This window comes from Spinacia oleracea, chromosome 3 (genome assembly GCF_020520425.1).
Source record: "Spinacia oleracea cultivar Varoflay chromosome 3, BTI_SOV_V1, whole genome shotgun sequence".
NCBI lineage: Eukaryota > Viridiplantae > Streptophyta > Magnoliopsida > Caryophyllales > Amaranthaceae > Spinacia > Spinacia oleracea.
The window spans coordinates 82,056,175-82,128,263 of NC_079489.1; the positions used below are offsets into that span (position 1 = coordinate 82,056,175).

Genomic DNA, 72,089 nt, shown 5'->3' on the forward strand with positions numbered 1-72,089 from the left:
TAACATACATACCTGAAGTAGAAGCAACGTTCCCGTTCTTCTCATCTTCCTTCTTCTTCAAGCAATCTCTCTTCCAATTCCCCTTCTTCTTGCAGTAGAAGCATTCAGAGTCGGCAGGAGAACGAGTTGCCCTTTTCTGTTTACCAGAACCGGCGCCATTGGACTTGGATGAGGGCGAAGCCTTGCCCTTACCCTTCTTGCCCTTGTTCTTGCCTGATTTCTTGAAGTTCTTGCCCTTACGCACCATAAGCATATCATGCTTATTCTCTTGCTTGAGCGTCTTTTCAGCGGTTTTCAGCATACCGTGAAGCTCAGTAAGAGATTTCTCCATGCTGTTCATGTTGTAATTCAACTTGAACTGATCATAGCCATTATGAAGCGAATGGAGAATGATGTCAATAGCCATTTCATTTGAGACATCAGAATCTAGAGCTCTCATGTTCTCAAAGAGTCCAATCATTTTAAGAACATGTGGGCTCACTGGTTCTCCTTTCTTGATCTTAGTCTCAAGGATCAACCTCTGAGTCTCGAATCTTTCGATTCTGGCTTGGTCCTGAAACATTTTCTTCAACTCCGAGATGATTTGGTAAGCATCCGAGTTAATGAACGTTTTCTGAAGTTCAGGACTCATGGATGCAAGCATCACACATTTGACATCCCTGTTGGCCTGAATCCAACGATTAAGGGCAGCTTGAGTTACCTCCGGCCCAGCCTCTTCCGGTAACTCTTCCTCAAGGACATATTCTTTTTCCTCATGCATAAGAACTATTTGTAAGTTCCTTTGCTAGTCGAGGAAATTGTTGCCATTCAACTTCTCTTTGTCGAGAATTGAACGCAAGTTGAAAGTGTTATTGTTTGCGGCCATTTTTTATTACTACAATAGAAAAGAATTTGCAATAAATAACCATTCATACAATTCAATAACTTTGAAATAAAAGCAAAAACATGCAATCATTAAAGCTATTAAAACATTTTATTCATGCAAAAGTAAAAACATGGTCCAAAATGAATGAAACGATTCCAAGACCCCAAAAGTCCTAAATCCTTAAGCAGCTTTAGCATGTATTAAGTAGTTTAAGATTTTAGGTAAGCAAAACCTATTGCTAGTAATCTCCAAATTACTCTTGGTTAATAAATTAATGCCATAATGTATCCCATTGCCACAACTTAATGCCATTGTTGTTTGAGTTGTAACCACAATCAACGTGCTCCTTTAGGACGCCTTACCACCTAAGTCAACTAAAATAGCACCTCGCTTTAGCGTAAACCTACTATCTTAGATCCCTAGATTTTTGTAAGTGTTGATTTGGAAGGCAATTTTTAAAACTCAATATTACTTGGACCTAGTTGTTTCTATGTTGGTTCGATTATTTAGTGAACTTAAAACTAATCGATTCATAGGAAACAACCTGTTCATGCAAAGCATACATACATTCATACATTCACGCATAATATATATATTAAATTGCATAAATAATTGGTGATCTAGTATGGCCCAAAACTTTTGTCTTGAAGCATCCAATCTTCATCACCTCCTTGTTAGCTTGGCATCGTCTTGAATCTTCGTTCAAATGCTAACTTAAAGTTCTAAACTTAGAAATACTTGAAAATAATAAAATTACATCAAAATTTCCATGGTACGCATACCATATTTAAAACTTTACATTCAAAGATAGAACGGTGCGCAGACCGTATTTAACTATCCTAAATTGGCCATACTAGTCACTTGGAGTACCTGCATTGCATAAAATATATATTCTACGCATTCATCCATTCGTGTGCTAAAACGAATGGCCCATGTTAATATGCAAGTATTTACGTGAATTAATTAAAATTCACGTTCACATAAACGCGTCCTAAAAGATTTATTAATTTCCAAATTATTAATCTTTAGACTTTATTCTAATTAAAATTGAATTTAATTAAAATAATGCGACCTACGAAATAATTAAAATAATTATTTCATTTTAATTTCATTTAGTGGCTCCCACTCAAACCAATAATTATTCCGGATAATTAATTATGAAATATTAAATTAAAACTCGCGGCCCGGCCCAAGCAAATAAAATATTAAATTAAATATCCCGTTAGCCCAAATTAATGCAAATATACGAAGCCCAACGAATTAAACGATTTAAAAAAAGTTCAATTGCCTAATCGGGCTAGGCTTGCGCCCAGACCCGCCTTGGGTGAAGCCCAAGAGCACACGAGCATTGCCCGCGCACCCCAGCCCCATCGTGCGAGCGGCCCAAGAGCATACGAGCAATGCCCGCGCGCCCCAGCCCCATCGCACCGCATGCGCACCGCGTACCCGCAGCCATGCTGCCCCTGCGTTGCGTGAGTTGTGCATCGAGTGTGCTGGACGTCGCAAGGCTTGCCCTTGCTTTGTCGCAGCCCCGCAAGCGTACTCGCCTGCCCCTTCCTTGCCTAGCGCGCACGAGGCACGCAGCCTTGCTGCTGTTGCCCGTGTCGCATGGCTCGGCGAGCACAATGGCCTCGTATGGCTCGACGAGCCATACTTCCACCATGCTCATGTTCGTGTTTTTGGTTCGTAATACGGACCAACTTAATTAAAATTAAATTTAATTCACGAACTTGCATTAATTTTATTTTTCAAAAAAAGTTACGATTTAATTTTCGAAAAACAACGATTTTTAACGATTTAATCAACTTTAACGACAATCCAATTTCGTAAAATTAATAAATCAAGGGCTAACAATATTCAAACTTTCAAGAACGATCGAATCAACTTTAAATTTTGAACTTTTAATTAATAAAATCCGAAACTTTATATCGTTCATAAACAATTAAATTTCAGATTATTAATAATTTGGTTTAAGTGCGATTAAAATTAACGAAACCATTCAAAATTTTAATCCAATAATTTTTAAAATTATCCACTGACCCATGAAATTATACCCCCTTCCCCAATTAACCGAATTATTAAACCAAAATTAATTAAAATTCAATTAGGGTTGTAAATTTTACGAATTGGGGAAAGGCAAAATTAGGGTTTATACTTAACGGAAAAATCTTAAATTTTTACCATAGATCAATAATGTACCCAGAAACATTGTGTCAAAATTTCAAGCGATTCCGAGTAGTTTAGGTTGACCTTTTAATTGAATTACTATCCGACACTTTTAATTTTTAATGAAAAATTAACAAAAACGCCAAAAAACGATAATTCGAGGCCTGTTTTCGCAATTCTATTCTCGTGAGTTGATCTTAGAAAATCGTTTTCCATCATATTAGGGTTTTAAAAATCGAAAAGGCGAATATTTTTGATTTCGGAACTGCCAATTTCGCAATTAATCCCATAATTCGAAAAAATTCCGAAAAATCAACAAAAAATCCAATAATTTCGACAATGCTAAAACAATAATAATCATGCTAATTCATGCTTTGAATACATAAGGCTCATGATACCACTGTAGGGGAATACAGTTAAACATAATAACATGTGCGGAACAATCCCCAAAGCCAGGAAACATGTATAAAGCACAGATTAAGCAAACTTACATTCGAAGCGTGTTTTCCACGTTAATCCGTCAACGAACACGAACAAAGAACTCCACTTGTCGTTCCTCTACTTGGTTCACCGACACGTCAGATCCGTCTTGATAATCGTAGCTTAGACAATTGATCAAGATACTTTGCTTTTGGGAAGAACTCACTTTGGAGGCACAGAGAGAATTAGGGTTCTCTGTGTCTCTAGGGTTTGAGTGTATGAATTGTGTTGTGTGTTGGAAACTAGGTTTTAAGGTTATATCATTAACCTTACTAACCGACCAAGCAAGAAGGAAGGCCGGCTAGCAAGCCGTGCGAGCCAAGCAACGGACACACGCCCGCGCCCAGCGACACACTGCAGGCCGAGCCCACAGCGCGCGCGCCGAGCAGCTGGGCCGTGGGCCTTGCTCGCTCGTCGTTGCTGCTGCGCTATGCGTGCTGTTGCGTGCTCGCGCCCAATGGGCTTGCCTTGCTTGCTCGCGAGCTTGCTGGCTCGTTGGGCCTTGCACGCTTACGTGCTTGGCTCGACGGGCCTGTAACTCCGATGCCCTTCGTATTCACGATTTAATATATTTCCGATATATTATTTATCGTTTCGTATACGACGAATAACCGTCGTACGATACGATTTATTCGTGTCGCCCAGCTTACGAATATTCACGATACGATATACGATTCCGACAAAGGTCGTATCGTATAATATGTTTCCAACTAATTCCCGAAAAGCTATTAAATGAATTTCTGATTCATTTAATCCGGTGATCTGTTACGTGTCATTGGTGTGACCTTGTAGGTTCAGTCAAGAGTAAGTTCTGAGTTCAATATCCATTAGAACTCACTGATCGGAAGCATTGCTCCAGGCCTCCAGATAGCTGTTCCGATCACTTGATCTCACTGAATTAATTGTTCGCAATTAATCTGAACCTTGGTATTAGACTTAATGCACCTTGGGTGAAGGACATATTTCCTTCATACTGAACCGCATTTATTAGACTTACCATTAAATGCATACTTGGACCAAGGGCATTATTTCCTTCAGTCTCCCACTTGTCTTTAGGGACAAGTGTGCATTTCCTAATTTCTTTGTCACTCGATGCTTGCTCTTGAACATAAGGTAAGATTTGTCATCCTTATTATGTCCAGAGGTGTTTTTCAGTTTCAGAGTTCAACTGATCAAATAAACAGATAATCATAGCCTATGATTCATCTGAGCACGGCCATGCATTTTACAGTTTCTAGCTCTCCGAGTGGCCTTGTACAACTTTCAGCATCTCATCCCGATTTATGGGAGGACAATCCCAATCATGCGATCTTGAGATTAGACTTCGTTTGATAGGTGATTACCTGAGCATTGCCGTTATGGTCTCCTTTTACGGTGCGACGGTTGACAACGTCAAAGTAAGCAGTTCCCAAAAAAGTAATCTCAAATCACTCAGGTATTGAGGATTAGTGTCTAATAATTTTAATGAAATTTACTTATGACATATTTTCATCTCTTACAGTAAAGTTTCATAGGTATGTCCGATACTAGTCTTCCCAAAGTAAGTATCTATGAAAATGATTACGACATTGCCATGTCCACATAGTTCAAGAAACAGAACTACTAGTCATCTTGCATTCTAGTCGTCTAACGTTTTCTATGCGTCCATCTTTATAGAAAACTCCGACCAGGGACCATTTTCAACTTTTGACATTCAAGTTCACTTGATAGACATTTCTGAAGGAAATAATGCCCTTGGTCCAAGTATGCATTCTATGTTAAGTCTAATAAATGCGGTTCAGTATTAATTAACAAGTTAATAATTCAGTGAGATCAAGTGAGCTGAATGCCTAGCTAGAGGCCGCTTCAGTTCAAGTGGAATTAATGATATTAATCCACAGCTTACTCTTGACTGAACCCGTAGGGTCACACAAATAGTACGTAAACGGATCAAGTATCTAATGGCATTAGATACTCTATCTATGAATATTCGGAACCGACGGATCTTGGTTTCAGTGGGAGCTAAGATCGTCACAGGCAAGAAATGAATACTCCGGAAACGATGATATTGCCGGAAACGGAAATATGGATCGTATCGGAAATATAAATATTATCCAAGTCGTAGATGTTGCCGGAAACGGAAACATGGTACGTATCGGAAAATATTATCGGAAATGGAAATATTGCCAGAATCGGAAATATTGCCGGAAACGGAAATATTGTCAGAATCGGAAATATTACCGGAATCGGAAAATAATTCCGGAAACGGAAATATTAAATATTTGTTCGAAACGGAAATTAATTCCGGAATCGGAAATATTAAATATTGTTCGTATCGGAAATGAATTCCGGAATCGGAAAATTTAATCGGAAGCGCATCGTACGAATAAGCATCGGACGAGGCCTGCCGGACGAGGCCCAGCACGAAGCCAGGCCATCGCCCAGCAAGCCAAGCGCGCCGCACAAACAGCAAGGCCAGGCCCAGCAGGCTGCGCGCAGCGCGCAGCGCGCACAGCGCGCGCAGCGCGCAGCGCGCGCGGGCGCTGAGTGGGCTGCTGCTCGCGCGCACGCATGAGGCCCATCGTGGCTGTCGTGCGTGTGTGTGCAAGTGTTTGTGTTCGTGCACGTTTCCTAAAACATGCAGAGTTCGGTTAATGATTAAATTCCTAATTCTATTTGATAAATTAATTAAATTAGAGTTCTTGTAGGATTCTAGGTTTGATTAATTTGTATCTGAATAGGATTACGATTCCCTTTCCATACCGCTATAAATATGAGGCTAGGGCTCACAATTTATAACACAAGTTTCAAAGTATTCAAAGTGAGTTTTTGAGAGAAAATTCAGTCACACATTTGCCTATAAAGTGCCGAAAATAATAGTACCTTAAGGGCGATTCTAGTTGGTCAATCTTAAGGCGGATCCGGACGTACTGTGGACTATCTACGGAGGGACGACACTTGGAGTCCTAAAGACTTGTTCTTGTTCGGTTCGGGCGCAGCTAGGGAAGGCACGCAACAAAGAGTATGCATCTAATCTATGCTAAATGATTATGTGTAAATAATATGTATTCCTGGGTTTATGGTTTTTCCGCATGATTTATGAATTATCATATGTATCATAACATTACAGTGGTATCACGAGCCCCTTATTATTTTCATAATCTAAATTGCATGAACATGGTTAAATATTACAAATTTGCAAGAATTAAAAGGGGTGATTAATTTTCGTAATTGTTAATTAATTGCAAATTGCGTTTATTTAATTATACGTACGCAGTGTTTCGGCAGTTTCTTCGTTACTCATCCGAATTGAGTGATTTTTGTGTCAATTCCGCATGTAAAAGGCATTCTAAAATTTTGACAAAAATATTATTTTTCTGCCGAACCCAGAATTCTCAAATTCGAAGCCTAACTATGACTTTTCGAAGGTTTTAGTTTTTCGAATGCAAAATTTCGTAAATTTAAGATGTTAAATTAAATATTTGCGATTCTTGTTGATAAATCTTGAATTTTTGATTGACCTACTGCATATGTTTAACAAGTTTGAATGCCTAGTCTTGTTAATTATGCAATCTAATTTGTAATTATGATTAATTTGTTGAAAATTAGAATAATTTAGAATTAATTTGATTTTCATAATTAATTGTAATTTAATTAGAAACCTATGATTAAAAACCACCATAAAAATTGTAAATTTACGATAAATTTTAAATTTTTATGACCTAGACTTGAATCCATAACAATCGGAAATCAATTGGATAATAAATTTTCGATTTTTCGCCCTAAAATTATGAAATTAATAATATTTATTAATTTGTCATTAATTTTAAATATAAATTTTAAATTTTATGCGATTCGTTCATATAACTTGCACGCACGAAGCAATGGACGCTTCGTGTTACCCTTAAAGGGTGTTGTATAATGCGGGCATGCGACGACGAGCAAGGGAGCTCGTCGCCCGTGCGGCACGAATGCAATGAGCAAGGGCGTAGTGCACGAGCACAAGGCAGCAGCCCTGCCTTGTGTCGTGTGCCACGAGCAATGAACGAATGGGCATGGGCGAAGGGCGAGCCAAGGCAGTCGCGTGTGGGCAGCAAGCGAGCTGCGCCACAACGCGCGCTGCCTCGCACAAGAGCGCGCAGCCTCGCGCGCAGCGAGCGCAAGCTCGCGTGCCACGAGCGCTGCGCCCAGCATTACTCGCGCGCACAGCGCGCGATGTCGCCCGCCCAGCGAGCGATGTCGCGCCCCAGCGAGCGATGGCTCGCGCGCACAGCGAGCGATATCGCGTGCCCAGCGAGCGATGTCGCGCGCCCAGCGAGCGATGGCTCGCGCGCCCAGCGAGCGATGTCGCGCGCGCGCACTGCGAGCGATAGCTCGCGTGCGATGAGCGTTGGCGCGCGCAGCGAGCATCAATGCGTGCGGAGGCTTGCGATAGGGAAGCAGCAGCTATGCGACGAGCGCATGGGCTGCGCGCACATGACCAGCAATGGCTGTGTGCGTGCGGCCCATGGGCGTGCACCGCATAGGGTGTTTGCGTTACGATTAGATCGTTTTGAATGTTTAATTTGAAAATTTCAATTCACGTAATTTTAATTAATTTTAAAATTAATAATTTAAATTATTTTCTTGGATTTTAATTTTGAATATTATAATTATAATAAATGTTATTTATTCTAATTGTTTTACTAAAATTAAAATCATGAATTAATTTAAATGCGACTGAAATTAAATTAAACTTTTTGGATTCAATTATAAATTTATATGAGCTTTAAATTTTAATTAAATTTGTATGTTTTCGGTTAGACTAGAAATACATTTTTATGTTTAAAATTGGTAAAGCATATGAATTTATTGGTTTAAGTGGGAGCGCTTTTTAGTCATAAACTCTTGATTAGGTCTACAAATCCTTAAGGTTAAAACAACTTGATTAGAATTAATAAGGACTGAATAATTGGTAGATTATTGGTGCCCTTGATTAATTGCTGCAAATGTTTACGTGATGCATAATGTGTTTTACTAACCAGCTATATGGGCCATTCATGATAATGAATGGGTGAATGGTATATATTGTATATGTACTGTTTTGCAGGTTATGAAGTGACTAGTATGGCCCAAATAGGATAGAAAATATGGTCTGCGTACCATTAATTTGAATGTAATTGGTCTAAAGTACCAAAGTTATTTTTCAATTCAAATATGGTCTGCGAACCATCAAATAGTTGTAATTAGTTATAGCTTATCCTATTTGAAGAAAATGGTGCCTCCCACGGAGATTTTCAAGACGGACTTTGAAGTCAAAGCTTCAAGATGAAGTCGGGCCATACTAGATCACAAATATCTTATGCATGTTTTAAGTTATTTATTGCTTTAAATATGTCTTAAAATGCATGAGATCAAAAGCTTGATTATGTTGCATGATTAAGGATTTTAGTTCACTTAAAATCTAACCAACATAGTAAGAGCCTTAAGTTCCAAACTTAAAAATTGAGTTAAAAGGTGCCATGCCAAAATATACACTTGCTTGGATATCCTTTACATCAATCTAGTAATAGTTTTCGCTCAGCGAGGTGTTACTTATTGGTCCTAAAGGGGCAAGGTACACAAATAATTGTGAGTACATGTTAGTTTTGGTGAAACTCAACGATATAAGTAAGGAGTCCTTTTATGTCGTGGCAAATTCGATAGGTTTACCTAATAAGTTCTTAGACGTACCTATCAACCAAGAATAGTTTCTAGACTATTAGCAAAAGGCTTTTGCTTACCTAAGATGTTCTAGGATTAAGTCGACAAACTGTGCTTAGTTCTTCAATGATTTTAGGATCTTGGAATCATTTTATTCACACCTGCCGGAACACATAATTTGAATAAAATGCTTAATAAACATTGAATTATGCATGTATGCTAGAATTTAAGTTTATTAAGAGAAACTGTGAATGGTTATTTATTTGTTTATTCTTTTCAATTGTAGTTTTTAATATGGCAAACAACAATTCATTCAACATTCGATCAATTCTCGAAAAGGAGAAGTTGAACGGGAAAAACTTCCTTGACTGGCAAAGGAACTTGCAAATAGTTCTTATGCAGGAAGAAAAGGAGTATGTCCTAGATGAGGCGATGCCCGAAGCTGCAGGCGACGGGGTCACTCAGGCAGCCCTCAATCGTTGGATTGATGCCAACAAGGATGTGAAATGTCTAATGCTCGCCACCATGAGTGCGGATCTGCAGAAAACGTTCATCAACTCAGATGCTTTCACAATCATCAGTGAGTTGAAGAACATGTTCCAAGATCTGGCTCGAGTCGAAAGATTCGAGACTCATAGGCAAATTCTTGAGACCAAGCTTAAGAAAGGCGAGCCCGTAAGTCCACATGTTCTCAAAATGATTGGACTCATTGAGAATATGAGTCGGCTGGATCAGCAATTTTCTCAGGAAATGGCTATAGACACCATCCTCCATTCTCTTCATAGCGGGTATGATCAGTTCAAACTGAACTACAGTATGAATAGTCTGGACAAAACGCTCACTGAGCTTCACGGTATGCTGAAGACCGCTGAAAAGACGCTCAAAAGTGATAAGCAGGATGTGCTTATGGTGCGTGGGGGCAAGTTCAAGAAATCTGGAAAGAAGAGGAATGCTAAGAAAGGTGGCAACAAGGCCAGCCCAACTAAGCAAACTGGCGCCAAATCTGCAAAGAGGAAGGTCAGTCAACCCACTTCTGAATCCGAATGCTTCTACTGCAAGAAGAAGGGGCATTGGAAGAGAGATTGCTTGAAGCTAAAGGAAGATCAGAAGAACGGAACAGTCGTTCCATCTTCAGGTATTTTCGTTATAGACTGTATACTTGCTAATTCAACTTCTTGGGTATTAGATACAGGTTGTGGCTCACACTTATGTTCCAATCCACAGGGACTAAGAAGAAGTAGAAAGTTAAGCAAGGGTGAAGTCGACCTACGAGTGGGAAATGGAGCACGGATTGCTGCATTAGCTGTAGGAACTTACTATTTGTCGTTGCCCTCCGGGCTAGTTTTGGAACTGGAAGAATGTTTCCATGTTCCAAGTCTTACTAAAAACATCATTTCAGTTTCTTGCTTAGATGCTAAGGGATTTTCCTTTATAATAAAAGACAATAGTTGTTCGTTTTATTTTAAAGAGATGTTTTATGGATCTGCTAGATTAGTCAATGGACTTTATTTATTAGATCACGACAAACAAGTATATAACATAAATACCAAAAAGGCCAAAAAGGATGATTCAGATCTCACCTATCTGTGGCATTGTCGATTAGGCCATATAAACTTGAAACGCTTAGAAAGACTTCAAAGGGAAGGAATTCTAGAACCATTTGACTTAGAGGATTATGGTAAATGCGAATCATGTTTACTTGGCAAAATGACAAAGCAACCTTTCTCTAAAGTTGGAGAAAGAGCAAATGAACTATTGGGTTTAATCCATACAGATGTATGTGGACCAATGAGTACAAATGCTAGAGGTGGTTTCAGCTACTTTATCACTTTCACTGATGACTTCAGTAGGTATGGTTATGTCTACCTAATGAAGCATAAGTCTGAATCCTTTGACAAATTCAAGGAATTTCAGAGTGAAGTAGAGAATCAATTAGGCAAGAAGATCAAGGCACTGCGGTCTGATAGAGGCGGTGAATATCTGAGCTATGAATTTGATGACCATCTGAAAGAATGTGGAATTCTATCAGAATTGACTCCTCCTGGAACACCACAATGGAACGGTGTGTCAGAACGGAGGAACAGAACCTTGCTAGACATGGTCAGGTCAATGATGGGTCAGGCCGAACTTCCATTAGAATTTTGGGGACATGCACTAAATACAGCTGCACTCACTATAAATAGAGCTCCGTCTAAAGCTGTCGAAAAGACTCCATACGAATTATGGTTTGGAAAGCCTCCAAATGTGTCTTTTCTTAAGATTTGGGGATGTGAAGTATACGTCAAACGATTAATTTCAGACAAACTTCATCCAAAATCTGACAAATGTATCCTTGTGGGCTATCCAAAGGAAACAAAGGGGTATTACTTCTACAATACATCTGAGAACAAAGTGTTTGTTGCTCGAGATGGTGTCTTTTTGGAGAAGGATCACATTTCCAAAATGACAAGTGGGAGAAAAGTAGACCTCGAAGAAATTCGAGTCGAACAACAAACTCTAGAGAATGCTCAAGATGACATTCAGGATGAAACTCAGAGATCTTTAGAAGAATCTGGTGAGAATCATGGTCAATCTAGAAATGTTACCCCGCGTAGATCGCAAAGATATAGATCTCAACCGGAAAGGTACTTAGGTATTTTGACGAACGAGAGCTATGACGTTCTATTACTTGAAAGTGATGAACCTGCGACTTACAAGCAAGCTATGACGAGCCCTAGCTCCAAGCAATGGCAAGAAGCCATGCAATCTGAATTAGACTCCATGTCTGAAAACCAAGTATGGGATTTGGTCGATTTGCCAGATGGCTACCAAGCCATTGGAAGCAAATGGGTTTTCAAACTGAAAAAGGACAAGGATGGGAAACTTGAAGTTTTCAAAGCTAGATTGGTTGCAAAAGGTTACAGGCAAGTCCACGGTATGGATTACGATGAAACCTTTTCACCAGTTGCAATGCTAAAGTCTATTCGAATAATGTTAGCAATCGCTGCATATTACGATTACGAAATATGGCAGATGGATGTCAAAACTGCTTTCTTAAACGGCGTTTTAACAGAAACTGTGTTTATGACACAGCCTGAAGGTTTTGAGGATCCAAAGAATGCTAAAAAGGTATGCAAGCTAAAGAAGTCAATCTACGGATTGAAGCAGGCATCCAGGAGCTGGAATATACGTTTTGATGAAGCAGTCAGTGACTTTGGTTTCATCAAGAACGCGGACGAATCTTGTGTATACAAGAAGGTCAGTGGGAGCAAAATTGCTTTCCTAGTATTATATGTCGACGACATATTGCTTATCGGAAATGACATTCCTATGTTGAACTCTGTCAAGATTTGGCTTGGGAAATGTTTTTCGATGAAGGATCTAGGAGAAGCACAGTACATATTGGGCATCAAGATTTACAGAGATAGATCTAAAAAGATGATTGGACTTAGTCAAAGCACTTATATCAATAAGGTGCTTGATAGGTTCAAGATGGCGGACTCCAAGCGAGGCTACCTACCCATGTCTCATGGAATGACTCTAAGCAAGACTCAGTGCCCAAAAACACTTGATGAGCGTAGACGAATGAATGGGATTCCATATGCATCATTGATTGGTTCAATAATGTATGCTATGATATGTACACGCCCGGATGTTGCGTACGCACTCAGTGCTACGAGCAGATACCAGTCAGACCCAGGAGAGGCGCATTGGACTGCTGCCAAGAATATTCTGAAGTACCTGAAAAGGCACAAAGATGACTTCCTGGTCTATGGTGGAGATGATGAATTAATTGTTAAAGGCTATACGGACGCAAGTTTCCAAACCGACAAAGATGATTTCAGATCACAGTCTGGGTTTGTCTTCTGCCTCAACGGTGGAGCAGTAAGCTGGAAAAGTGCTAAGCAAAGCACCATTGCGGATTCTACAACTGAAGCGGAGTACATTGCTGCACATGAAGCAGCAAAGGAAGCTATATGGCTAAGGAAGTTCATAGGAGAACTTGGTGTAGTCCCCTCCATTAAAGGACCAATAGCCCTGTATTGTGATAATAACGGAGCTATTGCACAGGCAAAAGAGCCTAGACACCACCAGAGAGTCAAGCATGTACTTCGTAGATTTCACCTTCTACGAGAGTTCGTTGAAAGAAAAGAAGTCGAGATAAGCAAAATTGGAACTGATGACAACATATCAGATCCATTAACTAAACCTCTGCCGCAAGCGAAGCACAACTCGCACACTGCAGCTATGGGAATCAAGCATATTGGAGAATGGCTTTGATGTCTCTGTTTAATGTTTTAAAGTTTTAGAGTTTAAATCTTTGTAAAACATTATTGGTTAATCATTCACAATAAATGAAAAGAATTCATTTTTCCATTTAATTTGTGGTTTATTAAATGATGAGTCCCTTCAATTTGACGATATATTCAAGATAGACTGTCAGGACCAGTCCTGTGACTAAGAAATGTCTATCAAGTGAACTTGAATGTCAAAGGTTGAAAATGGTCCCTAATCGGAGTTTTCTATAAAATTGGACGCATAGAAAACGTTAGACGATTAGAATGCAAGATGACTAGTAGTTCTGTTTCTTGAACTATGTGGACATGGCAATGTCATAATCATTTGCATAGATACTTACTTTGGGAAGACTAGTATCGGACAGACCTATGAAACTTTACTGTAAGAGATGAAAGTCTGTCATAAGTAAATTTCATTAAATTATTAGACACTAAATCCTCAATACCTGAGTGATTTGAGATTACTTGTTTGAGAACTGGTTGCTTTGACGTTGACCAACCGTCGCACCGTAAAAGGAGGCTATAAAGGCAACGCTCAGGTAATCACCTATCAAACGAAGTCTAATCTCAAGATCGCAAGATTGGGATTGTCCTCCCATAAATCGGGATGAGATGCTTAAAAGTTGTACAAGGCCACTCGGAGAGCTAGAAACTGTGAAATGCATGGCCGTGCTCGGATGAATCATAGGCTATGATTATCTGTTTATTTGATCAGTTGAACTCTGAAACCGAGGAACACCTCTGGACGAAATAAGGATGACAACTCTTGCCTTATGTTCAAGAGCAAGCATCGAGAGACAAAGGAATTAGGAAATGCACACTTGTCCCTAAGGACAAGTGGGAGACTGAAGGAAATAATGCCCTTGGTCCAAGTATGCATTCTATGTTAAGTCTAATAAATGCGGTTCAGTATTAATTAACAAGTTAATAATTCAGTGAGATCAAGTGAGCTGAATGCCTAGCTAGAGGCCGCTTCAGTTCAAGTGGAATTAATGATATTAATCCACAGCTTACTCTTGACTGAACCCGTAGGGTCACACAAATAGTACGTAAACGGATCAAGTATCTAATGGCATTAGATACTCTATCTATGAATATTCGGAACCGACGGATCTTGGTTTCAGTGGGAGCTAAGATCGTCACAGGCAAGAAATGAATACTCCGGAAACGATGATATTGCCGGAAACGGAAATATGGATCGTATCGGAAATATAAATATTATCCAAGTCGTAGATGTTGCCGGAAACGGAAACATGGTACGTATCGGAAAATATTATCGGAAATGGAAATATTGCCAGAATCGGAAATATTGCCGGAAACGGAAATATTGTCAGAATCGGAAATATTACCGGAATCGGAAAATAATTCCGGAAACGGAAATATTAAATATTTGTTCGAAACGGAAATTAATTCCGGAATCGGAAATATTAAATATTGTTCGTATCGGAAATGAATTCCGGAATCGGAAAATTTAATCGGAAGCGCATCGTACGAATAAGCATCGGACGAGGCCTGCCGGACGAGGCCCAGCACGAAGCCAGGCCATCGCCCAGCAAGCCAAGCGCGCCGCACAAACAGCAAGGCCAGGCCCAGCAGGCTGCGCGCAGCGCGCAGCGCGCACAGCGCGCACAGCACGCGCAGCGCACAGCGCGCACAGCGCGCGCAGCGCGCAGCGCGCGCGGGCGCTGAGTGGGCTGCTGCTCGCGCGCACGCATGAGGCCCATCGTGGCTGTCGTGCGTGTGTGTGCAAGTGTTTGTGTTCGTGCACGTTTCCTAAAACATGCAGAGTTCGGTTAATGATTAAATTCCTAATTCTATTTGATAAATTAATTAAATTAGAGTTCTTGTAGGATTCTAGGTTTGATTAATTTGTATCTGAATAGGATTACGATTCCCTTTCCATACCGCTATAAATATGAGGCTAGGGCTCACAATTTATAACACAAGTTTCAAAGTATTCAAAGTGAGTTTTTGAGAGAAAATTCAGTCACACATTTGCCTATAAAGTGCCGAAAATAATAGTACCTTAAGGGCGATTCTAGTTGGTCAATCTTAAGGCGGATCCGGACGTACTGTGGACTATCTACGGAGGGACGACACTTGGAGTCCTAAAGACTTGTTCTTGTTCGGTTCGGGCGCAGCTAGGGAAGGCACGCAACAAAGAGTATGCATCTAATCTATGCTAAATGATTATGTGTAAATAATATGTATTCCTGGGTTTATGGTTTTTCCGCATGATTTATGAATTATCATATGTATCATAACATTACAATTTCTTAGTCACAGAACTGGTCCTGACAGTCTATCTTAAATATATCGTCAAATTGAAAGGACTCATCATTTAATACTAAACCAAGATTAAATGGAGTATAAAAAATACATTTCATATATGATAAATGTTCAATCCCAATGTTTCACAACCATGGGCCTCAAACCCATCTTTAAAACAGTTCATGGAATTCAAAGCTATGCTTGATTTCCATTGCTACAATGTGAGTGTTGTTTCTCACTTGTTGCATAGGTTTAGTTATCATGTTTTGCCAATCTTAATATCCTTTTCATCGAATGTCTTCGAGATATGATGATAAGATCTTTTGAGTTTGTTTATTATGTGATCTAGTCTTTCTTACTTCAATATTGGTTCTACGCATTTTGCAATGAAGAACCATCAAGTCATCAGACATGTGATCCACCCAAGTTCAGTGAATAACTCTTTAATGCAAACAACTCCGTTTTATTGCTTCTTAGGCAATTAGTACTTTTACTTCAACTGTTTAGGTTATTAGTGATGCTTTTTTTGGATTTACTTATCCAAGCAGTTCATAGATATGTGGAAGATTTTCCATATGTATCTCAGAACATAGAAATTAATGTTTTATTTCCCATGTAACAACTCATGGTGTTCAATCCATGTTGCCATTTCAAAACATGATGCTCTTTAGCTCGTCTTTGACAATGGTTAACTCCAAAGGGATCTTGCTTGATCCTTTGCCAGTGTTCATGCGTGTAGCATTAATATTTAGCATATCTTTATTTCCTTGAATCAAGAACTATTCCTATGCACCTTTTCAAGTACCATAAGTTTTTCTTGATCTCAATCTAGTTGATCTTCACTTAGATCAATTAGAGATTGGTACATTTTCGTCATGCCTAAAGTCATACGATACGTTTTTGGCGATCCTTATATTATATCATACATGATAAATTCTTTTGCAGAATAATTCCCAATTGAATTCTATTCATGTAACTTTAGCTCATCTAGTTTTAGTAGATACTAAATCCAGCTAAATTCTTTGACATATAATATAGGTGAAGAATCTCATTAGATTCTTTGATGTTTAACGTAGTAAATGCTTATACATGGTTCAAACATTCTTTACTTAGATTTATTCACATGGGTCGAATATCTCCAATGGAGTCTTTCGTGCTTGATTTAGTAAATGGCATTACTTAATCTAAAACAATATTATTATAAGATCTTTGTAAATAGATCTTAATACCCAGTATGTACTAAGTTTTGCCTTGGTCCATCATTGATGAATATTTTCAAATCTAAGTCATTAGCATTTGAATATTATTTCACAATAGAGAGATATGTGTGTGATACACATAAGACCAATTAAGTTTTACGTACTCCCACTAAACTTCTTATATATCTATAAGAATCATGTATATTTTATGAAACTAAAATAGTTATTAGTTTCACTAAAATACATTTCCAATTCCCAATTGCTTGCTTAAATCTGTACTTAGATTTCATAAGCTAGCTTTCCTTTTCAAGCATTTATTTGGATCCACAAATCCTATGATAGGCCATGTACATAGTTTCTTCCAACATTTGATTGAGGAAGATGTTTTGTCATCCAATTTCCATATGTACCAATATGCAATCATTTCTTGATTTATAGACTTGAGCATCTAAAACGTTGATTCTGTTTTATGGCCTTTAACCATTGATTCTGTTTTATGGCCTTTAACCATCTAAAACATTTGAGTCTGTATATGGCCTCTAACCATTTTAGGGAATCTGGATTTCGTCATAGCTTTCTTACAGGTCACAAACTCATTAATCTAAATGATAATAGATTGACTGCAAGTTGTAGGTTTCTTCACTATCTAATAGAAGAATCTCATAGTTTCATTGACCTGAACTCTATGTTTCTTCACTATCTAATAGAAGAATCTCATAGTTTCAGTGACTTGAACTCTATGCCTACTTGGGTATAGAACATCAAACAATAGAATATCAACAGGCACTTTGAGAGTCCTTTGAATATTCTGTTCTCCTTGAAGCACTCGTAAAGTCTTCTAAGAGATGACTATTCTTTAAAGCCACTTCTAAAGTCCTTAAAGAATAAGTGTTCGGATTTTCTGAAGAACTTCTAAAATCCTCCGGAACGTCCGTTTATGTTTGTTGTTCGCCTCGAAGACTTTCGAGGTCTATTTTCTCCCACTTGTCATTTTGGAAACGAATCTCCAAAAGGACATTATTTCGAGCAAACAAACATTATGTTCTCAAAAATTTGTGGTAGAAACAATACCATTGTGTCTGTTTTGAATAAATCACAATGAAACATATATCTAGACATGGGCCTTAGTTTGTCGAATAACAAACACTGAGCTCCCACTGAGTTTAGAAACTCTTTAGATATATATATTTATGAAAAGATATTATGAAATTACTTTTCAATAGCTTTGACGAATTTGGTTTAGTTTGGTGGTAGTTGAGCATTTTGTTTTAGAAATTATAGGAAAAATCTTTATGATTCATCATTGATCGAATCAAGTACCAATTGACTTCGATCATTCCAACTTAGATATGCCATATCTTATGGAGCTAGATCGTGAAATTACAACACACAATCATTTATGATCATTCTTGACTTAAGTAATCATCAACGTGATCTAACTTAACCTAGATCATTATGATTTCTTGCCAAGTGGATTTTATACTTCTGAATATTTGAACTAGCCAAACAGATTCAAACTTATATCACATTGAGTAAATAAACCAATATTCACTCAAATCCAGGTGATATAATAAGGTCATAAAATATTTCTTTAGCTTTGAATTCTATTGTCTAGGCGTTCTAACAATAGTTCATATCTTTTGTTACTTTCAAAAAGTAAGACTAGCTTGTCTTGAATTGATCTAGAAATCAATCAACTTTCAAAAGTCCATCAAAATAGAGCTTTAGAACGTTAACTTGTTGACATGGTCTAAGCAACAATGCCAAAGATTAGTGGAACTCAAATCAAGAGATTGATTTGAACCTAGTAAAGTTCTTATTGTTAAAGAGTTGTTTGTTTTAATCAAGCATATTGACTCAACCCGTAAATGACCATTTCATCCAAATAAACAAACAAACATTGTTTTTGTTTTTCTTGAATGTGAGTCTTTCTGTGTTTGAAACAGAAATTTAGGTATGCTGATTATGGAACAAAATAGCCATTAAGTTCCAGCCTTGAAAGGACTTAAAACAAACTAGATGACCTTACAACTAATGTAGCATTGCCATGCTTCATTTCCCACTTGTAGGTCATTAGTGTAGCCTAGCTTCCATTGTTTGAGTTATTACCGAAGTAAGAACCTCAAGCGGTATATGATACCAAGGAAGTTTGATTGCTATGACACTTCTCTTTAAACATAAACTTATAGGTAGAAACGGAATCGTAAATTCCTTTCATTTGTTCCTTGTTTTCCTATTTCTTGTACCCTTTCTTATAGTCTTAAGAATTGACTTCTCTTGTGTTGACTTTTATACTTTGTTTAAACATGTCCAATGTTACTCCAACAAAGTTCTTACCATTTTATTTATGTTGAATATTAAGTTTCAACTAGATGATCTTACCAGAAGCTTCTAAAGTTCTCTAAGCATCGATCTATTCGAATGTCTAGAGACTAGACTCATTCGAGAATTTAAATGGTCAAAGATATTAGGTTGTTAACTATTGGTAAAGCTGAGCGTTTTTAAACTCAATGCTTTATGATCTCAAAACTACATTGTATTTTGAATTCACAAGCACCAATCGGTTTGCCATTCGACTTTGATACTCGAAAACAGCCATAAAAGTCGCTAAAAGAAACATACATTTAAATTGCTCACTTTCTCTCATTTCCGTGAATCGTTCTTGGATTCACTACCAATCGAGGAAATTTACTGTTACCTTTTTAAAAGGATTTACTGCAGTGCAAGATATTTAATTATAAACAATAATTAAAACATACATTGAAGCATGCAAAGTCTAAACATTTATCATGAGTAATAACTTGAAAATTAAAGCAATCATGCAATTTAAACAAGTCATTAGCATTTTATTCGAATTTATTGTTCCGGCAGGTTTGAATAAAATGATTCCAAGATCCTTAAATCATTGAAGAATTAAGCACATTATGTATTTAGACTCAATTCTAAAATATTTTAGGTAAGCAAAGCCTTTGCTAATAGTCTAGAAACTACTCTTGGTTGATAGGTACGTCTAAGAACTTATTAGGTAAACCTATCTCTTTTGCCACGACATAAAAGGACTCCTTACTTATATCGTTGAGTTTCACCAAAACCAACATGTACTCACAATGATTTGTGTACCTTAATTACCCCTTTAGGATCAATAAGTAACACCTCGCTATGGCGGAAAACTATTACTAAGATTGATGTAAAGGTTTATCCAAGTAAGTGTTATTTTGGCATGGCACCTTTTAACTCAATTTAAAAGTTTGGAACTTAAGGCTCTTACTATGTTGGTTAGATTTTAAGTGAACTAAAATCCTTAATCATGCAACATAATCAAGTCATAATCTCATGCATAATTAAGACATATTTAAAGCAATAAATAACTTAAAACATGCATAAGACATAAATGTGATCTAGTATGGCCCGACTTCATCTTGAAGCTTGAACTTCAAAGTCCGTCTTGAAAATGGATTGGAAACTCCGTCTTGAATTCTCCATGGGAGGCGCCATTTTCTTCAAATAGGATCAACTATAATTTAAACTAATTACAACTATTTGATGGTACGCAGACCATATTTAAATTGAAAAAACTTTGGTGCATTAGACCAATATTACATTCAAATTAATGGTACGCAGACCATATTTTCTATCCTATTTGGTCCATACTAGTCACTTTTCAATAACATTCAAAACAGTACATATACAATATATACCATTCACCCATTCATTATCATGAATGGCCCACATAGCTGGTTAGTAGAACATATTATGCATCACATAAACATTTGCAGCAATTAATCAAGGCTTCCAATAATCTACCAATTATTCAATCCTTATTAATTCTAATCAAGTTGTTTTAACCTTAAAGGAATGTAGACCTAATCAAGAGTTTATGACTAAAACGCTCCCACTTAAACCAATAAATTTACATGCTTTACTAATTTTAAACATAAAATTGTATTTCCTAGTCTAACCAGAAACATACAAATTTAATTAAAATTTAAAGCTCATATAAATTTATAATTGAATCCTTTTGATTTTATTTTTAGTTGAATTAAATGAATGAATTTAAATTAATTCAAGGTTTTAATTTTAGTAAAATAATTAGTATAAATTAGAATTTATAATAATTAGATTATTCAAAATTAAATTCCGAGAAAACAATTTAAATTTCGAATTTTAAAGTTAATTAAAATCGTTTCCGAACTGAAAATTCAAAATTAAATTCAAAACGTATCAATCATAACACGACGAGGCACTTGGGCTTGCGCCCAAGCCCCATCAAGTCATGAGGCAGCAACGCCCCATCGACTGATCGCTAGGCATGCACGAGCAGGCCACACGCATCGCAGCCATGCCAGGCCACGCTGCGCGCAGCCCGCATTGCTCAAAGCTGCTGGTCTGCTCGCTGGGTGGGGCAGCGCGCGCTGTGGCGCAACTCGCTTGCTGCCCACACACGAATGCTCGCCTGGCACCCGCATTGCCCATCGCCCATCGAGTCTCACACGCCCAGCTCCCTTGCTTCGCGCGCGCGCCTCTTGCTTGTTGCTCGTTGCATTCGTACCGCATGGGCGATGAGCTCCTTTGCTCGTCGCCGCATGCCCGCGCTATACAACACCCCTTAAGGGTAATACGTAGCGTCCTTTGCTTTGTGCGTGCAACAATCATGAGCGAATTTCATAAAAATTAAAACTTTTTAATTCAAATTTATTGACAAATTAATAAAACATATTAATTACATAAATTTAGGGCGAAAATCGAAAATTTATTAATTAATTAGTTTCCGATTATCATGGATTCAAATCTAGGTCATAAGAATTTAAAACTTATCATAAATTAACAATTTTTATGGTGGTTTTTAATCATGGATACCTAATTAAATCGTCAATTAATTATGAAAATCAAATCAATCCTAAATTATTCGAATTTCAACAAATTAATTACAATTACAAATTAGGTTGTATAATTAACAAGCTTAGGCATTCAAATTTGTTAAACATATACAGTAGGTCAATCAAGAATTCAAGATTTAACAACAAGAATCGCAAATATTTAAATTTAACATCTTAAAATTACAAACTTTGCATTCGAAAAACTAAAACCTCCGAAAAGTCATAGTTAGGCTTCGAATTTGGGAATTCTGAATTCGGCCGAAAAAAAAATTCTTTTTGTCAAATTTTAGAATGCCTTTTACATGCGGAATTGACACAAAAATCACTCGATTTCGTTGAGTAACGAAGAAACTGCCGAAAAACTGCGTACATATAATTGAATAAACACAAATTTGCAATTAATTACAATTACGAAAATTAATCACCCCTTTAATTTCTTGCAAATTTATAAAATTTAACCATGTTAAGCAATTATTATGGAATTAATTAGAGGCTCGTGATACCACTGTGAGGTTATGATACATATAACTGAATATAAATCATGTGGAAAAACCATTAAAGCCAGGATTCCAAATTAATTGCCACATAACAATTGCATAATTTAGGATGCATACTCTTTGTAGCGTGCCCTCCCTTGCTGCGCCCGAACCGAACAAGAACAAGTCTTTAGGACTCCAATTGTCGTCCCTCCGTAGAAAGTCCACAGCACGTCCGGATCCGCCTTGAATTGACTAACTAGAATCGCCCCAAAGGTACTATGATTTTCGGCTATTATGAGGCAAATAGATGACTGAATTTTATGCCTAAAACTCTTATGAATACTTAGAAAACTCGTTATAAATTGTGATCATTAATCACCTATTTATAGGGTATGGAAAAGGTATTGGAATCCTACTAGGAAACGAATTAATTAATTTGAATTTAATTAAAACTCTATTAATTAATTTATCTAGTAGACATAGGAATTTAATCTTAAACGAATCCTACACGGTTTAGGTTTCATACGTAAGCACAAACACACACGAGCATGACCCGCATGCGCGCAGGCCATGCCCGCGCAAAAGCCCACGAAGCTGCCGCAGCCTAGGCGAGTAAGCTATTTGTGTGACCCTACGGGTTCAGTCAAGAGTAAGCTGTGGATTTATATCATTAATCCACTTGAACTGAAGCGGCCTCTAGCTAGGCGCGCATACAGTTCACTTGATCTCACTGAATTATTAACTTGTATAATTAATACTGAACCGCATTTATTAGACTTACCATTAAATGCATAATTGGACCAAGGGCATTATTTCCTTCAGTTTTAAGTTAAAAACTAAAGTTAATAATTTGCCACAAAATTATAACCGAATAAAATAATACCTTAGGCTAAATTCTAGTTAATTGAATCTAAGGCGGATTCGAACGTACTGTGGACTATCTATGGAGGGACTACACTTGGAGTCCTAAACTTGTTCTTGTTCGGTTCGGGAGCAGCTAGGGAGGGCTCGCTACAAATGTATGCATCCTAAATTATGCTAATTGTTATGTGGCAATTAATTTGGATTCCTAGCTTTATGGTTTTTCCGCATGAAATATATGTTTTATATTTGTCATAACCTAACAGGCTCCAGCCCAGGCGTCACGACGTTATCAGCACTCCCTTTCTTCTTGAAGAAAGAACGCTTCGCCTTGGGAGCGGCCGAAGAGGGAGCTGGACGTTTTTCTAAAGCAGATGTAGTAGGTGCCTATATACAAGAGGGCACAAATCAACATAACAAAAATCTGAATAGCACGTAACTAAGCAAATCGGACGTACTTTGGGGAAGTCACTAGAAGCATCCTCGTCAGACTTCTTTGAAGACTCTCTCTTTTTAGCCTCCACAGCTTTAAGAACTTCGTCATTATAAACCTGGGACAACCACACAGATAACTTCACTACTCCCTTGTCTTCCGGGAACAAACGATCCACAGCAGACTCTGCACAAACCAAGGAGGTCAGCGAAGAAATAGAAACTCATAAAATTTTAAACAAGCAATGAAAAACAAGAAAAATAGCCAAGAACGTACCTGTAAGTAATCAAAACGGGTGGAAATTTCAGTCGAACCAGTTGATCCCCAAGAACAGCAGATGAAGAATAGCAGTCAAGAACACCCTCAGCTCCTGAGAGAAAATCCTCTAGGAAAAACTCTTTCTCTCTCTAGAAACTTTCAATCGTCAGAAGGGAAATGAAAGAAGAAAATAAATCCCCCTCGGCGTTTTTAAAGGAAAACTGAAGCACAGCAGGTGACAACATGTGGCACACACCTATGTCAAGGAGAATACTCTAAAAATAGAGCACCCCCCTTGAGGGGCAAATGATGTGGCCTTATATGTGGCAGGCTCTACCTGTACCTAACAAGGGGCAACACATGACTTATACTTGCTGGACAGAACCATGTAACTAAACAAATCATCTCTACACAACATAAAAGCCTACAAGCCCTATAGAGGCCCAAGTACTACAAAGGCACTTTAAGCCCTTTCTTCTGAAACACCAGATAAGGACACATGTCCTCATCTCTGAGATCAGCCAATCATCTGGCTAGGGTTTTTGGAACACTTCCCAAAAACCCTTGCCCTATATATAGTTCAAATCCCAAGGTAAAAGGGCAATCAATTCAGGGTTACCTACCTTAAACAATTTTTCTATGCCTTCTCTCCACAAATTACTTCTATCTCTAGCCAATACTTACTTAGGCATCGGAGGGTATATTCCTACGGGAATATTCTTATTTTGCAGATTGCAGGAAGATCGTGTCAGCGCATACTTGATACCTACGAGGAAAGGGTGACACATCCTCACCAACAAAGTTCCCACAACACTAAGTATCTAACATTCCAACCCCATAACATATATATTACACATAATTACTAAATAAATAACATTTGACTAATATATTCTATCAGTAAGAAGCATAGGTGTCACATAAAAGTGGACAAGAAAATAAGATATAGTTAACTCGATCCGTAATCCGGCCAGTCCAATTTAAAAAACCTATGATTTTTTCACATTTGATTATTTCGAATTTTCATATGGAGTTTAAAATTTTCGGATAATAACATACAACTAGTGTGTGGCCCGGGCTTTGCTCCGGGTTTTACTTTTTGTAAAAATGTGCCCATTGTTAAAAGACTATATTTTACATTTATATTGGAAAATATAACAAATATTGTAGCTAGTTGAGATGGTAGGAAATGAAACTTTAATTCATGAGGTTTGATGTTCGATCCTTGCTACATGTTTTTTTTGGTTGTCAATAACATGTCATGATTCTTATCAGTGGTGACGTGTCGTATAAAAAAGGGGTATACGTGACACATATACATTTTTCTAAACGCCTTTTAATATAACTAGTGGTAGGCCCCGCGCGCGTTGCGCGCGGTGTAGCTGGAAATTTTAGATTTGGCGCCAATGGTGTTCTAGTGCTTATGAGGCCATGGAATAATACGAGTAGTATTTACGGAGTATGATTTTGTTGTGCTTTAATTCTACAATAATTATGAGTAATGTAAGAATATTACTATTTCATTACTTAACTAAAATTGATTGCACCCTGACAGCACTTTTTAGTCTTGTAGACTTTATATCAATCCAATGTATGCAACTGCAAGCAAGATATTAACACCAAAAAAAAGAGTGGAATTCAATATAATTAATAAGAGACAGTAGAACATTTAATGGTATACAAAGAATCAACATTCTCAAGTACTAATCTTCAGTGCACTAAATGTAACCTCCTTTTCCTTCCCTGACCAAATCCTTACAAACTTGGAAAATGGACAAGGCTAATAGGCTATAAGTCCCAACAGCACCATCGACAGAAAATGGGCATAAAGTATATGATAATTAAAAAATAATACATTTAACACTAAAATCAACACAAGTTATTTAAAATTACCATTACTCCAAACTGAAACTGAAATCTCAGAAGACTCTCTCCTCCATCCCTCTCCTTCTCAGAGAGTGCACCAACGATTCATTAAACACATTAAGCCACCTTAATTAGCTGCCTCTTGTACACGCACTTGTATGTGGTGGATTGGTTCCTGTATAATCCGTCTATCACTGTCTTACAAACTCTGCTTGTCTGAACCCTCCTCCGCTTGTATACGCACTTGTACAAAAGGTTTATCATCTTGCTTGTTATAGAGTTTCAGGAGAAAAGCCATACAAATCTGGAGAGCCAAAAAAGTAGAGCAAAAAAGTTCAAACAACACCAAAACAGAGATCATAATTTAGTGTTATTACCTATTAACAAAAACAAGATTGAAAAGGGAAATATTTTCAATCACTCGTACGTGCTTTTCGAAAGACAAAACAACATCCAACATTAAAAGGAAATGAGTCGCAAATATTGAAATAGATGCAAACCAACAAAACATAAACTACCCTGCCGATATTATAGGTGTATAAAAGCATATTGAAGCCATGGTATGCCAAGCTAGAGCTTTAGTAATCAATTAAGCTCAAGCTCCTAGTAGTATCATGGTAGCTGAACTCATGCTTGAGAAAGCCACTCCTTTATGATTAAATTTCCTTTTTTTTCTTTCCACACACACAATCTTACAAGTCATGGAATCTCTCAAGTGAGGCTAACCCAAACACAACACAAGCAGTTAAAACAACATATTGGTTCATTATCAGAAAAGGGAACTAACAGAAACATACATAAATACAAAAAAGTTCAACGACTCAAATAACCAATCGATACAAACATTTGCATTTAGGTTCTTTCCAACAATCTGACAAAACCATACTACACATCAAATAAATAAGGTACTCTGGCAGATTTATCCATCAACAATCACAAATTACATTCAAATATTGTAGGCCAATAGTGACATCTAGTAAAAAGTTCGCCTAACTCGAATAAACTTAGTGACTTTTGATTAGGTTGAAAGCTCAGATTTACCTCACAAAATACATGTAGTTATATGAAGCAGAATTGTCAAGTACCGCGAACTTTCCTTTCTCTGTCTAAAACTTCCACGTCAATTGGTGTGTAATCTAATAATTCCTACAGTCATGATCTAATTATCATCAACTCCAGAAAAAATGATCAAGCAAATTGAATAACAACAATCTCAATCACTTTTGCAATTACTATATGAAAAAACTCAAATTGCAAAATTGCGAAGAAAAATTAAATGTGAAGATTGAGAAAATTAGGTACCTATTAGATGAATCTGCTGCCCTAGTTCCATCGCATACAATCGACCTATCAATCAAAATTCACCAAAATTAACACCAAAATGAAATTTCATTGAATTAAGCAAAAAAATTAAGGATTTAAAGTAATGAAAGATTAATTAAGGTCATCATGGTCATCCTGCTGATGTCCTATAACACGGTCAAGCATCGCCCACTCGTTGATCCCGGCCTGATGATGATGATGATCTGACGGCTCACACACTGTTACCTCTAAAGCAGTGGGAACACCACCACCACTCGTTGTCCTATTAATTTCTATCATGAGAGTCTTTTTGAATTTTCAAAGAAGTACTCCATATATCTAACTTAGTTTCCACATTTATGCAATACTTCAATGAATTCATTAAACTTCAAACAAACTAACACTTACGAGCCAAATTTGTATTGTAGCTTAATCAACAAATAAAAACAATTTGAAGTTTGAATAAGTTAGAGACAATCTCATAATTTGCTGGAGACCCAAGATTCGACATAATCAATAACAAACAACACACATCTCAAATCAAAATCCTCAAATTAAAGTTCAAATAATCGCAAATTAAAACTCGAATTCACAAACTTACTAACACAATTAAACCCCAGATTCAGCAAAACAATATAAAAGTGGTCATTCAAAACAATATAAAGGAGTCCCCGTCAAAACAATATAAACCCTAGATTCATCAAAACTCGATTGAGCATATGTTCAATTGGGAAACGAATAGAACATGGAAATGACGGTAATTAGAAAGAAAATATCTCAGAAACAATACCTAGGCCCATTAACGGTGGCGAGGTAAACCGGAGCTCCATCCCAGCTTTCAAAAACCGAACAATTCGACCCGCCGATAAACGCAAGCCAGCCAAAATGCATCGAGATGTCGCCTTCTTAAAGATCGGGCTGCCATAGATGGCCGTGGAGAGAGAGAAGCGAGGGCGGAAGAACTGAAGTACGAATCACAGAGAGAGATGAGAGATGAAAGAGGAGAGAGAGATGAGACGAGTGTGGTGGAAAGTGGGGGAGAAAAATTAAAGTGTATTATGAATTGTAATTTGCAAAACGATTCGTTTTATTTACTGTAGATAAGCTACAGTGTTTGTCATTCCCACTTTTAAAAGAGTAAAGAATAGTATAGATATTTTGGATTTGATCGGGATTGAAATCTTCCGATCCAAAATCTTGGCTTCGGATATCCGAAATGCCCACTCCACCCACTGTTGTGTCACTTGGCCACTTGGGTGTGACGTGTGTGTAGAGTGTAGACTGAAAAATGGCCCAAATTTAGAAACCCAAAGCTCAAAGTATCTAACATTCTAACCCCATAAGTCCATAACATATTCAAGCCCTCACATTTCTTCTTTTATCTTCTTCAATTGCCGGAACTCCTGCAAAACGCTGCAACTTTCCGTTTGAATTCCGGACACCCCTGCGGCTCCCTACTTCTTCCACTGGTACACACATTTCCCTCTCATTCTCTCTCCATTTACTAATACATTCTTCATTTTCCAAATTAATGCATGTAATTGTAATTTAACACATTTTTTGTTTGTTTTTCCCCAATTTTTTATACTAACCACTCTTTTTTCCCTGTTTGATTGCTCGAAAATTGACCCTTGTTTCTGGATATTAGTTCTCAGCTTTTGCGAGTGAGGATGGGGCCTATTACGTTAGCCATTGGTGGCAACAACTCTTCAATGGAACAAACAGGTCTGCTCTATTTTTTTTTTTTTTTTTTTAACGAGATGGTGTGAATTTGGTTAATGTTTGATGATTAACTCCAGTAAAGCCTTGTTATATCCATATGAAATTTGCATTTTTGTTGTAACTACAATATATGGGAATTTCATGATCACCACAATGCTCCATGCAAGATTGTCATTCAAGTCTTTTCAGTTTGTGGGAAGACTGATGTTTATGAATTAACTAGTTTATGCTTTTATTGTAGCTGCTAAATCTTATTATTGACTACTAATATGGCTAGCAACATTTGTTCTTGGATAAGTATAACCTTACCTTTCAATTGTTGAATTTGTGCTTATACTAACGCGTTTGCAGTCTCTAAATTAAAGGCTAATGCTAAGATAGAAAGTTAGAGAGCCTCGTCCCCTTGTTTTTGACATATATTTTGTCTTATTGATCTGATCAACCCATTTCATAATCATATCAATTATTGCAGATATGTCAGTGTCAAGAGTGCAGAATCTATCAACTGCCAGTAGAGTGTCTTTTGCGTCTGTCAGCATGGGAGAAGAAAAGCCCTTTGACTTTGTTCAGACGCTAATAGGTATGCTCTAAGATTCTAACTTAATATTCTTGAATTAATAAGGAAGAAAACTTGTGTGATTATCACTATCAGGAACTGTTTGAAGAAACCTGAATTACATGTTTATAAGGCTGAATGCTAGTTAATGTACTTGGGCTTTGAGCGATCTGGAATCATGGCTTATAAATTTTTTACAGCTGGTCGCAGAAAGCCGTGTCTGCAGCTTTTCAAGGCAGATTTCAATTGTAATTTATCACATAGTATTATCGTATGCCAGATTTGCATCTAGTTTGAATCTTTGACCCATGCATGATTCACTTTCACAATTTCGAGGAATTTAAACAGTTTAGGTTTTCATATCTAATGGTTTCTTGCTGATATATTGCTTTTATATAAGTTGAGCTGCATAATGAAAATTTGCATCTACTCTGATTAGCCTGTTCTTGTAGATGGCGTTATTGCAGGAGGTACTGCTGGTTTCGTCGTGGAGACTGTTTTATACCCAATTGATACAATAAAGACCAGATTGCAGGCAGGTTGAATTGAGCTTGGTTTTATAATACATTTTGGTTCTTCTGTGTTTATTTTAGGTTGTTGTGTGTTCGTTACTAGCCGACCCCAAATCATTTTGGGACTAATGCTTTGTTGTTGTTGTGTGTTCGTTACAATGAGCATATGCTATGATCGTTGTCAGATTATCATTTTTCTTTTATTTATTCGTTCCCTTCTACGGAGTAGTAAAAATTAAATTGAAAGGTCTTACAGGAACTTTTTACACTGTAACTCTAAAGCAAAGACCTTGACTTTGTGATAGGCAGCACGTGGTGGAGGGCAAATAGTCTGGAAGGGCCTTTACTCTGGCTTGGCTGGAAATCTTGCAGGAGTCCTTCCGTATGAATCTTTTTACGCTTGACTGACTTAACATCAACCACAAATGACTGTTGTTTAACATGTTCTATATCTATAGCAATTGGGATCGAATTCTTCAAAATAAAAAAAGATATTCCTTGCAATGACAAACACCATACTATTTTCTGAAGTGATAACTAGTGGTTTTCTTACCATTTTGCATGTTCGCTTTTCAGAATGGTGATTTCATGTAATATCTAATCATCTATGGACTGTGTTGTTGATGTAATCCCTACCTGTGTCTGAGATTGTAATTCCTATTTCTGATTTCTGAATTCTGTAAGAAATGGATCTCTTTTGTGAAGATAGGAAAGAATAGTGTCGGGGTCATATGCTATCATGATTCATCACCTTATGGTTATGAATACATTCTTAACTTGTGTCCTGTGTGTATTATTCTCATAAACCTTGTATAATCTTAAGTGATTATGGTCCTTTGTTGTTGCAGAGCTTCTGCCGCATTTCTGGGTGTGTATGAACCAACAAAGAAAAAGTTGTTAAGGATGTTACCTGAGAACCTCAGTGCAGTTGCACATATGGTAGGAGATCGGACTTTTATTTCACTCTTTTGTCCCTTTCAAGATGGCATCATTGTTGTTTTGGTTTTATTCATTTCATTTTGGCGCTTTAGGCGTAGACCCTGCAGCGTGGATCCATTCTAACGTGTTACACCTAAGCTGAATCTGTGTAGGTGAATGGCTGGGTTAATTGCCCTTATGGCTTTTGATACAAAAATGAAAAACAAGCTCAAAGTAACTACGTAGTACGTCATTAATTATTTATTATTTTCCGACAAAGTTATAACATTTAGTTCTGCTCTGATAACCAAATCACGGTCTAAGTTTCGGCTACTACGTTTAAGGCGCCATCAAAATCAGTTGATATTTATAATCTTAAACATGTGTCATTTTATTCCTTTTTCCCTGTTGAATTCAATACCAATTAGGTTTATGGGATTGTTTGGCCGAGAAAAGGAGTTAATATATCCCATAGGATCTGTGTTCCATTAAGGTCATGATAGATGTAAGTCATGTAACTGGTGGGAGATTATCAGATTTATCCCTGGCTATTGTTAAGAATTGGGCACCTACTAGCTCAACTTAAGATCTAGTTTTGGGGGTTATTTCTGTGTACTGCATGAAGGAATTGATGGTTGTTTTTAGTGCAGGTTGCATTTGCAGGGAAAGTAGGGACACTCTGTCTTGTTAAGTTAGTTAACTAAGTTCAGCACTTAAGCTGCATTGATTGCTATGGATATTGATTTGACTATAATCTATATTGCCACTGCCATTCTTCGTGAAACTATAGCTAATTTCTTGTTCTTTTTCCAGTTCCAAAATTTTCATGCAATTTACCATCATGTTCCTTTGGCAGGGCATGATTGTAGATATATAAGTCTTGAGTGTTTCCCTTAATGTTTAAAGTTCAGAAGCTTTTTTTTTTACCTCATAAAAACAATAACTCGGAAGCTTTTTATTTACGTACTATTTTTTTATTCTTTTACCAAAGGGAGGATGAACATCACTCAATAATTATGCTCAACTGCAAATTGCTAAGAATCCAGATGTTTCTTCGCTGATTTGATCAGACAACAAAAATAAGGGGTAAAATAAGCAATTGATAAGCAACATCAACAGGAAATGAAGTAAGCAAGGGAACTTTAGATTGTATTTGCAGATCAGTGTGATCTAACCAGTGTTACAAACTACTCACACTTCGAGTTCATAATCTCCTAATATTTCTCTATCTATATTCTGCATAAGCCTTTCCCTCCCAATCTCTAGCTATATATTACGTCATGCTCACTCTTCCCTTGCTTCCCGGTATCCGACAAATGAGATAATATCCTCCCTCCCCTTATTACAAAAGGCAGTAACTAACTCTCTGGTAAAATTTGTTAGTTGCACATACACTTCCTTCTTGCATAAGTGAATATCACAGGAGGTTTGGGATAATTCCCTGCCCCATTCGTGTTGTATGTTTAACCTGGGTTTTCTCCCTTGCCTTATAATTATATGCGTTCTCTGTTTTGTCAAATTTGTGCAGACTGCAGGTGCCGTTGGTGGAATGGCTGCATCTCTAATTCGTGTTCCTACTGAAGTAATTATCCTCATTTGTTGCGGAAGTATAATGTTCTGTATTGCTGATTTGTACTAATTATTATATATTAACGGTAATGTGTTGCAGGTTGTTAAGCAGAGGATGCAAACAGGACAATTTGTTTCAGCTCCTGATGCTGTGCGTCTAATTGTTGCTAAGGAAGGATTTAAAGGTCTATATGCGGTACTTAATGTTTTCTTTCCCTCTCTATAAATGCATTGAAGCCTTTCCCGTGTTTATCGTTCTTGTATTGGAAAGTTCAATACGACATATATTATTATACTTTGGATGCAGTTTTGAGATATACTTTTCTTATCTGCATATTGCAGGGTTACCGATCATTTCTGCTTCGAGATTTGCCGTTTGACGCCATACAGTTCTGCCTCTATGAACAACTTCGGCTAGGTTACAAGCTGGCAGTGAGTCTTCTTGCATTTGCTTAACTGTTTATGTGGGGCCGGTTCGATGAAATTGTTATTGCGATTGATAGGCTGCAAGCATGCCGTATTATATTATATATCACCCATGGGTGGTAGTGTGGTACTGAAGGAGCTACAATGGTTTTCTGCAAAACACAAATTGGAAACAAAACATTTGCAAGCCCAGAGTAGTTAGTTCAGATTAAAAATAAATAGATGGGCCACAGTTCCTATCCTAGATGGGCGTAAATGAGAAATAAACTTGTATAATCCATGCGCATATCACCTATCTTGATCTAGAACTCGGTTCTCAATTCAAATGTCAAGTGGAAGAAGAAAAAGGGAGAGAATTAAAAGGACTTTTGGGTATGGCGACTTAAAGAATAAGGAAAAGCCTTGTCCATGGTGATTCCATCAATTTGGGAAAAAATTGTGTTCAAATTCAAATGAATCCCTGATTTGCTGGGAATTAGGAAATGGGTCGTATTCTTGAGGGTCCAATCGGCTTATTGTTTAAAATGTACAAAAAGTTGGATTTGTGCTATGATCTAATTTTCAAGGCCACAACTTGTTAAATATAAATCTCTGAAGTAGTATGGCTTATTGATGTAAAGAACTTACAAAACATAACACATATAAGTGTAAGATTTTTCATGTTGCAAGGAATCATCTATGGGGTGCATTTATGTAGTGACTGGTGAGAAATCTCATAGTCCTATCAGCAATAAGTTAGGCATTAGTCTAAATTATTTGCTTAATTGAGGAAAAGCGAAGGATATATCCTTGTACTTGATATATTGTATTTGACATTTGTTTTCATGCAAATAAAATGTTGATCTCAAACCTCTGATTTTCCAGGCCAAAAGAGAACTGAATGATCCTGAGAATGCGGTCATTGGCGCTTTTGCTGGTAACGAACAAATACTATCTGCTTGTTTATTGAGTAACATTGTGGCGCTTTATCCAATGTTTATCATTAATTTGTTAGCACAAACTTTTTAGTAATGAGAGTAAGGCTGTATGGTTCCCACTTCCCAGCTGTTTGTGTGGTTATGTTTAGTGTTTAGATCTCTGTAGTTCCTGTTTGCATCTTAGAGCTTGCTAACAGGGATGAATTACTTTCTCCGTCCCTTTTATGTTTGCCCCGTAGCTCGCATTTCGCTTTTTTAGAAGTTGGGCAAAGTTAGGCAAGCGGGTTGATGCTTTTGTCATCTTCCTACCAGCAAGTGGGTTAATGTGTGAGTCAAGTGGGAAAACATACCAAAACATTGTATGGAAACTCAAAGGGACAGACAAAAATGGAAATAAGGGAAATCTTTAAGGGATAGAGGGAGTAGAATCTAGAAGAGCTAATTTGAATATTTCGACTTTATTAAGCATGAGCTGCTTATATACTTCGTATATTTTTTTTTTGAAAGCCATAGATTTTGGACTATGTTTGCTTCTCTAGCTCATTCCAATGATTTTTTCAAATAAACTAGACATAGGATAATGCCCTGAACATGAGTTGCATGGTCTGAGTTGGCTGTTGCTAGACTATGCCAAGTTCCACAAAACTTGGTCATCTAATCTTGTCTGATGGAAGCTCACTTTCTTAGTATTTTCATGCCTGAAAAGATTATTCGGAAGTTATGGCAGGGGTGAACTTATTATTTTTCAGAAACAAGGATTGTAAATTTTGCTATTTAAGTCAAACATAACATGTCCTTTCCTACCTTGATATGATAACTATTGTGAACTGCCTTTTTTCTATGGGCCCCGGTGTTAGGAAGAACAATTTCGTAGTAATAGAGTTGTTAAAACAGTTACTCAAATCGGGTCCGTGATGGGTCATCTCGGGTCTTGGTCATGATCAGGTCGGGTTCGGTCACTCTGCCTCCCGAGTTTGGACTGGTCAAGTTGATTTCTGGTCGGGAAATGTTGGGATTTTTTCCATTTCGGGTACAAGTCGAGTTCAGATTGAGCCATATTCGAGTCGGGTTCAATTTCGGGTTCGGGTCTTATCAAGTCGGGTTTAAGACAGTGTTGTAGCAGGCAATTTCAAGTTCCGGTCAAGTTTTGATCAGATAAATCTGGTCGACTAAAATTTGCCCGAGTTCACCCCCGACACGGGTCAAGATCATGTTTGGTCAAGTTTTTAACCTATAACTAGTTTAGGACCCGTGCAATACACGGCTACTACTAAAACAATTTATTATTTTAATAGTAACTAAAAGACTTGTGATATTAGGAAAATGTGAGAGTAAAAAGGATATATGAAAAAGTATAAATTCAAAGTTGTGTAAAAAAAATATTCAAATGAACTAAATTTCGATATTACTATGCAAAGTTAAAAATTATAGTCGTTTATTTGTATGTAGAACGATCTAACAACGTTAACCAAACCCGAATGACTCAAGATTAATTTTCGAAAAGACCCGAGCATAACCGAGTTAGTCAAATACAACATATTTTGAATTGAGTAAAATCTTGATAAATAAACTTACCATGTATTATTGTTTTAATTAACATTCTTGCTTACCAGTTACCATGTATTATATTATTAATAGTAGACTAACATTAAAAGTTCATTTATCAATGTTTTTATATTTCTTCTCAGATTAAAAAGTTATAATAATACATAAATAAAATTATATAATAAAGGAAAAAATAATATTGATTTAGCTTTCCTCCAATAGTATATTATGCAGTACACATCTATGGTAATTAAAATATATTTTTATCTTAGTTTCCTACAAAAACGTATTGTAATTTATTTATTTTAAAGTAAAAAATAAAAAAACATTTTGGCGGGAAAAAATCGCACCAGGAAATGACACGTGTCATTCCTGGTGTCTCTTTTAGTATATAGTAATAGATTATTTTTTTCTTATGTTGTTAAAGTTATTGTTTAATTTATTTTAAATTTGAGTTTTATTCAAACCAGGTCATCGTGCATTTTTGTCAAGTCAATACATATATAAAGTAAATATGGATTTGGAGTCAATAAATGATTTGATCATTTCAAAATGTTAAAGCGTAAAATATTTACTCTATTAAAATTTTGGTATGATTTGAAACTCACTTCTTCATTGTTATACTACTGATTAAATGTAGGCAAAACGCATCTTGTATGGTTTTATATATGAAGTTTATTTAAGATAAACGAAATCCGAATTAGCAAGAAAAGTTAATATACGTTAAGTTTAGTAAAAAATAGTGTACTCCCTTCGTTCTTGTTTATTAGTCCCCTTTCTGTATTAGGATGTTTTTTTATTAGTCCCTTTTAGAATCTTTCCTTATTTGTTCAACAATTATTCCCCTTTTATTCTTATATTACAATTGTAATTCTCTTTTCATCCCAATTAAATATGCAAGTGGTCCCTTTATTTTCTAATTTAACAACACTAAACACTCCACCTACCTATATTTTCTTAATTTTTTCTCTCTCCTACCCACATGGGTGACATTCTTTAGAGATTCACATGCAAGGTGTCATTTTAGTGGATTGTTCAATATTCCATAAGGGACTAATAAACAAGAACGGAGGAGTATATAAGTTCAAGTTAGTTTCTGAAAAATAGATTTCAAGTTTAGTTGAATATAGGACATAAAAGTGCGAGTGTATAATTACCATTTAGTTTAAAATCGATAATGATGATAAAGCCAAGTAGGAAATGATTACCATTAAGATTATCAAGTGCCCATTAGATTATATTCATAGTTAAATCATATTAATTAAATATTAAGAGTTTAAGAACGATAACTAAATTTTATAAATATTAAGAGTTTAAGAACATACTTATAAGTTAATTAACAATAAGTATAATCCACTACAGTACATACCCTCTTGCATGCTTATAAAGTTATAAGTTATAACTGACTCATTGAGGAGCTCTCGTTGGTATGTACTGCATTGGATTTTTATTATCTCATATTATGTCGGTCTTTATCACTTTTTTCAGGTGCTTTAACTGGTGCTATTACTACCCCTCTTGATGTGATTAAGACGAGGTTAATGATCCAGGTATCTTTTTGTTGTTTAATTGACATGTCTGATCTATTCTTTTTTCTGTATTCTTTACTTGTTGCATGTGTTCTTATAGTGACTCTTGGCATCATATATTTTCACCACAGGGATCTGGAAACCAGTACAAAGGCATAGTAGATTGTGTCAAGACTATTGTTAGGGAAGAGGGGGCTCCTGCCCTTTTAAAGGTAATATTTTGTGGAGCAAAGATGATTTTTCAAAGATAATTTCTGTACTTGTATGCTGCTGCTAATTATCTGTTGAACTTGGCATTATCTTTATTCTCTTAGCTAGTGGAACAAAATGTAGGTATGGAGTGTAAGGAGATGCAGAAAAAAGGAAAATATAAGAAATAGAAGAAATAAACAATTTACTATATACAGAGCACGAGATTACAAATAAAACTATCTAAATGAAGATTGAAGATGCTGCTGTTCATTAAACATTTGATTTGAGGTTTAGATCTTCCACCTCAGATATGATAGACAACCTTTTCTACTCCGCCTTTCTCTGCATGTGTGGGAATGGGGATAGTGTGAATTAGAAAGTTGGAACTGTTGAGTCCTTTGCTTTCCATGGCATTTACTTGACCTAACCCTTTGGTTCTCCTTTGACCTAGTCTGTTTTTGACGAGCAGCTTAATTGATCTGCAACATTTGGATTGGTTATTTGAAAAGAAGTTTGTGGAACTTAAGTGTGACAGGACATAATTCCCAAGAGTTATTATGTCACTTTGGACAATAAAGTAGCTAGTAGCGACACTACTATAACTGCTAGTAGGGTGCCGTTGTTTTTTTTGCATGAATAACACAAATAATAATAATTCTGAGAGTCGGAGACTAAGATGATATTGTGAATCAACATTCTTTTAACAAAATTAAGGTCAAAATTGCATAATTTGACCTCGAAATTTAATTAGAAAGCTTTAGCTAAGGTGGATACAGTCTAGCTAACCACATTCAATTTTAAACAAAACTTATTGAATCGCACTATGATCATTGATCATCGTTATATTTAACATCTTGAGCTTTCTTTTGCTATCTGTGTATAATACGATTATGATAGACTGGAAGTCACGTGCTTCAACCGGTCCTATTTATGCAGGGTGTTGGGCCTAGAGTTTTGTGGATTGGTATTGGTGGTTCTATATTCTTTGGTGTACTTGAAAGCACAAAGCGGTTTCTTGCAGAATCACGAGTTAAGCGTATTGAAAATACAGAGATAAAGCAGGATTGATATGTCTTCTCTTCAACGTGGATCTTGATCTGTATTTGAGTCAAATCTTTGTTTCAGTTAATAATAGTGAAATGCATTATGGTCGGAGTTGTATATTTATCATAGATAAGTAGGTAGTTGGCCTTTGTATCTTGTGATTTTCTTGTCTGTGGTTAATATGCACAACTCTCTATTATTAGTTTAATGCAGAGTAGTTCTGAATGGTCTTCTCAACTGCATCTACAACAATTTTGTGGTGATGAATAGTTCATTGAATGGTTTCTTATTTTTCTTAAGGGATTATTAGTCTTACTCTTATTATTTGGTTAAGAGGTGAAAAATATCAACCTGTTATCTCAATAGAAACTACATCCAGCCGTGAGCTTAGGGGCTGATGTGGTCACCTATTGGGTTTGCTTGCTCAATTTCCACACCTACAACGACCCATGAAAATGTTTCTTTCTCGCTACTAAGAAGACTAACATGCATGTTTTTTGGCTACTAAATTTGAAATAACTGATTATCTTTGAAGTTTTGTTCATAAATACAAAAATGTCAAACAAATTGAGCAACAAAAATACTGCCCAGTATCTTTTACAAACACTCCCTCCCAATGATTTCCAAAACCAAGCATTTTACCAACGCCGGCAGTCCCAACTGTGCCACAAACAAGGTTTCCACCACTACCAAAGGCAAGCATTCCCTTCCCAGTAGCTGCCAATGTGCCACAACCTGCAACTTCGCTGCCACTGCCAACTGTCAGTCCTCTACCATCAAGGGCATCAACGCCACCTGCACTAACTTTACAACCTTCAACATTGCTGCCACTGCCAGTTATTAGTCCTCTGTCAGCAATGCCTGCTGCATCAACTCTGCCAACGCCCACATATATGCCTACTCCTATTCCAAAGGCCACATTGTCATCCATGTCTTCTGCACCCACGTCATCATTACTTTCTTTACCGGCTATGTCTACCACTACAACCACCATCTCTTCCACTGCACCATCTCCCTCCCAATAATCAATAGCCAGTAATTTCCGAGTTTGTATTATTACCGCCTACCAAAAGAAGCCATTAAGATTTTATTACTTGCTATATACACAGTCCACAAGGGACCCCACTCACCTCCCAACCAAAATGTAATAACAAAAAAGAAGACTCAAGCTCAAAACTGAATAAAAACAATTGAGCTTATATATGGCCCTGCCCAGTGCCCACACGTAACAGAGCGCATGTGTGGAACTCACACTAGATAAATTAGCCAACTGCTCAGCTACTCGGTTAGTCCTATCAATCTATCATTTACATTCCCTGTTGTTACAGGAACACCTATTGCAGCGGAAAATACTCTTCTACGCCATCTTTCTTTCCAAGTCCAAACAAGTTATTTTGGACAACCATTTAGGCTTTATTAACCAACACCACCGCCTCTCCCAAATAACAAGTCAGATAAACCATCCACTGCTGCCAGAATCTTTGGTGCTTGCTGTACTACACGTGCCTTCTTCTGAGTAGCTGAACAAGGAGGAAACCTCACTTGATGAGTCCTCCCTCGGAATGCTTTCAACAGAGTGAGTAATCCATTCTTCTACATATGAAGGGTCCTTCACATAACCGCTTTTACTTGACTGATGCTGAATCACCCAAGGATCAACACTAACATCTGAACCACTATGTCTGACCTTCGACATTACATAACTTCCGCTGTAATCAGCAGGTTTTTCATCATGGAAACTCATTCCTGATGCTGGGGGCCTTGGAGTATCCCTGCAGTGAAGGAATAGTTATATGCTATGTTACTCGGACTCGGGTACGGGTATCGGACCCGGTAAAGTGAAAATTTCAAGACACGGGACCCTGTCCTAATTTTAGACACGGATATTGGGACATGGAAAAAAGTTACTAGAAAAATTAATACCTGTCCTAATTTTAGACACGGATATTGGGAAATGGAAAAAAGTTACTAGATTAATAAATTAAAGAAAAAGAAAATAAGAATTAATTTCTTTTGAAAAAAAGAATTGAATAAGTTTTCTGAAAGCAACCCCATGCTTTAAACAAAAAACAAAGTGAAATTTATTCCTAATTAACAGATCTAGGGTTAATTAAAAATAGATTGGAAATTTTCTTAAAGCAGGGGCTGACCGGCCAAGGATCCGGTACAGATTCCATACCCGGATCAGTGTCGGGTCGGGTCGACACGGGTATGAGCCCAAAAGAGGAGTGTCGAAGTAACACAGGTTATATGATTGCCTCAAAGAAAAGGTGGTGTACGATTTCCTCCAAAAAAGGTGTATGCTCTATAAAGTGTTACTTTGAATAGCACTTGGATATGTGAGCTTCATCTAACAATAGGTTCACTACAAGCCAACAACATAAACAAAAAATATCTTGAATATCCCATTAGGCAAACACCATGCTTCCATATACAACCCATCATAAGCCTTCCTAGAATTTTAAATCAGACCTTGAAATCTTTCTTTCCTATGCCTCTTACAAATAGATAGAAGCCACATTGCAACACAGGGTGCTTAGTCTGTCATCACCTTCAGGTTCTTTCTATTATCCGTTTGATCCGATCCGATCCGAAATTTCGGATACCCGATCCGTTTTTAAGGCTTCGGATATTTCGAATCGGATATCCGAAAAAAATTCAGATCGGATTCGGATCAACCTTTTTTCATTTTGGATATCCGAAATATTTCAAAATTAATAGAAAATTTCCGATAATCCGATCCAAATTTTCGGATATCCAATCCGATTTTAAGGTTTCGGATATTCGTATCGGATATCCGGAAAAATTTAGTGTAAAACGTGATTAATTTTTTAATTTTGTTGAAGTTTGGATAGTTTTCGGATTTTCGGATGTCCGATCCGAAAATTTCCAATATCCGAAACTTTCGGATCGGATTCGCATCACCTTTTCCCGATCAGAAAATTTTGGATATCCGAAATTTCGGATCGGATCGGATCCGATATCCGAAGTTGAAAACCCCTACTAGTCTCCACTCCCCCAACAAACCCCCACCCCACCTCCACTTTCCCAAAAGCCAGACTCATCTAATGCCCATTTTCAATTATGGAGTATGTCAGAAGTCCCTCTATCATCATCATCCTTGCCCTACAGACCTGAAACGTGCAAGTCGTCTCAGGTTACTTTCTGGAGTACCTAGCAATAGCATCAATAATTTTCTTATTTTGTAATGTTTGGAACAGGTCATTGTTTTAATATAACTTGTGGGACACTGATCAATAGCCATTCCACATTGGAATCCACATTCACGATTAGAGCACAGACAGGTGAAATGGAGTTCTCCCTAGTTTGAATAAAAAATATCATAGAATTCAAAGACAGCAATCCAAAAAGTCCTTTAAAAAGTTTCATACTATAAGCACGTATACAACAGTGACAAAATTCCAGTAGTTCATACTAGATCTATTATCTGTCACTTGCTGTATGACTGTATCAGACACTAACTCAAATGATGCACTTATAATATCAACTTGGTAAATGCATTCATACCTTGCATATAGTACCATATACGCCTTTTCTGATAAGACCCTCTCCAGATCCACGCTAATAACCTGCACCAGACCACTAATCAATCCATTGCTAGTAAGGAACCATAAAATGCATATAATACAGAGTGACGTTAGGGATGATTATTAACTTCGAGTTCAACCAAAGGAAAAAGTCCGGTCTGAATCCAAAAGAACAAACCTGAGCCCGATAAAAAGAGTCCGAGACCAAATAGGAGCCGGATGGGATTCGTTTGACTCGAGTCCGACCTGCGAACTCTTCTAGCCTGCTAATTCCCTTTTCACTTTGTAATTGTTTATGATATAAAAGCCAACCCTAGATTTTCTTTCACCTAACCTGCCGCTTCTCAGTCTATTTTCCTCCTCTACTTACTCTTTGTCTCTTTCCTCCTAAATTCTCCTCCACTGCCAAACCCAATTCTCAAATTAAATTTTTGGACTCCAAAATTTGTCACCATTTATCATCTACAACCATTCTCTTCTCTGAATTTTACCTTCAACGATTCTTCAAAGGCCACAAGATCCCGTTGACAAAGCACCATCAAACATCTACGACCCAATTCTCTGAATGTCGGCAAAACACCGTCCTTTTCTCTACATCTCACTGCATCGTCACTCATTTTTGTTTGGTGGGAATGGTTTATTAGCTCTAGATCTACTATTTTTATAGTTAGTGTATTATATTTTCTTTGTAGATTTTAGTTTTGTGGTTTTATCAGAATCGTGTACAAAATACAGAGTATTTCCTAATTTTTGGAGGATATTGAATTTTAAGAGTTTCAAATGTTTCAATTTTCAATTTTCTATTTCTCTTATTTTATGCGTAAAAGTTAAAAAAGATGATTAGGATGAGTAATTTTGAGTGCTAGTATTAGAATACGTGAGAATATAGGAAAAATAAATTATCTTCTTGAATAAACGGATGCGGTCGGATTTTGCACTTTCGGATTCGGATCCGGGCTCAGAGTTGTACTTTAGGTCCGTTTAGTAACTGGTTCGGAGTCAGATCCAGTATCCAACCCGAGTCCGACCCGTCAACAACCAAAGTGACATGTAAACTGATGAAAATAAACTATGTCTGCCACATCTCACAAAATATAGGAAACTATCAACCAACCAAAGTATTAAAAGACAGGAACAATATCTAGAAGCAAGAATCCTCACATTTTCTAAGACGTTAACAAGAAGAGACATACCACACTGTCATCAATCTTGAACCACTCTTCGTGATAATTCTTCACATAGCAGACGTAATGGCCGGAAGAATCAGCACTTGAGACATCCAAATGAACTACTACAGCATACAGACTATATTGAGGATATTTATCACTCGAGTCACTCATATAAGGAGTGATGTTCAGAATTTCTGGAAACTGAACACGTTTTTTCAATTTTGTGAAATTGCCAGCCTGGAAGGAATAGTTAAAATATAAGCATGCAAATCTGCAAGAATTCTTTCTAAATAATTCTAATAGTGAGAGAGAACAGGAGTCAGTGGAATGCAACGAGAGAACCTGAAATCGCTTCAACACAATTGTGAGGATATTTGGTGCTTGAAAGATAGTGAGTTTCTTCTTGGCTTTCTCATAAGATTTACATCTACTGTATGAAAGAACAATGAAAAAGTCATTACCCAACACAGAAATTAGCTATAATGACCAATAAACATAGAAACATAAGCATTTAGGCATAGAAGTTATAAAAAAGCACAGAAAGTTGATTCAAAGACTTAAAAGAAAGGTGATGAAAGGAGGGGCGGGGGGAGGGAGAGTGACAGAGAACCTGCTACAGTAGTATTTGTTATTCCCTTCTAAAGTTTCAGAAGCTGTAAATTTTCTAAGTGCCTGTTGAAGAGTTCTGATATCCCCGTCTATCTCTACAGTGAGATCCATCATCCTTTCATGTTTCCCTGATATATTATGGCATTTCATGCATTTTATCTGAGAATCAAATCAAAGCATATTAGTATAGTACAAGCAAACTAAGTATTCTGAGTACAACCAATACAATAAATTAGGGAGTACAGAGTAGTAATACTTGCCAAAAGCAGAAAGCCCAATACCTTAGAGTGAAGATAGCCCCCAAATGTCATGCCCACAAGAGTACTTTCCTCTCGTACTGGATCTACAAATCCAGCCAGCTCAACACAAACTGATTGCATAGTATCAACAGCATACCTGTCCTCTCAGTAACAGGAACAATAAATCCATCTATGATTATGTAACACTCGAGGAGAACTTGAAAAGGCAAGAACTTTTCTAACCTCAAAAATTCATGGGCATCTTCTTCTCTTCCGTGACCAAGATGACTAATGTTAGAGGAGATTCGGATAGGGGATAACGGAGTGTAACCTTCCCTTCCCTTCAGCATAAGATTTTCAAATTCACATATAAAACACCATTCATCCTTCCAACCTGTCAGGAGCAGTGTAGATGAAAAAGTCATTAAACATAAACCCAAGTAACAAAGGGATTCAAGTCTCCAGACACTCTAAGCTTAGATACTTGCATTCTTTTGAATGAATCCCTTGAAGGAGATACATCGTCAAAGGTCGAGTGTAAGCTAGGCATTGGAGCACAGCATTTGCATAACAGCTGCAAAGAGAAAAAAAAATACTATAAGCAGTTGGCATAGATTGACTTTTGAGAATAGATTGACTTTTGAGAACATAATCGTACTTAGTGGGTGAGCTACTGAGCTGAATATATCCATTTCTAAATCAACTGAAGATTCAATATATTTGTCTTTGGGTTACAATGGGATAAATCAAACTTTACATTAAGCTGTAAGCACTTCTTAGTTATTAGCGTAGCTTTACATTTCAAATGTTCATTGTAGCAAGCCAGGGCAGAGGTGTATAGACACGCCTATGTTCTCTTCATTGAGTAGATAAGAATTGAGATATACTTCCTCTGTTCTTTTTTATTGCAACATGTAGGGGATGCATGGTATTATGGGAGCCCGTGAGATGAGAAAGAGACAGAGAGAAATAAATAGATGGGACCATATGATGAGGAGAGAGATAGAAAGATGTCATGCGCATATAAGGAAAAGCTGCAATATATATGAAACTTCCAAACAGGGAAACGTTGCAATATATTATTTTTTTAAATGGAGGAAGTGTAATTAGCCTTACTCTGGAGCTTGCTGATAGCTGCACACAACATAAGAGAAATTATACGAAGTATATTGATTACCTGTTTCCACAGTTTGTAAGCCCAAATGGTTTCAACTCAATGTCATTTGATGTATACAAACTCAAGAATGCATCATACTGAATCACTGTCTGCACGGTTAAAGAAAACCACGTTAAAACTCATGAAAGCAATAATAATCATTTCAAGAGGAAATGAAAGTGACCCTATGAAGAGACCTTGTAATTGGGGTTCCCTGATATTCCAAGCAAACTATTATGAAGAGAGGACTTCTTCTGGCGAGGGGTATTAAATTGATGCACAACTTTCTTGAGAGACGATTTAAAAGCATTGTGTGGCAACTGGCTTGAACTACTACCGCTTGACAGCAATAAACTATTTCCAGAATGCTTACTGGCCATGGATTTGACTTTCCCATGTTTGATTGATTGTGAATGCTTCAGCCCCTCGTTATCCACGAAGGGTAGCTCTTTAGACTTGGAAGAATGTATATTATCTGAGACAGCTCTATGAAAAGAGTTGTCTTTCCTGAGTTCTGATGACAGGCCTGAAATGGAAAGCCTGGATTTCCTGCTGTCATTTTGCCTGGATTTTTCTCTGTTCAATTTTTTTGCAGAATTCATCACAACATTGGATGCCAACCCCATTGAAGTGTTTGTATCCAATGTGTTATTCTTATCTTTCCTTTGATCCATACTGGGTGCATTAATGTCTGAGTAAGGTGTCCCATTTTCACCAGATGAACTCCATCGAGTGTCAATGTCCGAACACTCAATGGTCACAGTAGAAAGACGGGGTACGGGAGAATCCAAAACGTCATGATTTAGCTGACAAATTGTGTTCTTCTCGTCCATCCTTGGAAAATCTTCAGCAGAAAGTGTGTCATGTTGCTCCATCATTTCTGCATTTCCATTAAAGTTATCTCTCTCAGATGCACTGGGGCCTTGAGGACGGCATTCATACTTGTGACTTTGTCTCCAATGACTTATTTGGCACTTACTAGAACTACAATGAGGCCAGTAGAAAACTAAAATAAGAAAGACTGAAAAGACTGACGCAAACCACAAGAACGGTTAAAAATACAAGTTGTGTCAAATACTAAACTAAAACAATCAATAGCAATTACAGGTAACTAAAAGACAATGAAGTGCACCACATTGTATTACCTAAACTCTAGTACTGATAAAAGTAAATTCTTGAAGGAATCAATGGAAGTTAACAAACTATGTAAACCAAACAATATCCACAGGCCTTGATTCCCTGGCTGAGACACACTATTTTTATTTTTAGCCAGCAAAAAGGGCTAAAAGGCACAGAAAATCTACTAAAATCTCTAAAAATGTGGCTTCGAGCACCCTGACAATCTGACATTATACTATAATATCAATCACCGAAACTCTGCTAAACCAAAACACTACCTTAATTTATCTTTCCTTCCTGATTTTTGTTGGAAGTTCTTATTAGTGACAAACAAAGAAAAGTGAGGAAAAGTCCCATATTGAAAGAAAAAAAAAACACTTTCCTTGTTTATATATTTTTAAGTAGTTGACTACTACTTTTTTGAGAATGTGGTTGGAGGGATAATGGACCAAAAACACGTGCTGGCGCACTCTGGCCGGGTGGGGTCTTGGGGAACGCGATGAGCAGACGTGGGTGGGTTGTGGACCTTTTGGCCCTTTTAGAACCGGTCCTTTTGTGGCTAGTTTTTATTACGGGGAATCTTACAGCCGTTATGGGTTTGATTACATGGCTGGTGAGAATTGATTTACCCTTAATGCTTCAATTATTCTCTCCTCGTAACTCCTCATTTTGCTATTGTAATTCCCAAATCTCTTTTATATTAATCCCAAGTTTCTGGAAGTTTTAACAACACATAACAATCTCCGAAACACAATCTTCTCTACAAAAGTTTCTCTCTTTGGTTTTTGGGAAATATTCTTGCAGCAATCTAAAAGACAAATATGGCTTCCAAGTTTTTAACTCTAACATGTCGAAATTGAAACTTCTTGATTGAAAAAATTATAAACGTTGCGTTGTTATAATGCGATTTTATTTGGAACAAATTGATGTTGCGTATGTGTTGGATGATGATGCTGTTAAACCTCTTTATAAAACTGAACCAGATGCATTCAAATTCAAATTTGCTAAGGATGATATGACTTGTAAAAGAATGTTGTTGCATCATATGTCGAATGCTTTATTGGATATTTACATGAGTTTATGCTAAAGACATTTAGGATGCATTAGATAAGAAATATGAAACTGATGATGTTGGGACTAAACGTTACAATGTTAATAAGTAATTAGGGTTTCAAGAGGATGATAAACCTATTATTGGTCAGATTCATGTTTATGAAAATATCTGCATTGCTTTGGTTATCGAGGGTCTTTAGTAACATTACCCTTGCTATTGTCTTGATTAAAAATTGCACCCCTCTACGAAAGACTTTCATAACCATTTAATGCACAAACAGAAATACCAAACCTAGAGGAGCTAATAAGTCACCTAAAAATTGAGGCGAATCGTATCGAGGATAAAGGTCAATCTGTTTTTCTTGCTCCGCAAAGGCTAACCTTGTAGAACCCCAGGCTCTCTGAAAAGTTCAAAGGTAAATAAAGTCCCTTCAGGCCATAAGGGGACACTCGAAAGTATAAGTTCAAGGGCACTTGATATGAATATGGTCATTATGGTCATAAGGCTAAGGATTGTAGGGTCAAAAAGAAAAATGAATTGAATCAAATCAACATTGTTGAAGCTATTGACAATATTGTTGTTCTTGTATCAAAAACTACCTTATCTTAACGGGTAATGTTGTTGAATAGATTGTTGATACTAGATTTTTGACATTGGAATAACAAGACACATTTGCACCAATAAGGACATGTTCACGAGGTATGATAAAATTGATGTTGAAAATATCTTCATGGGTACTTCTGTAACTATTCAAGGCAAGGAAGATCGTTCTCACTCTCACTTCTGGAAAATTACCAACTCTTACTAAAGTCTTGCATGTTCTTGAAATGCGCAGGAACCTAATTTTTGGTAGCTTGCTTATGAAAGTTGGACTTTAGTTGTTCTTGCTTGACAATCCAGTGGATCCATTAACAAGTATAACCGGTAAGGGTTTTACTCAAAACCATGACATTGATTATTTTGATATATTACTCTCCTATCACCTAACAAGGCGAATTAGCCCTCGTACCCGGGTCGACCCGACGCGACAAGGTTCCTGGTATGGAATCCGCACCGGATCCTTGTATGGCCTGTCGGACATGTCAGGCCTAAAAGGAAGAGAGATCGCGAAGAGGAAAAAGCAATTTAATATTATTTTATTTCGAATTAAAAACCCTAGATTTGTAAAGTGGGCTTAAAAAATACATAATTTCTTGTTGAAATATTGGGGCTTTTGTTAGAATCTTAATTCCAAACATGATGGTTTAAATTTCGTCGTCGATCATCCACCGATGGTACTCACCGGAGTCGATGAGGGAACCGGGTCTCTGGTTTTATTTTTGTGGGAATCATTCATGTCTTGTTGAAGACGAAGGTCAAAGAAAACATATAAGTAAACAAACGTGACAGATCAGACCACACAATTGCCTTTTATTTGTTTTTTATATTTTTCCCCACTTGCGGTACAGCTAGTGAGGTGGACATTTTCTTTTAGTTATATTTTATCTTTTTGACAGCTGACTCTTGTAGTAAAGAGGGGAAGATATTCCCTTAATTTAAGCATTGATAAATGGTTTCTTCTTTTCTATTGGTGGATGTAGTCTTACTATGTTGCCACGTAACAACTTTCTATGCTACGTTCCAATTTTTATTTCAATTTTTTTTTTCCTTATCACAGTGAATCATTTTTTTTCCTCTTTTCTACTGTTTATATTTTTATTTTCCATATCCCTGTACCGGTGTCTAAATTTAGGACGAGGTCCCCCGTGTCTTCACATTTCAATTTTTTCGAGTCCGACACTCGGATCCATACCCGTGTTCGACACCCGTACCTGAGTCCGAGTAACATAGCCTATCACTAAAATTGCAAACATTAGAACTGTAATTGTTCTTGCTTGTATTCATGATCTTATTGTGCATCAAATGGATGTGAAAACTGCATTTTGCAATGGGGACTTGGATGAGGAAATTTATATGGTCCAACCCGAAGGTTTTTTTGTTCCTGACTAGAAAATAAAGTCGGAAAATTAGTCAAGTGAACTCAAGTCGTTGTATGGACTCAAGCAAGCCCTAAAGCAATGGCATGAAAAATATGACAAGACTATGACGGATAATGATTTTCGTGTCAATGAAGGTGATTCTTGTGTTTATTGTAACCATGATTCCCATGGTTGTGTGATTATTTGTCATTATGTGAATAATAAGCTAATTTTTGGTATTGACCTAGATCGAGTAATTGAGACAAAAGAATTTCTAAGTTCAAAATTTGAAATGAAAGACATGGGTGAGGGAGATATGATTTTGGGAGTAAGAATTATAATGACTCCAAATGACATTTGTCTTAGTTGGTCTCACTATGTTCGAAAAACTTCTTTAAAGGTTCGACTCATTTAACGTCGATCCAGTTAAGACTCCTTAAGACCCAAGCAGTGTTACTAGGAACCTGGTACGTTGCCTCGAACCGCGATTTCGGTTCGTTCCCGGTTCACCATGGTTCGCGGCCCCGATCTCCCGAGGTGACGAACCCATTTTGAAAACCGTAAAACTAACCCAATTTGAAAACCGTAAATCTATAAAGTGGGCAATCGATTCAAGTGCAACAGACGTAAAAATCTAGGCATGAAGATTGAGTTAAGGAAGAAGAGAGAGAGGGGGAAGGAGGTGGAGAGAAGGAGAGATGAAGAAGAAAGTAGATCTGAAAATGAGGAGAGAGAAAGAAGGGGGAAGGAGGTAGTACGCATGGGATGGGGAAATGTGTTGGCGGACAGTGTAGCTTGTAGGCCACCAGGACTTTTTTATTTTTTATATTTCCTCCGATCATTTTTACTCGCAACGTTTGTCACTTTCACGCATGTCAATGCACAACTTTGATCATTAATATCTTTAATTTTCTTTAAGCAAAAATTACAAAAAAATGATATTTTTGAAATACACACTGAGACGAATCTAACAAGATCTTACATGACTATATTTTATCTTACTTATAAATCACCAACAATAGTCAAAGTAGAATATGTGAATAGTGTAAAAAATCCAAACGTTGCGAGTATAAAAAACCGGAGGAAGTATATCAGTAGTAGACAGTAGGACAGTTGTATCAGTTGGGACAAATATCTCTTTTATGTATTTACCAATTAACCCAGCAGTATTCTTATTATTTACCACTTTTCTTAGTTACTGTTTTTTTTACCTTGTATATTATTTGCATATTTATTACTAAAGCGTTCCGGGTTCTTTAGAGGTCGCGTTCCACGTTCCCGTACCACGTTCCACTCGAACCACGTTCCGTGTAACATTGGACCCAATCATCCCCTTAAAGAAAAATAAGGGTGATTCAATTTGTCAATATGAATATACTAAGATTATTGGTAGTGTTATGTTTCTTATGAACTGCACTAGGCCTGACATTGCTTATTTTGTAAGTAGCCTAAGCCGATACACTCATAACCCAAGCAAATATCAATAGGATACGTTAAGGAGATTTCTTAAGTACCTAAAGGATACCATGGATTGGGTTGCACAAACTTCCATGAGTATAAAAGGCATTTATAATAACTGATATCTGATAATGATGAAATCAACTCTACTCGTGATTTTGTCTTCACCTAGGGGTGGAGTTGTATCTTGGAAATCTTGGATTTTGACTTCACCTAGGGGTGGAGTTGTATCTTGGAAATCTTGCAACATATGTTTGCAATGGAATCTAAATTTAGTGGTTTTGAATTAAGAGGTAATGAGGTAGAATGGTTGAGAAACTTGCTTGCAGATATTCCACTACCGGAGAAACTTGCTTGCAGATATTCCGATGTTCCACTACCGGAGAAACCAACTCCTTCGGTTGCACTTCATTGTAATTCGCAAGCTGCAATTACCGTTGCAAACAACCACTTCAATGGAAGAAGAAACACATTCAGTTGAGGAATAAGATTGTCAAAGATTTGTTGTCTAATGGAGTGATATCACTAGACGGGAAAACAACTCCTTCAGTTGCAGTTAATTGTGATTTGCAAGTTGTGATTGTTGTTGTGTTGCAAACAACCATTACAATGAGAAAGAGAGGCACATTTGAAACGAAACCATTGGGTTGAGGCATAAGGTTTTCAAAGATTTGTTGTCTAATGGAGTGGTATCACTAGACTATGTGAAGTGTGAAAAGAATACCGTTGATTCTTTAACTAAAGACCTAAGTAGAAAACTAGTTTTAGAAACATCGGAGGGGATGGGCTTAAGGCACATTGGATGGGCTTGTAAGGAATAAACTCCTACTCGCTATAAGTTCTCAAATTTACTTCCAAAATTTACTTTTAAATTTGTTCTCAAATTTACTTTTAAATTTCATGGCCAAACACTTCTATTTCTCAAAATAGCTTCTCTAGAAACTGTTTATAGAAAACTACTTCTTAGAAACATAAATTGTCCTCTAGAAGCTTGGCCAAACAGTGCCTAAGTCATGTATGGCCAGTATAAGACGTCGCGTATAGCCAGTATAAGGCGTCACTTTTATTCCGGAGAATCAAAATAGTATACATGTTCAATTGTGTGCTTTTGAGGGTGAGTTTCTTACTACCTATTGAAGTCAAGACTAAAGTCATTTGATAGGAAATCCTAGCTTAAACGTCACCAAGTTTAATTCAAGTCGCGAGACGTTGATACTTATGCAATTGTTTTGTTTTGCTTAAACCAATTTCTTTCTTTTTAATATCTTCGAACCTTTGGGAATTGTTGAAAGTTCTTGTTATTGAAACACGAAGAAATGAGAGAAAATGAAAAGCGAGGAAAGTTCCACGTTGAAAGAAAACAAAACACTTTCTTTGTTTATATACTTTTGGAGACTACTACTTTTTGAGAATATGGTAGGAGGGATAATGGACCACACACACGTGCGCGCGCAAGGATTTGGGTCTTAGAGGAACGTGATGAGCGGACGTGTGTAGGTTGTGGACCTTTTGTACTTTTTAGGGCTCGCTTTTGTAGCTTGTTTCTATTACGGGCAATCTTATAGCCATTATGGGGTTGATTGGGCAATCTTATAGCCGTTATGGGGTTGATTACATAAATGTTGTGAATCGATTTAGCCATAACGCTCCAATTACTCTCTCTTCGTAACTCCTCATTTTGCGTGTTGCGATTCCTAAATCCCAAGTTTCTGGTGAGCCTAAAAAACACATAGAAATCTCCGAAACACATTCATCTTCTCTGCAAATTCTCTCTTTTGTTTTAGGCAAATATTCTGGTTTCCAATCGAGCCCCGTGACTCAGTGAAAGCATACAAGTCTTGATATCGTGCTAATCCTAGAGGGCAACTGCTTCTACTTCGTTGAGGTAACGCGGAATCGTCTTTTAGGCAGGGTGTCCCACAAAGCATACCACTAAGCAGCAATTGTTCAACGATAATTCAGTTCAACGAGATAAGTATTAGCTAATTGTCTTACATTTGCAATCGCGTCTTTTAGGCAATGGTGTCCAACGAAGCAACAATTGTTCAACAATAATTCGGTTCAGCTAGATAAGTATTTGCTAATTGTCTTACATTTGCAACAATTAATTGGCAACTTATTCCTTTTTAGTCCAATACAAAATATACTTTATTTTCCATCAACACCATTTTATTGCATCACTTTCAAATACCAATTCTCCAAGTCGTTAACTAGTTATACTCTTGTTTCACAGAGAAGTACCATCATTCTTCATTGTCAAAGGTGACAAATGAAACAACTGTTTACCCCTTCAAGCTTTCAAATTATGTGAGAATCACTCACGTGAAAAAAAAATTATCATTTTATCCTCCAATCCTCCAATCTTTACAATTTTGCATTCACTTAAACATTCTTTTATCAATGACAGCTAAAACACAGCCTCAATACTTGGCCTTTCAGCTCTCGAGCTCACACACATGTATTTCAAATTTCAACTATCATTTGTGTCTTGTATTCTCATTCAAGCAAATTCAGCGTACTTAGGGAGCCCTTGTATTTCCTTTCTCCTTTTCCCACCATGATTCCATTCCCATACCAATACATTAATGGTCACAAGCTCGAAACTTGATCCCTCCTGTCACAAAACCCTTCAAGCACCGACTTGACCTAACAGCTAGTCATATAGGTCAAATTTGGCTTTTGTCTCATCGTCAAGAAAATTAATGAAACTCTTGTGCTCAATTCAAATGGTATATGTATAATCCCCCGTGCCAAAGTAATTCGCAGCACTAGTTCATGCTTCCTATTTCCTATTCAAAATTGCATTCTTTGTGCGTTATGTGAAGAAATGTGGACATTATCATAATTCCGAGTCCGAATTTCTGTCTCACAAACGATGTACTAATTGTATGTCACTTCTTCCCATTGGTTGGTATTAATATAGTTATAGATACGAAAATTAGAGTAGTTGATTGATTACAAATATCAACTAGAAGAAGGGGTACACAAATTCCGGGATATAGGATTTTGACTCCATAATTTATACCATCTAAAATCCAATAACTAGTACTTTTCATAACACTATGAATTAAAAACACATTATTTCCACTGAAAATTGCTTTAACTAAAAACATTGGCCTAATAAATGAAGTAAATCAATCAAATCAGCCAAAAATTGAGCTCAATCGAAAAAGAAAATAAAAATAAAAATCAAACAATTGAAAACAAAAATTACCAGTAACGAACAGCCTTGCAGCGGGAGCACCTTGTGGAGGTGAGAGAAGAACAAAGAGCACACTCATGCGCTTTCATTGCCACTGTAGAATTACTAAAATCTCCCTGGAAAGCATCGAAATCCGCCATAGCAGCTTCCCGAGAAACCATAACCTCCTTCGTCTCCTCATTCTTCAACGTCCAACGCAAAACCACCGTGAAAATCAACAGCGCCAGCGATAGAAACACCGGAATCTCCAACATTTACCGAGATTACTCCACCCCTAGGAGAAGCAACCGTATAAAAAATCTAAGAATCTCGGCCTCACACATAAATCCGTCGATACTAACGAATGAGCGACGTGAAGTGACGTGAGGAGTTGGTTATAGTGACGGCGGCGACGACGGCGGCGATGAGACGCTGGTAAAAGGGGGGAATCGGAGAGGTAAATTGGGAATTTAGGTTTAAGCATCTGATGAGAGAGAATGAAGAATAAAGGAATTGAGGAATGAAGATGAAGAGAAAGATTGGTAAACTGAGGTAGATAATTAGTGCTATAATTAAAACTAATAAGTGTATTTTGTTTTGGTGTGAAGGAAACAGAGGGTGAGAAGAAGACAGTGATGTGAGAGAGAAGTTGGAAGAAGAAAATAGAAGCCGATATTCGGAGTTGGAGTTCATGTTATGCGGTTGATTGAACCTCTGATATTGGGCGTTTTGTCAACTACTGATATATTTCGTTCATTTTTTTTAAAACGGTTTTTTTATGAAATGCCCTCGAGGTTTGCAAAAACGCACCAAATACCCTCGTGTCTTTCAAATCACATAATATACCCCTATTTTTGCCTAAGTTTGCACCAAATACCCCTAATCCGACCTTCCGTTAGTCCTCCGTTAAGTCATGTTTATAATTCACAGAATGCCCCTATTTTTAAACTTATTGCACAATATACACCTATTTGTAAACTAAGTTGCACTAAATATCCAAACTGCTTTTTTTTTTTTCTTTTCTCTCCATCCCTTCCTTCTCTTTTCCTGATCCATCTTCTCCGGTGCACTCCATTGTTCTACAACCGCCAACATAAGAATCAACGTGCAAACAATCAAATTCGAAAAATCAATTACTTCCATTCACACTAATCGCCCACAAATTGGACTGGGATTGGAGAAACAAGAAGGACGGACCCAGAGAAGAACATACGGGATTGAGCTACTTAAAACACAAAGGCTGCAAGAATTAAACCACTTTATCAAAGATATTCAGATCAACAACACTTACAACAACATTTACAGAGAATTCCTTAACTAAGTGCTTCATACTATCTTAGTAGTAAGTCAGAAACCTTAGAATTAGAATTCGATTCTGGAAATCCACCACCATAAATCCATAATCAATGTCTGCTTCTACATTGACTCCTAATTTTCTTCAAACAGTCTCCACTCAATTTTACTCACTCTCCCAATTCCGAATTCCCAACACCCTCAACTTCTCGAATTTCATTCAATTGCAAATCAAAATACCCAATTTCGTCAAAATCAGCTTCAATTCTAACCCTAAATGCAGCACTTTTTGACCCTTTTGTGCTTCAAATTGCAGAAACTTTTGAAGACTCTCTCTCCTCTTCATCTTCTTCAACTCCCTTACCTTTGCAGAAACTAAGGGATTCATCCTCCGAATCCCTTCTTTCTCTATTGCTCGTTGCACTTGAGTGGGTCAATGAATCGACGGTGCAACCGAGGATGTTGAACCCTGGGCCGAGATCGGCCTCCGCCGGCGACCAGAGAACGGAAATCGGACGCCGTCGGCTATCAGAGAGCAGGAGGAAGAACAACTTCGTTTTTTGCACCGCCGCGAAACTTCCGCACCACCGGAGAATCGACAACCTTCCCAATGCGGCCACCGGAGAACGACCACCCTCCGCGAAGCCAAGTCGACCACCATCAACATCTGATTTAAGTGATCCTCCGGATCACTGTCGGCGACCAGAGATCGGCCTCCGCCGGCGACCAGAGAGCGGAGATCGGACGTCGCCGACGACCAGAGAGCAGGAGGATCTACCCAAAATTACTGGGTTTCGAGTAGGTTGAAGCTTGAAGAACAGGGGAGAGGAGAGAGAAATAGAAGAATATGAGATTTTTTTTTTGAGTTTCTGTCAAAGGGAAGGTAAGTAAATGGGGTCATAACACAATTAAGGGCAAAATAGTAAAACTCCACTAACGGTAGACTAACGCCATTAACTGTTAGGTGCATCTCATGAACAATAAGGATAAATAGGGGTATATTATGTTAATCGAAACACGCGAGGGTATTTGGTGCGTTTTTGTAAACCTCGGGGGTATTTCATGAAAAACCCGTTTTTAAAAATGACATGACATATTGACAAGCTCGGTGGTATTTGATGAGGGAGCAGTGTTGTAATCTCCTCTTCACTAGTCTTATATGCACGTTATGCGTGCGAGATTATAAAAAATTAAAAATTATATTATGACAACTAATCGTAATAAATAATAAGAGTATGCTAGAAAAATTGTTCAAAAAGTTCATATGAAGAAAAAATTAGATATAATCTCTAACTAAAAGCATTTACATAGTGAAACAATGTAATACACATGTTATATAACGAAAAATCTAAATTGTAGTAGTAGAATAAAGAAAATTAATGTATAAATAGTGTGTTTCACTCCTCGCAATGTACTTGGCTAATCACATATTTTATGCTCAATTGATTTACGGTTTCTTACGCAATCACATATTTTTTTTCTCGCAATGTACTTGGCTAATCACATATTAAAACATAAACTTTCAGTAAGAACTAAAGTATTGTTTTTATAGAGTTCATTATGTAAGATATAACGAAAATGGTTGTTAGTAGATTTGTTTATAAGGAGTGCATAGAAGATGAAAGGCTGATGACTTATTTTGAGAAGATTAATTTCTTATGCTTTCTTTTTAATAAGAAATAATGTTTATTCTTACGGAATATTAATCACAATTCAATTGGAGAAGAATATCTGAGTTGAAGGGTATTTTGGTATTTTACGTAGGGGACACCAAAAGCGTGATTACCAAAAAGACCTCAACTCTTGGCTTATATAACAGAGATAAATAATTTCATCCCAAACCCGGGTTATCCGTTTAAGATATTTTCAAATTCAAAGATTTTACCACTCGTCCGCATCGTAAATTTTATATTTTTTTAATTCGCAAGTACTACATGCAGTTAGACCTGATCAAAAGGCGGGTTCGGGCCGGGCCGCGACAATAGAAATATGTCCATTATGTCTGGCCGGGCCAATTTTTTGTGCCCAAAGCCCGCTATTTCCGGCCAAAAATAGCGGGCTTTCCGGCCATTTTCGGGTCGGGCTAAATTTATAACTAAAATTGCTGTTTTACGTTGCCTAAAGTCCGTAATTTTTTAAAAAAATTCGGGCCGGGATATTCTGCCCAAAACCCCGCATTTTTCGGGCCGGGCCAAGCCATTGTTGATCAGCTCTACATGCAGTTATAAAAATCTAAAATCAGAACAAGTTAATTAAACTTTAAATCCTAAAAGACCAAAGTACCCTTTTTTCAAACAAAGCTCCAGTCATTTCTCTTTTTCGTTCTTTTTCCTGACTCTGTTCACCTCTAACTACAAATTCTCAGATGATGAATAATCGATTCCCCCTACCTTATTAAGTTAATTTAGTTGTTGTATAACTGCAAGGAAATCACATATACATGAAAATGCTTCGCAAAACTTATCTGCCAGTTTGTTAAGATCTCCGGAAGCGGTTCAAGAGCTCCGAATGTTCTTACCGGGAGTTGGCTATAAACTCCGGAATTACTTTCCGGCGATATATCAGGTGCTGTTATAACCAAACGCGTGCCACAAACGATTGAGAACAAACCCACAAATATAATATAGGACAAATAGCAAAGACAATAATAATAGACACAAGTGTTTATGAGGAAATTTAGATTTCCTCCCCTCAAATATTATCGTATTATTAAGTTCCTACAAAGATGATTCCTCTCACCAATGTATTTTCCCCTCTTATTTTCTAGCTATGCCTAAACCCCGGCTAAACTAGAAACTCACGTCTACTAGGATTATACTTGCTCCCCAAGTCTAAATAATTCTAGAGATTGTTACATACCAAAATATATCTACTTTCCAAATTACAATTCTAATTAAACTAGGAAACAATATATTAAATCAAACAAGTCCGTTTCGTATTTTCGTCAACTTAACTAAGTTGTGTTTATTTCCTAACAAACCTTCCCTTAAACTCAACTTAGTCTCTTCGCGAACTAACGAACAACTTTCGGAGCTTGCCTTCCCTTGAGCCAAAATTTGTCCCTCATTACCTCCTTCAAGTATGAAGAGATTTTGTTTGTTACGTCGTCCCTTCAAGATCACACTCCTAGCCTTGGTGGCCTCCAAACGACCTCCCTCAATATGAATAGCATAACTCAAGCCATCCAAACGACCCAAAGATATAAGATTGCGATCAAGTCTCGAAATGTACCTCACCTCTCGTAATTTTCGAGTCTTTCCATCATGTGTCTTGATCTCAACCTCACCTATACCCTCAACCTTAGCCTCTTCCCCGTTAGGCAAGGTAACACACAATCCATCACTTTGTTTATAAGAAGTAAACCACTCCTTCCTACAACAAATATGGTGTGAGCATCCCAAATCTAAAATCCAACCCTCTTTTGGATCTTTAATCTCCTCCACCATTAGAGCCATATCCTCATCAATAGCAATAATAGCAGCACCTCTAACCCTTCCGTTCCTCAACGCCATCAAGTCTTCCTTGTACCTAGGACACTTTGATTGTATATGTCCTACCTCGTCACAGTACCAACACTTGATATTAGGGTTTGTATTGCTCGCCTTCTTTTTGCCTTTCCAGTCATTGCTACTACCCTCCGCTACCAATCCTGCTCCTCCCTGGATTGATAATGATCCCCCTTGCTTCATGAACCTCTCCGCCTCGAATAACGCCACCACAGTATCGTCAAAAGCAATTGTTGTCTTCCCTACAAGTAAACTAATTATCACAGAGTTATACCTTTTAGGGAGAGATGTCAACAATAAAATTGCTTTGTCCTCCTCCTCGATTTTCACATCTAAACTCGCCAATTGGGTGATCAAGCCATTAAACTTATTCAGATGATCTTGTAGTGCGTTGTCTTCCTCCATCTCGAGTGAATAAAGGTCTTTTTTCAAGAACAATTGTTGGCCAATGACTTAGATGCGTACATATTAATCAATTTGTCCCACAACTCTTTTGGATTATTATCCTCTAAGACGTTGTACTTGATCTCTGGTGCAAGAGCCAATCTGATCGTACTAGTAGCCCGTAGTTGCATATCCTCCCACTTGTCCTTGTCCACCGAATCGGGTTTCTTATCCTCCAAAGTCTTGTGAAGACCTTGATGTATAAGAATATCCTTAATTGTACTTTGCCATAATGAGAAATTCGACTTCCCATTAAAAAGTTCTACCTTGTACTTGTTCCCAAAATCATCCATGGCTAATACCCAGCTCTTGATACCAGTTTGTTATAACCAAACGCGTGCCACAAACGATTGAGAACAAACCCACAAATATAATATAGGACAAATAGCAAAGACAATAATAATAGACACAAGTGTTTATGAGGAAATTTAGATTTCCTCCCCTCAAATATTATCGTATTATTAAGTTTGTAATCCCCCGTAATTTTATACATTTTGTTTATATATTTTAACGTATATTTAATATATATATTTAAATATAATTTACGGATTTTAAAAATGAATATGTAATTGAAATATAATGATTTTATTTCATTTGGAATACTTCTAATGATTTACGAAATCAAAATGCATTTTCGGATTTTACGTCAAAACGAATTCGAATTACAAAATCACGTTCAATTGAAATTAGAATTTTAGATTCATCAACCTAAATCCTACTCCTAGCCCAATTGGGCAAAGCCCAAACCAATAAAACCAACACAATACTCCCTCCCCCTTTTCCTAATTCACGTGAAACCAAAGATCCCAAATCCCTCCTCTTGTTTCAGCATTTACGTAAAAGAACTCCTGCTTCTCTCTTCTCCCTTGTCAGCCGCCGCACCACGCCCACTGCTGGACCACCACCTGCACCGACGACCACCGTCGACCCTCGTGGTAACTCCTTCTTCCTCTCTCTTCTTTCGGTTGTCTTGCCCTGCTCCTCCTCTTCCGTTTTCCTCCTCTCTTTACTTATTTCTCTTTTTGTTTACGTGCGACAGTCACCAACGCCGCACCACCGCCACGTTGCCGCCCAGCCTGCATCGCTGCGCCGCCGCGTTCCTTGCCCACACCAACCAACGTCTTCCTTCTTCTTTGTATTTCGTTCTCTTTTTTTCTGTTTCGTTCATGGGCTCATTCATGTTCTGTTTGTGCCGACAGCACCTTCGGTCGCAGCCACCTCGCGTAGCCGCGCCACCCTGTCCGCCGGCCAGCACTCCCCTCTCCCTCTTGAATTGGTTATTTCTTAAACCCTAAGTAACTAATTATTTTAATTAATTTTAGTTGTTAATTTAAATTATGTTCTTGATATTAAATTTATAATTTTTATGGTTTGAACATGATTTTCAGATTTGGGTTGAGATTATAAACGAATTAATTTCAGTTTTGGTTGATTGAATTATAAGTTAGGGCTTAATCATGCTTTATTAATTCGAATTATGTTTTCTTGAATTAAAGTTATGGTTTTTTTGATTTAAATTATAAATTTAAGATTATATGAATTTTATAATAAAGTTATTAATTTTCAGATTATCTAATTACATTGAAATATTGGTTTTTGATTGTTTAAAGTATGAAATTCAAGTTTTTTATGATTTTAAATCATGGTAGGTTGAGTATGGATTATTAAATTTATTGTTTTGATGTACTAGGAACGTAGATTGACCTTGGTGAAATTTTTAAATGAGTTTATATTGCTGAAAAGTTAAAGTACGATGTTTGCAAAAAGTTTTCAACATATTTCAATCACTAGTTCACTAATTATGATGCTAGGAAATCAAATGTTTAAGTTTTGTTATTGGGGAAGGTTCTAAATATGTTTAGGACGCATTTAGAATTCTTTGTTATGATTGCCAATGATTAGGAATTGATTGGGATTAATTGTTGGTTGTTTTAGGCGGAGAATTCTCTTTAGGCGACTTTTGAAAGTGTTTAAGTGGCCTATCAGTTTGTTTACACAAGGTACGCACATACCTGTGTGCTTGGAATGCGTGCTATTTGTTGAAACCATGTTGAAATTGTTGATGAACTTGGTTATGTTGAGATTGTTGATGAACTTGGTTATGTTGATATTGTTGATGAACTTGGTCAGGTTGAAATTGCATGTTTAATACTGTTGGATGGACATATTGAACCTATATTGCATTATGAGAATTATAACATGTTAGTATGGATGATTGATGCAAACATGTTGGTTGGGAACACTAGATTATTCTATATATGTTGGTTTGGATCGATCGATCGTTGTTCCCTTTTTAGCTTTTCACTACTTTATGAGGGTTGTGGACCTTGTTTAGTAAGTTGAAACCTTATACCCATATACAGGGGTTGATCATGTTTAAAGGAAAGGTTGGATTAATTGGAATGGGTCTTGATTGATGCCTTTATGATCACTTACTTAATTCCAAGATAAAAACAGTTGTGAACGAATGTGGATTGTATGCCTTATGTGATTGTTGAGTCATAACAGAGTCTCAATTTGTAAATCATGTAAAGTGAAACTGAGTAGCAATAGCTTTAGACTGTGCACGTCTAAAGTGACGGACAAACAAGAGTTGGGGTTCATGGTGGTAGCCCATGGCCTTTTCTGGGACCGGATTGATCACCATGTTCTCTTTTTATTCAAACGTTCCTCGATATCGCAGGTCGCTGAGGTTACGGAGTCGCGCCCGTACCTCGTCTTCCTTAGTGAAGACTTCTGGATGGACAACTCGGTCCATTGTCTATTTCAACCAAAATAATATTACTGTTATAAGTCTAGCCTAGTCTAGTTAAGCATGGTCGTCAAATTATCATGCTTTTTCTGCCCTTATTTATGTTCATTAGTATCATGTTAGGGTTGTTCGTTTAATAGTATCATGTTAGGATTATTATTGTTTTAGTATGTAGTACTCAGCTTTGCTGATTACGTGCTTTGTTTGTGTGTGTTGATCATGGCTATGCCTTATTGATCCTGTGATGACCCATCTTTGGTGAGCAGTCTCTAGGGATCAATAAGCGTTGCCCATCTACAGGTTTGAAGATGATGCTGTTAGGTTATGATACATATGACAATTCATAAATCATGCGGAAAAACCATTTAGCCAGGAATACATATTATTTACACATAATCATATAGCATAGTTTAGATGCATACTCTTTGTTGCGTGCCTTCCCTAGCTGCGCCCGAACCGAACAAGAACAAGTCTTTAGGACTCCAAGTGTCGTCCCTCCGTAGATAGTCCACAGCACGTCCGGATCCGCCTTAAGATTGACCAACTAGAATCGCCCTTAAGGTACTAAAAATTTCGGCACTTTTGAGCAAGGAATGTGTCTGAATTTTTCTCTCAAAAACTCACTTTGAATACTTGAAAACTCGTTATAAATTGTGAACCCAGACCACATATTTATAGGGGTATGGAAAGAGAATTGGAATCCTATTAGGATACGAATTAATTAAATTAGAATCATAATAAAACTCTTATTTAATTAATTTATCAAATAGAATTAGGAATTTAATCATTAAACGAATCCTGTACGTTTTAGGTTTCGTATGTGAACACAAACACCCACGCACGCACAGCAGCCCACGAGGGGCGTCATGCGCGCGCGCGCACAGCCCGAGCATCGCAGCCCACGACTGCCGTAGCCTTGGGCGCGCGCTGGGCCTGCCTTGCGGTGGGCCTGGCGCAGCCTTGGGCTGGCGTGTTGTGGCGCGCGTTTCCCTTGCTGGACGTGGGCCTGGCTTCGTGCTGGGCCTTCGTCTAGCAAGCTCGTCCGATGCTAATTCGTACGACGCGCTTCCGATTAATTTTCCGATTCCGGAATTCATTTCCGATACGAACAATATTTAACATTTCCGATTCCGGAATCAATTTCCGCTTCGAACAAATATTTAATATTTGCGTTTCCGGAATTATTTTCCGATTCCGATAATATTTCCGATTCTGACAATATTTCCGTTTCCGGCAATATTTCCGATTCCGGCAATATTTCCATTTCCGATAATATTTTCCGATACGTACCATGTTTCCGTTTCCGGCAACATCTACGACTTGGATAATATTTATATTTCCGATACGATCCATATTTCCGTTTCCGGCAATATCATCGTTTCCGGAGTATTCATTTCTTGCCTGTGACGATCTCAGCTCCCACTGAAACCAAGATCCGTCGATTCCGAATATCCATAGATGGAGTATTTAATGCCATTAAATACTTGATCCGTTTACGTACTATTTGTGTGACCCTACGGGTTCAGTCAAGAGTAAGCTGTGGATTAATATCATTAATTCCACTTGAACTGAAGCGGCCTCTAGCTAGGCATTCAGTTCACTTGATCTCACTGAATTATTAACTTAATAATTAATACTGAACCGTATTTATTAGACTTAACATTGAATGCATACTTGGACCAAGGGCATTATTTCCTTCAGTCTCCCACTTGTCCTTAGGGACAAGTGTGCATTTCCTAATTCCTTTGTCGCTCGATGCTTGCTCTTGAACATAAGGTAAGAGTTGTCATCCTTATTATGTCCAGAGGTGTTCCTCGGTTTCAGAGTTCAACTGATCAAATAAACAGATAATCATAGCCTATGATTCATCCGAGCACGGCCATGCATTTCACAGTTTCCAGCTCTCCGGGTGGCCTTGTACAACTTTTAAGCATCTCATCCCGATTTATGGGAGGACAATCCCAATCTTGCGATCTTGAGATTAGACTTCGTTTGATAGGTGATTACCTGAGCGTTGCCTTTATAGTCTCCTTTTACGGTGCGACGGTTGGTCAACGTCAAAGCAACCAGTTCTCAAACAAGTAATCTCAAATCACTCAGGTATTGAGGATTTAGTGTCTAATAATTTTAATGAAATTTACTTATGACAGATTTTCATCTCTTACAGTAAAGTTTCATAGGTCTTGTCCGATACTAGTCTTCCCAAAGTAAGTATCTATGCAAATGATTATGACATTGCCATGTCCACATAGTTCAAGAAACAGAACTACTAGTCATCTTGCATTCTAATCGTCTAACGTTTTCTATGCGTCCAATTTTATAGAAAACTCCGACTAGGGACCATTATCAACTTTTGACATTCAAGTTCACTTGATAGACATTTCTTAGTCACAGGACTGATCCTGACAGTCTATCTTGAATATATCGTCAAATTGAAGGGACTCATCATTTAATAAACCACAAATTAAATGGAAAAATGAATTCTTTTCATTTATTGTGAATGATTAACCAATAATGTTTTACAAAGATTTAAACTCTAAAACTTTAAAACATTAAACAGAGACATCAAAGCCATTCTCCAATATGCTTGATTCCCATAGCTGCAGTGTGCGAGTTGTGCTTCGCCTGCGGCAGAGGTTTAGTCAATGGATCTGATATGTTGTCATCAGTTCCAATTTTGCTTATCTCGACTTCTTTTCTTTCAACGAACTCTCGTAGAAGGTGAAATCTACGAAGTACATGCTTGACTCTCTGGTGGTGTCTAGGCTCCTTTGCCTGTGCAATAGCTCCGTTATTATCACAATACAGGGCTATTGGTCCTTTAATGGAGGGGACTACACCAAGTTCACCTATGAACTTCCTTAGCCATATAGCTTCCTTTGCTGCTTCATGTGCAGCAATGTACTCCGCTTCAGTTGTAGAATCCGCAATGGTGCTTTGCTTAGCACTTTTCCAGCTTACTGCTCCTCCGTTGAGGCAGAAGACAAACCCAGACTGTGATCTGAAATCATCCTTGTCGGTTTGGAAACTTGCGTCCGTATAGCAGGAAGTCATCTTTGTGCCTTTTCAGGTACTTCAGAATATTCTTGGCAGCAGTCCAATGCGCCTCCCCTGGGTCTGACTGGTATCTTCTCGTAGCACTGAGTGCATACGCAACATCCGGGCGTGTACATATCATAGCATACATTATTGAACCAATCAATGATGCATATGGAATCCCATTCATTCGTCTACGCTCATCAAGTGTTTTTGGGCACTGAGTCTTGCTTAGAGTCATTCCATGAGACATGGGTAGGTAGCCTCGCTTGGAGTCCGCCATCTTGAACCTATCAAGCACCTTATTGATATAAGTGCTTTGACTAAGTCCAATCATCCTTTTAGATCTATCTCTGTAAATCTTGATGCCCAATATGTACTGTGCTTCTCCTAGATCTTTCATCGAAAAACATTTCCCAAGCCAAATCTTGACAGAGTTCAACATAGGAATGTCATTTCCGATAAGTAATATGTCGTCGACATATAATACTAGGAAAGCAATTTTGCTCCCACTGACCTTCTTGTATACACAAGATTCGTCTGCGTTCTTGATGAAACCAAAGTCACTGACTGCTTCATCAAAACGTATATTCCAGCTCCTGGATGCCTGCTTCAATCCGTATATTGACTTCTTTAGCTTGCATACCTTTTTAGCATTCTTTGGATCCTCAAAACCTTCAGGTTGTGTCATAAACACAGTTTCTGTTAAAACGCCGTTTAAGAAAGCAGTTTTGACATCCATCTGCCATATTTCGTAATCGTAATATGCAGCGATTGCTAACATTATCCGAATAGACTTTAGCATTGCAACTGGTGAAAAGGTTTCATCGTAATCCACACCGTGGACTTGCCTGTAACCTTTTGCAACCAATCTAGCTTTGAAAACTTCAAGTTTCCCATCCTTGTCCTTTTTCAGTTTGAAAACCCATTTGCTTCCAATGGCTTGGTAGCCATCTGGCAAATCGACCAAATCCCATACTTGGTTTTCAGACATGGAGTCTAATTCAGATTGCATGGCTTTCTTGCCATTGCTTGGAGCTAGGGCTCGTCATAGCTTGTTTGTAAGTTGCAGGTTCATCACTTTCAAGTAATAGAACGTCATAGCTCTCGTTTGTCAAAATACCTAAGTACCTTTCCGGTTGAGATCTATATCTTTGCGATCTACGCGGGGTAACATTTCTAGATTGACCATGATTCTCACCAGATTCTTCTAAAGATCTCTGAGTTTCATCCTGAATGTCATCTTGAGCATTCTCTAGAGTTTGTTGTTCGACTCGAATTTCTTCGAGGTCTACTTTTCTCCCACTTGTCATTTTGGAAATGTGATCTTTCTCCAAAAAGACACCATCTCGAGCAACAAACACCTTGTTCTCAGATGTATTGTAGAAGTAATACCCCTTTGTTTCCTTTGGATAGCCCACAAGGATACATTTGTCAGATTTTGGATGAAGTTTGTCTGAAATTAATCGTTTGACGTATACTTCACATCCCCAAATCTTCAGAAAAGACACATTTGGAGGTTTTCCAAACCATAATTCATATGGTGTCTTTTCGACAGCTTTAGACGGAGCTCTATTTATAGTGAGTGCAGCTGTATTTAGTGCATGTCCCCAAAATTCTAATGGAAGTTTGGCCTGACCCATCATTGACCTGACCATGTCTAGCAAGGTTCTGTTCCTCCGTTCTGACACACCGTTCCATTGTGGTGTTCCAGGAGGAGTCAATTCTGATAGAATTCCACATTCTTTCAGATGGTCATCAAATTCATAGCTCAGATATTCACCGCCTCTATCAGACCGCAGTGCCTTAATCTTCTTGCCTAACTGATTCTCTACTTCACTCTGAAATTCCTTGAATTTGTCAAAGGATTCAGACTTATGCTTCATTAGGTAGACATAACCATATCTACTGAAGTCATCAGTGAAAGTGATAAAGTAGCTGAAACCACCTCTAGCATTTGTACTCATTGGTCCACATACATCTGTATGGATTAAACCCAATAGTTCATTTGCTCTTTCTCCAACTTTAGAGAAAGGTTGCTTTGTCATTTTGCCAAGTAAACATGATTCGCATTTACCATAATCCTCTAAGTCAAATGGTTTTAGAATTCCTTCCTTTTGAAGTCTTTCTAAGCGTTTCAAGTTTATATGGCCTAATCGACAATGCCACAGATAGGTGAGATCTGAATCATCCTTTTTGGCCTTTTTGGTATTTATGTTATATACTTGTTTGTCGTGATCTAATAAATAAAGTCCAATGACTAATCTAGCAGATCCATAAAACATCTCTTTAAAATAAAACGAACAACTATTGTCTTTATTAAAAAGGAAAATCCCTTAGCATCTAAGCAAGAAACTGAAATGATGTTTTTAGTAAGACTTGGAACATGGAAACATTCTTCCAGTTCCAAAACTAGCCCGGAGGGCAACGACAAATAGTAAGTTCCTACAGCTAATGCAGCAATCCGTGCTCCATTTCCCACTCGTAGGTCGACTTCACCCTTGCTTAACTTTCTACTTCTTCTTAGTCCCTGTGGATTGGAACATAAGTGTGAGCCACAACCTGTATCTAATACCCAAGAAGTTGAATTAGCAAGTATACAGTCTATAACGAAAATACCTGAAGATGGAACGACTGTTCCGTTCTTATGATCTTCCTTTAGCTTCAAGCAATCTCTCTTCCAATGCCCCTTCTTCTTGCAGTAGAAGCATTCGGATTCAGAAGTGGGTTGACTGACCTTCCTCTTTACAGATTTGGCGCCAGTTTGCTTAGTTGGGCTGGCCTTGTTGCCACCTTTCTTAGCATTCCTCTTCTTTCCAGATTTCTTGAAGTTGCCCCCACGCACCATAAGCACATCCTGCTTATCACTTTTGAGCGTCTTTTCAGCGGTCTTCAGCATACCGTGAAGCTCAGTGAGCGTTTTGTCCAGACTATTCATACTATAGTTCAGTTTGAACTGATCATACCCGTTATGAAGAGAATGGAGGATGGTGTCTATAGCCATTTCCTGAGAAAATTGCTGATCCAGCCGACTCATATTCTCAATGAGTCCAATCATTTTGAGAACATGTGGACTTACGGGCTCTCCTTTCTTAAGCTTGGTCTCAAGAATTTGCCTATGAGTCTCGAATCTTTCGACTCGAGCCAGATCTTGGAACATGTTCTTCAACTCACTGATGATTGTGAAAGCATCTGAGTTGATGAACGTTTTCTGCAGATCCGCACTCATGGTGGCGAGCATTAGACATTTCACATCCTTGTTGGCATCAATCCAACGATTGAGGGCTGCCTGAGTGACCCCGTCGCCTGCGGCTTCGGGCATCGCCTCTTCTAGGACATACTCCTTTTCTTCCTGCATAAGAACTATTTGCAAGTTCCTTTGCCAGTCAAGGAAGTTTTTCCCGTTCAACTTCTCCTTTTCGAGAATTGATCGAATGTTGAATGAATTGTTGTTTGCCATATTAAAAACTACAATTGAAAAGAATAAACAAATAAATAACCATTCACAGTTTCTCTTAATAAACTCAAATTCTAGCATACATGCATAATTCAATGTTTATTAAGCATTTTATTCAAGTTATGTGTTCCGGCAGGTGTGAATAAAATGATTCCAAGATCCTAAAATCATTGAAGAACTAAGCACAGTTTGTCGACTTAATCCTAAAACATCTTAGGTAAGCAAAAGCCTTTTGCTAATAGTCTAGAAACTATTCTTGGTTGATAGGTACGTCTAAGAACTTATTAGGTAAACCTATCGATTTTGCCACGACATAAAAGGACTCCTTACTTATATCGTTGAGTTTCACCAAAACTAACATGTACTCACAATTATTTGTGTACCTTGCCCCTTTAGGACCAATAAGTAACACCTCGCTGAGCGAAAACTATTACTAGATTGATGTAAAGGATATCCAAGCAAGTGTATATTTTGGCATGGCACCTTTTAACTCAATTTTTAAGTTTGGAACTTAAGGCTCTTACTATGTTGGTTAGATTTTAAGTGAACTAAAATCCTTAATCATGCAACATAATCAAGCCACAATCTCATGCATAATTAAGACATATTTAAAGCAATAAATAACTTAAAGCATGCATAAGATAAATGTGATCTAGTATGGCCCGACTTCATCTTGAAGCTTTAGCTTCAAAGTCCGTCTCGAAAATCTCCGTGGGAGGCACCATTTTCTTCAAATAGGATAAGCTATAATTAAAACTAATTACAACTATTTGATGGTACGCAGACCATATTTGAATTGAAAAACGACTTTGGTACTTTAGACCAATTACATTCAAATTAATGGTACGCAGACCATATTTTCTATCCTATTTGGGCCATACCAGTCACTTCATAACCTGCAAAACAGTACATATACAATATATACCATTCACCCATTCATTATCATGAATGGCCCACATAGCTGGTTAGTAAAACACATTATGCATCACGTAAACATTTGCAGCAATTAATCAAGGGCACCAATAATCTACCAATTATTCAGTCCTTATTAATTCTAATCAAGTTGTTTTAACCTTAAGGATTTGTAGACCTAATCAAGAGTTTATGACTAAAAAGGGCTCCCACTCAAACCAATAAATTCATATGCTTTACTAATTTTAAACATAAAAATGTATTTCTAGTCTAACCGGAAACATACAAATTTAATTAAAATTTAAAGCTCATATAAATTTATAATTGAATCCAAAAGTTTAATTTAATTTCAGTCGTATTTAAATTAATTCATTAATTTTAGTAAAATAATTAGAATAAATAAAATTTATTATAATTACAATATTCAAAATTAAAATCCAAGAAAATAATTTAAATTATTAATTTTAAAATTAATTAAAATTACGTAAACTGAAAATTTCAAATTAAACATTCAAAACGATCTAATCGCAACGCAAACACCCTACGCACCGCACGCCCATGGGCCACACGCACACAGCCATCGCTGGCCATGTGCGCGCATCCTATGCGCTCGTAGCATAGCTGCTGCTTCAACCCTTCGCAAGCCATCGCACGAGTTGGTGCTCGCTGCGCGCGCGCCAGCGCTCGATGCACGCGAGCCATCGCTCGCTGTGCGCGCTCGCCAGCGCTCGTTGTGCGCGAGCCATCGCTCGCTGTGCGCGCTCGCCAGCGCTCGCTGTGCGCGCTCGATGTGCGCGCTCGCTAGCGCTCGCTGTGCGCGAGCCATCGCTCGCTGTGCGCGAGCCATCGCTCGCTGTGCGCGCTCGCCAGCGCTCGATGTGCGCGCTCGCCAGCGCTCGCTGTGCGAGGCATCGACGCTGGGCGCAGCACTCGTGGCACGCGAGCTTGCGCTCGCTGCGCGCGAGGCTGCGCGCGCTTGCGCGAGGCAGTGCGCGTTGTGGCGCAGCTCGCTTGCTGCCCACACGCGACTGCCGTGCCTTGCCTTCGCCCATGCCCTTTCGTCTATTGCTCGTAGCCCACGACACAAGGCAGGGATGCTGCCTTGTGCTCGTGCACCATGCCCTTGCTCATTGCATACGTGCCGCATGGGCGACGAGCTCCCTTGCTCGTCGTCGCATGCCCGCACTATACAACACCCCTTAAGGGTAACACGTAGCGTCCATTGCTTTGTGCGTGCAAGTTATATGAACGAATCGCATAAAATTTAAAAAATTTATATTTAAAATTAATGACAAATTAATAAATTAATATTAATTTCATAATTTTAGGGCGAAAAGTCGAAAATTTATTATTCAATCGATTTCCGATTATCATGGATTCAAGCCTAGGTCATAAAAAATTTAAAATTTATCATAAATTTACAATTTTTATGGTGGTTTTTAATCATAGGTATCTAATTAAATTATAATTAATTATAAAACCAAATTAATTCTAAATTATTCTAATTTTCAACAAATTAATCATAATTACAAATTAGATTGCATAATTAACAAGGCTAGGCATTCAAACTTGTTAAACATATACAGTAGGTCAATCAAAAATTCAAGATTTATCAACAAGAATCGCAAATATTTAATTTAACATCTTAAATTTACGAAATTTTGCATTCGAAAAACTAAAACCTTCGAAAAGTCATAGTTAGGCTTCGAATTTGAGAATTCTGGGTTCGGCAGAAAAAGACTTTTTTTGTCAAAATTTTAGAATGCCTTTTACATGCGGAATTGACACAAAAATCACTCGATTTGGATGAGTAACTAAGAAACTGCCGAAAAACTGCGTACGTATAATTAAATAAACGCAATTTGCAATTAATTAACAATTACAAAAATTAATCACCCCTTTTAATTCTTGCAAATTTGTAATATTTAACCATGTTCATGCAATTTAGATTATGAAAATAATAAGAGGCTCGTGATACCACTGTTAGGTTATGATACATATGACAATTCATAAATCATGCGGAAAAACCATTTAGCCAGGAATACATATTATTTACACATAATCATATAGCATAGTTTAGATACATACTCTTTGTTGCGTGCCTTCCCTAGCTGCGCCCGAACCGAACAAGAACAAGTCTTTAGGACTCCAAGTGTCGTCCCTCCGTAGATAGTCCACAGCACGTCCGGATCCGCCTTAAGATTGACCAACTAGAATCGCCCTTAAGGTACTAAAAATTTCGGCACTTTTGAGCAAGGAATGTGTCTGAATTTTTCTCTCAAAAACTCACTTTGAATACTTGAAAACTCGTTATAAATTGTGAACCCAGGCCACATATTTATAGGGGTATGGAAAGAGAATTGGAATCCTATTAGGATACGAATTAATTAAATTAGAATCATAATAAAACTCTTATTTAATTAATTTATCAAATAGAATTAGGAATTTAATCATTAAACGAATCCTGTACGTTTTAGGTTTCGTATGTGAACACAAACACCCACGCACGCACAGCAGCCCACGAGGGGCGCCATGCGCGCGCGCGCACAGCCCGAGCATCGCAGCCCACGACTGCCGTAGCCTTGGGCGCGCGCTGGGCCTGCCTTGCGGTGGGCCTGGCGCAGCCTTGGGCTGGCGTGTTGTGGCGCGCGTTTCCCTTGCTGGACGTGGGCCTGGCTTCGTGCTGGGCCTTCGTCTAGCAAGCTCGTCCGATGCTAATTCGTACGACGCGCTTCCGATTAATTTTCCGATTCCGGAATTCATTTCCGATACGAACAATATTTAACATTTCCGATTCCGGAATTAATTTCCGTTTCGAACAAATATTTAATATTTCCGTTTCCGGAATTATTTTCCGATTCCGATAATATTTCCGATTCAGACAATATTTCCGTTTCCGGCAATATTTCTGATTCCGGCAATATTTCTATTTCCGATAATATTTCCCGATACGTACCATGTTTCCGTTTCCGGCAACATCTACAACTTGGATAATATTTATATTTCCGATACGATCCATATTTCCGTTTCCGGCAATATCATCGTTTCCGGAGTATTCATTTCTTGCCTGTGACGATCTCAGCTCCCACTGAAACCAAGATCCGTCGATTCCGAATATCCATAGATGGAGTATTTAATGCCATTAAATACTTGATCCGTTTACGTACTATTTGTGTGACCCTACGGGTTCAGTCAAGAGTAAGTTGTGGATTAATATCATTAATTCCACTTGAACTGAAGCGGCCTCTAGCTAGGCATTCAGCTCACTTGATCTCA

General features: G+C 37.6%; 2 protein-coding genes across 3 annotated transcripts; one reads left to right on the plus strand and one right to left on the minus strand.

Annotated features, from left to right (window-relative positions):
* Nucleotides 1-28,239: 28,239 nt before the first annotated feature.
* On the plus strand, nucleotides 28,240-38,221 carry LOC110795287 (S-adenosylmethionine carrier 1, chloroplastic/mitochondrial). Of its 2 annotated transcripts, none has more exons than XM_022000289.2 (13): nucleotides 28,240-28,461; nucleotides 28,641-28,717; nucleotides 29,187-29,294; nucleotides 29,723-29,809; nucleotides 30,092-30,164; nucleotides 30,631-30,721; nucleotides 32,229-32,282; nucleotides 32,370-32,465; nucleotides 32,612-32,701; nucleotides 33,560-33,611; nucleotides 36,646-36,707; nucleotides 36,818-36,898; nucleotides 37,815-38,221. In XM_022000289.2, the coding sequence occupies exons 2-13, from the start codon at nucleotides 28,663-28,665 to the stop codon at nucleotides 37,944-37,946; spliced, it is 981 nt and encodes a 326-aa protein (XP_021855981.2). In that variant the 5' UTR covers nucleotides 28,240-28,461; nucleotides 28,641-28,662; the 3' UTR covers nucleotides 37,947-38,221. The 2 variants fall into 2 exon arrangements, with proteins under 2 accessions (XP_021855981.2, XP_056696502.1); XM_056840524.1 differs by having other exon boundaries at nucleotides 28,303-28,461; nucleotides 33,551-33,611.
* A 192-nt stretch (nucleotides 38,222-38,413) lies between these two features.
* Nucleotides 38,414-54,130, minus strand: LOC110795288 (ubiquitin carboxyl-terminal hydrolase 17-like). The gene is given in 12 exon segments (XM_022000290.2): nucleotides 38,414-39,395; nucleotides 39,397-39,694; nucleotides 41,451-41,512; nucleotides 42,664-42,876; nucleotides 42,982-43,069; nucleotides 43,250-43,407; nucleotides 43,530-43,644; nucleotides 43,731-43,881; nucleotides 43,976-44,061; nucleotides 44,665-44,753; nucleotides 44,841-45,627; nucleotides 53,447-54,130. Coding segments are annotated over 12 exon segments (2,346 nt in total). The 5' UTR covers nucleotides 53,689-54,130; the 3' UTR covers nucleotides 38,414-39,338.
* Between the last annotated feature and the right edge of the window lie 17,959 nt (nucleotides 54,131-72,089).

Bases quoted from the DNA above. Each gene is read 5' to 3' on its own strand.
- LOC110795287 (XM_056840524.1), top strand. From the start codon at position 28,663: ATGGGGCCTATTACGTTAGCCATTGGTGGCAACAACTCTTCAATGGAA. The intron at 30,165-30,630 runs GTATGAATCTTT...TTGTTGTTGCAG, and splicing joins AATCTTGCAGGAGTCCTTCC to AGCTTCTGCCGCATTTCTGG. The intron at 30,722-32,228 runs GTAGGAGATCGG...AAATTTGTGCAG, and splicing joins TCAGTGCAGTTGCACATATG to ACTGCAGGTGCCGTTGGTGG.